This window comes from Dryobates pubescens, chromosome 31, assembly GCF_014839835.1.
Source record: "Dryobates pubescens isolate bDryPub1 chromosome 31, bDryPub1.pri, whole genome shotgun sequence".
NCBI classification, from domain to species: Eukaryota; Metazoa; Chordata; class Aves; order Piciformes; family Picidae; genus Dryobates; species Dryobates pubescens.
In genome coordinates, this window is record NC_071642.1 from 2,035,417 (window position 1) to 2,094,792 (window position 59,376).

At 56.2% G+C, this 59,376-nt stretch overlaps 4 protein-coding genes across 4 annotated transcripts; 2 read left to right on the forward strand and 2 right to left on the reverse strand.

Annotated features, from left to right (window-relative positions):
• The first annotated feature begins 1,104 nt into the window (after positions 1–1,104).
• On the forward strand, positions 1,105–11,554 carry LOC104309483 (tyrosine-protein kinase ZAP-70). Its single transcript, XM_009910810.2, has 12 exons — positions 1,105–1,506; positions 3,084–3,244; positions 4,002–4,140; positions 4,748–4,826; positions 5,499–5,539; positions 6,836–6,884; positions 7,592–7,772; positions 8,434–8,640; positions 9,365–9,557; positions 10,035–10,175; positions 10,614–10,726; positions 11,431–11,554. The coding sequence occupies exons 1-12, from the start codon at positions 1,105–1,107 to the stop codon at positions 11,552–11,554; spliced, it is 1,830 nt and encodes a 609-aa protein (XP_009909112.2).
• A 12,407-nt stretch (positions 11,555–23,961) lies between these two features.
• Positions 23,962–24,837, forward strand: NFILZ (NFIL3 like basic leucine zipper). The gene has a single exon (XM_054175436.1). It carries the CDS (start codon positions 23,962–23,964, stop codon positions 24,835–24,837), a length of 876 nt encoding a protein of 291 aa, XP_054031411.1.
• A 4,138-nt stretch (positions 24,838–28,975) lies between these two features.
• Positions 28,976–30,214, reverse strand: ACTL9 (actin like 9). The gene has a single exon (XM_009910820.2). The coding sequence runs from the start codon at positions 30,212–30,214 to the stop codon at positions 28,976–28,978; it is 1,239 nt and encodes a 412-aa protein (XP_009909122.2).
• Positions 30,215–32,050: 1,836 nt separating this feature from the next.
• On the reverse strand, positions 32,051–50,713 carry MUC16 (mucin 16, cell surface associated). Its single transcript, XM_054175437.1, has 57 exons — positions 50,695–50,713; positions 50,521–50,588; positions 50,152–50,324; positions 50,009–50,035; positions 49,652–49,794; positions 49,488–49,555; positions 49,119–49,291; positions 48,976–49,002; positions 48,598–48,740; positions 48,434–48,501; positions 48,065–48,237; positions 47,922–47,948; positions 47,565–47,707; positions 47,401–47,468; positions 47,032–47,204; positions 46,889–46,915; positions 46,511–46,653; positions 46,347–46,414; positions 45,978–46,150; positions 45,835–45,861; positions 45,478–45,620; positions 45,314–45,381; positions 44,945–45,117; positions 44,802–44,828; positions 44,424–44,566; positions 44,260–44,327; positions 43,891–44,063; positions 43,748–43,774; positions 43,401–43,543; positions 43,237–43,304; positions 42,868–43,040; positions 42,725–42,751; positions 42,347–42,489; positions 42,173–42,240; positions 41,804–41,976; positions 41,661–41,687; positions 41,314–41,456; positions 41,140–41,207; positions 40,772–40,944; positions 40,629–40,655; positions 40,272–40,414; positions 40,108–40,175; positions 39,739–39,911; positions 39,596–39,622; positions 39,239–39,381; positions 39,075–39,142; positions 38,706–38,878; positions 37,805–37,831; positions 36,927–37,069; positions 36,728–36,795; positions 35,844–36,016; positions 34,940–35,103; positions 33,768–33,882; positions 33,147–33,310; positions 32,986–33,050; positions 32,207–32,379; positions 32,051–32,103 (listed from the first exon to the last, which is right to left on the reverse strand). The coding sequence occupies exons 1-57, from the start codon at positions 50,704–50,706 to the stop codon at positions 32,051–32,053; spliced, it is 5,919 nt and encodes a 1,972-aa protein (XP_054031412.1). The 5' UTR covers positions 50,707–50,713.
• Between the last annotated feature and the right edge of the window lie 8,663 nt (positions 50,714–59,376).

The following is a 59,376-nucleotide window of genomic DNA, read 5'->3' on the forward strand; positions in this document are numbered from 1 at the left end:
GCTGGATTCCCACCCAAACTGGTGCCCAGCAGCACTGAGGTAGGTTGGGTGGTTTCTGATTTGAGGCTACTCTGAGCTGGGGGGGTTCTGGTTGATGTAGCTTAACAGAGAGGCTGAGGTTAAACTCACTTGGTAGTGATGGCCTGGAGAAAAGGAGGCTGAGGGGAGACCTTCTGGCTCTCTGCAACTCAAATCCCTGGAAGGAGGTTGGAGCCAGGTGGGAGCTGGTCTCTTCTCCCAAGGAACAAGTGATAGGGCAGGAGGATATGGCCTCAGGTTCCACCAGGGGAGGTTTGGGTTGGATATTAGAAGCCACTTCTTCACTGAGAGGATTCTCAAACACTGGCAGAGGCTGCCCAGGGAGGTGCTTGAATCCCCATCCCTGGAGGGGTTTAAAAGCCACAGAGCTGTGGTGCTGAGGGCCATGGTTCAGCCCCAGCCTTGGCAGAGTTAGACAATGGTCGATGACCTTAAAGGTCTTTTCCAACCCAAACTATTCTATGATCCTGTGACTCCCCTGCTACTCTCCATGCAGTGCCAGAAACCACCCTGGAGATAGGCAGCCAAGAGCTGGAGAACCTCCAAGGCAGGGAAGTCTCTGTCTCAATGAGACTTTTCCACCAGATGACATCACAGGCTGAAGGAATTGGGGCTGTGCAGTCTGGAGAAGAGAAGGCTCTGAGGAGACCTCATTGTGGCCTTCCAGGATCTGAAGAAAGCTGGGGAGGGACTTTTGAGGGTGTCAGGGAGTGATAGGACTGGGGGGATGGAGCAAAACTACAAGTGGGGACAGAGTGGATGTTAGGAAGAAGTTCTTCCCTGTGAGGGTGGTGAGAGACTGGCTCAGGTTGCCCAGGGAGGTGTTGGCAGCCTCATCCCTGGAGGTGTTTGCAGCCAGGCTGGAGGTGGCTGTGAGCAACCTGCTGTGGTGTGAGGTGTCCCTGCCCATGGTGGGGGGGTTGGGACTGGCTGAGCCTTGAGCTCCCTTCCAACCCTGACAGTTCTGTGATTCTATGACTGCAGAGATTTCTTTTGCTTCTCTTCTCCAGCCCAAGCCCCAGCACCCTGCAAGCTGAGCCAAGGCAGCCCAGCCTGTGCCCGGGGATGCCAGACGCCGCGGCTCACCTGCCCTTCTACTACGGCAGCATCGGCAGGTCGGAGGCAGAGGAGCACCTGAAGCTGGGGGGGATGTCGGATGGGCTGTTCCTGCTGCGGCAGTGCCTGCGCAGCCTGGGGGGCTACGTCCTCTCCATGGTCTGCGACCTGCAGTTCTACCACTACGCCATCGAGCGGCAGCTGAACGGCACCTACGCCATCGCCGGGGGCAAAGCGCACTGCGGCCCCGAGGAGCTCTGCGAGTTCTACTCCAAGGATGCCGATGGACTCTGCTGCAGCCTCCGCAAGCCCTGCAACCGCCCCGCGGGAGTGGAGCCCCGGCCTGGCGTCTTCGACAGCATCAGGGACAGCATGGTGCGAGAGTACGTCCGGCAGACCTGGAAGCTGGAGGTACTGGATGTGGCCCCCAAGGAGGGCTGTGGGAGGAGTGCTGCCCCGTGGGGCTGGTGGGAGGTGTCCCTGCCCGTGGCACCTGGATGCTCTGGAAGGTCTCTTCCAACCTAAACCGTGTGTGGAATCTATGGAAGCTCTGCCAGTGGTCAGACTGCCAGCCAGCCACAGCATGGATTTGCTGTCACCTTCACAGGCTCACAGGATGCTAGGGGCTGGAAGGGACCTCTGGAGATCATCCAGTCCCAGCCCCCTGCCAGAGCAGGACCTGAGAACCCAGCTCAGGTCACACAGGGGCTGGAGAGTCTCCAGAGCAGGAGACTCCACAACCTCCCTGGGCAGCCTGCTGCAGGGCTCTGTGAGCCTCACAGTGCAGAAGTTCCTCCTCATGTTGAGGTGGAGCCTCCTGTGCTGGAGTTTCCATCCATTGCTCCTTGTCCTACCACAGGGTGTGACTGAGCAGAGCCTGTCCCCTCCCTCCTGACCCTCAGATATTGCTAAACATTTGTTCAATCCTTGGCTCTGGCTTCTCAGCCACCTCCACATCCTGGCAGAAGGACATCTCAGGCATTCTCCTTGGGGAGCCTTTCCAGGAGAGATCTCCCAGTTTGGCCTGTTCTAGCCCAAAGGAGATGAGGTGAAGGAGATGTTCTCCAGGGTGGCTCCGTGAGGCTGATCTGGGGACGCTGGTAGATAACCCACAGGACATTGCCATCTACTGGCAAAGCCAGAGGCAGAGCCGTTGAGCAGATGTGCAGGGCCAGGGACCTTAATTTAGAGCTGCCCCTGATTTCCAGAGTGACAACTTGTAGTGTCTGGGGACAGTGAGCAGCCAGGGTAGGGCAGAAGCACCGCAAGGAGATCCTACCCCCGCAGGATGGATTCCCTCCCAGACTGAGGGACACTCCATGAGCCTGGTGGGAAGGTCCCTCACAAGAGCATGGTGACTTCTCTCTTCCCTCACCAGCAAGCCAGTGGACTGCAGCTGGATTCTCAGGATGGGGCCAGTTTAGATAAGCAAGGAGCCCTGCTCTGCAGCAGGGCAGGATCCAACCCACTCGTGCTGGAGCACAGCCCTGGGAGGAGAGGCTGAGGGAGCTGGGGCTGCTTAGCCTGGAGAAGAGGAGGCTCAGGGGAGACCTTCTTGCTCTCTACCTGAAGGGAGGCTGTAGCCAGGTGGGGGTTGGTCTCTTCTCCCAGGCACCCAGTGTCAGAACAAGAGGACACAGTCTCAAGCTGTGCCAGGACAGGTTTGGGCTGGATGTGAGGAAGAAATTCTTCCCAGCAAGAGAGATTGGCCATTGGGATGTGCTGCCCAGGGAGGTGGTGGAGTCCCCATCCCTGGAGGTGTTTAAAACAAGACTGGATGAGGCACTCAGTGCCATGGTTTAGTTGGTTAGATGGTGTTGGGGGACAGGTTGGACTCCATGATCTCAAAGGTCTTTCCCAACCTGCTAAGACCACAGGGACTTCAGTTCTGGGACCTTCCAAGTCCCCTGTGCCCCTTGGCCCAGAGGGTGCTGTGCTGCAGCCGTGCAGCAGGCTGGCAGGAGGTCTCATTTCTCCCTCTTTTGCAGGGGGATGCCCTGGAACAGGCCATCATAAGCCAAGCTCCACAGGTGGAGAAGCTCATCGCCACCACAGCCCACGAGAGGATGCCCTGGTACCACGGCAGCATCGCCCGGGACGAGGCGGAGAGGAGACTCTACTCAGGGGCACAGCCTGATGGCAAATTCCTGTGAGTGTGCCCAAGCCTGGCAGTGCTGAGTGCTCCTGGGCTTGCTACCTGCCCCGTGGGTGCTGCTCTCATGTTGCTGGGAGGAGGTTGGGCAGCCTGTGGTTAGAGATCTATCCAAGACAAGGTCTGAAAGCCCAGGCCTGGTAGTGTCCAGCCAGTGCCTGTGGCCTCCATGAAGAGCCAACCTTGAGCTTTACTTGCTTCTCATTTTTCAATGTCTCCCTGAAGCATGTTTGAGGGGCTGCAGAGGGTCCAGCCTGCTGCACAGCTGCAGCTCAGCACCTTCTGGGGCAAGTGGCACAGGAGACTTGGAAGGGAGGTTGTAGCCAGGTGGGGGTTGGGCTCTTCTCCCAGGCAAGCAGCACCAGAACAAGAAGACACAGTCTCAAGCTGTGCCAAAGGAGGTTTAGGCTGGAAGTGAGGAGAGAGTTCTTCCCAGAAAGAGGAATTGGCCACTGGAATGTGCTGGCCAGGGAGGTGGTGGAGTCCCCATCCCTGGGGGTGTTCAAGAGGGGACTGGACGTGGCACTTGGTGCCATGGTCTAGTCATGAGGTCTGTGGTGACAGCTTGGACTGGATGGTCGTTGAGGTCTTTCCCAGCCTGCTTGATTCAATGGTTCAATGGTTCCAGGATTCTGATGCTGTGATTCAATGATTCTATGACACAGCCCCAGGTGCTCACCCAGCACCACTGCAGCCATGAGAGCCTGCAGGAAAAGAGCCTGGAGCTGGTTTTAAGAGTTCTGCTCCCTCCCAGGCTGAGAGAAAGGAAGGAGAGCAGTGCCTATGCCCTGTCCCTGGTCTATGGCAAGACCGTCTACCACTACCGCATCGACCAGGACAAGTCCGGCAAGTACTCCATCCCTGAGGGCACCAAGTTCGACACCCTCTGGCAGGTACCACGCTGGGATGCTGACCACTGGAGCCCTCAGCAAGAGAAGGCACTTTGCCCATGGCAGCTGGTTTGGAACTCGATGCTCTTTAAGCTCCCTTCCAACCCAAACCCTTCTGGGATCTGTGTGAAACGCTGCCCGGGAGCAGGCTGCAGGAGCTGGGGGAGGTCAGCCTGGAGAAGAGAAGGCTCCAGGGAGAGCTCAGAGCAGCCTTCCAGGGGGCTCCAGCAGAGCTGGGGAGGGACTTTGGACAAGGCTGGGAGTGACAGGATGAGGGGAATGTCTTTGAGCTGGGAGAGGGAAGACTGAGGCTGAAGATGAGGAAGAAGTTCCTGAGAGTGAGGGTGGGGAGAGCCTGGCACAGGCTGCCCAGGGAGGCTGTGGCTGCCCTCTCCATGGAGGTGTTCAGGGCCAGGCTGGATGAGACCTTGAGCATCCTGGGCTGGTGGGAGGTGTCCCTGCCCACGGCAGAGGGTTGGAACTGGAAGGAAAACTCTAGTCCCTGTGTGCCATAGATCTGAGAGAAACCATTGGCACACGAGCTGGCTGCAGCGAAAGGAGCTGATCCTCTCCTCACAACCCTCTCTTTCTCCTCCAATTCCTTTCCCAGTTGGTGGAGTACCTAAAGCTCAAATCAGATGGGCTGATTTTCTCCCTGAGGGAAGCCTGCCCCAACCCCAACATGCCAGGTGAGCTGACAGCTCTGAAAGCCATCCCTGCCCTCGCTTTACCACCTAGAGGAGCGGCACCAGCCCAAGTTTCCTTCCCCGTGTCTCACCTTGCTCAGACCTTGGTGCTGAGGGCTCAGTGAGCTCCTCTGGTCAAATGGGCAGGTCCCACACGGTGCTGTCTGCTGAAAGTGGCCACTCTGGTCCAGGCTTGTCCCAGGGCAGCCCAGAGACAGGAGAATTGGTGCTCCAAACGGATTAGAGGCTTCTGGTGCCAAACAGGTGGCTTCTGAAAGGTGACCTGGAAACGAGATGCCCTGCAAGGCTGGCTGCTGGTGGCTCTGGAGCTGGACACTCACACCCATGGGTGCCTCTATCCCAGTCCAGGTGTCACCAGCATCACTGCAGAGCCTGCCCATGGGACCCTTGCTCTGCTGGGGTACAGCTCAGCCAGTGCCTGCCCTGGGAGCAGTGCAGAGCAGTGCTGCAGTGGGGCTGCATCTGCCCTGAGGGCTCACCTGGGAGCACCACCCACACCCAGGCACTTCTCACACCTTGTTTTAGCTAAAGCTGTGGGAAACCAGCCCTTGGGAGGGGGGGATCAGACACGGGTGACCACAGAGATCTTCAAGGACTGATTCTCTGGCCCTCCTTGGGGCAGGCTCTCAATAACTTCTCTCCCCTCCTCCACAGCATCTGCAGCACCAGTCCCACCGACCCACCCCTCCATCAGTGTAAGTTTTTTGGGGGGGTTGGGGGTGTTTGGTGCCTCAGTGGCTTCATACTGCTGCATTTCAAGCTTGCTGCTCAAAGTCTGCTCCTCCAGCTCTGCTCCTCCAGCTCTGCTCCTCTCTCCAGCTCAATAACTCAACTGGAACACATTAAGGCCAGCTGCAACGCTGTCCCCTTTCCAGCTTGGATGGGGCCAAGGAATAGCTGGGCACAGCTACCATTAGATCTGAAAATGGTTTCCATTCATACTGAGCTCCTTGCAACATGTGGGCCTGTCCTTGGGGAGCCTTCTCCTCCCTGCCCTCCTTTGCCAGGCAGGAGCAAGGAAGACACAGTCGGATTCTGGGAAGACTCAGCCTGGCTGCTGGCCCCCAGCCAGCTCTTTGTGCTCCCTCCACGTCCCTGCCCTGGGGCTACGTCTGGGCTCAGTCACTGCTCCCAGTGCTGAGCAGTGTTGAAACCAACTGGTTTGGGAGACTGGAGTGGCCCAGCCCAGAGCCCAGGGGAGGCTAAAGCAAGCTTTGGAGCATTCAGCCATCTCCTCAGAGGGCTTTCACAATCTGTGGTGGGCTCCCATGCCGTGGAGGCTCTGCAGCAGGCAGTGCTGGTGTTCAAAGCTCTGCTGGACAAGTGGGTGCCTGTCATACAATCATGAAGGTTGGAAAAGCCCTCTAAGATCATCCAGTCCAACCTCCTACCACCTCCATGACCACTAAACCATGGCCCCAGGTGCCATATCTACTCATTTTCCCAAGCCCTCCAGGGCTGGGGACTCCACCACCTCCCTGGGCAGCCTGTTCCTGCCCCTGACCACTCCTGCAGCAAAGAAATTTTTCCTCATCTCCAACTTAAGCCTCCCCTGGCACTGCTTGAGGCCATTTCCTCTTGTCCTGTTGGAAGTTACTTGGAGAAGAGGCCAACACCAGCCTCCAACCCCCCTGCTAGAGCAAGGTCACCCAGAACAGGTTGGCCAGGATCACATCCAGGCAGGTCTGAAGTATCCTCTCCCTGCTCAGGAAACCACAGAGTCCTTAGCAGCTGATCCTGCACAGCCTGGGCAGCTGGAGGGTGATGCTGTGGCTCTGTGGCACTGATCCCTGCTGTGCAGCTGCAGGGGAGGGAGCTGCCAGCCAGGTCTGGAAGAGAAAAGTCACCTTGATACCACTCCAGTCTCTTGTGCCTGTTAGAGGGAGTCAGCAGCTGAGCTGCAGAGTCTCCTCAGCCCTCTCCTTCCCCATTTCAAGCTGAAGCAGCTTCCCCTGGCTCCTTCATCCACTTCAGCCCTGCTTCTTTTGCAGAGAACCCTTGGCCCTCTCAATGCAGATGGATACACACCAGACCCTGTGGGTGAGCACCGCTGGAAGCCCTCAGCTCCTGAGAGCAAACAGGACCTGCTGATGCCACTTGGGGGCTACCTGAGACCTCTGTGTGGCCACATTCTGGTCAGGGAGCTGTGCCACAAATCCACTCCCTTACAAACCACAGAATCCCAGACTGGTTTGGGTGGGAAGGGATCTTTAAGGCTCATGCAGTCCAAGCCCCCTGCAGCCAGCAGGGACATCTGCAAACAGAGCTTCCAGCCCTCCCAGCGTTGCTGTGGCCTCCTCTGGACCTGCTCCATGTCCTTCCTGAGGACTCCAGAGCTGGTCCCAGCGTTGCAGGCACCCAGGAGCATCCCAATCATCTCAGGGTCCTGAGACAAGAACACAGCAGAACTGTTTGCCCATCCTCAGCTCCCAGGCACTCTAACTGTCCCATGTTACTCAGCAAATCAAGCCCTGCCCTGCTCTCCCTCTCCCACCCCACACTCAGTGCATCCAGGGCTGAGCTCCTGCACATGCCCAGCTCCTGCTGTGTGCCCATCCTGACTCCTGCAGCAGCAGAGGCTGGGGAGCATGAAAGGAAGGGAGGTGCCCAGGAGGGAGGCTTGGATGCAGGAGCTTGAAGGAGAATTGGCCAAGAGACTAGAGGAAAGCTTCCCAGGCAGTGAGGGAGAGGGGGATGGGGAAGGCTCTGTCATTTCTCTGTCCTTGACAGCTGCTTCTCCTGGCAAGGTGCAGGGAGCTCACAGCTGCTCCCCATGGACACCAGCGTCTATGAGAGCCCCTACAGTGACCCTGAGGAACTGAAGGACAAGAAACTGTTCCTGAAGAGGGACCACCTGCTGATGGATGAAGTGGAACTGGGAGCAGGAAACTTTGGCTCTGTCAAGAAAGGAGTCTACAAAATGAGGAAGTGAGTGGTGCCTTGAGGGATGCTGGAGGAGAATGCTCCAGGCTGAGCTCAGAGGTGGCCCCTGCTAGATGGACCCTGAAGTGCTCATGGGGTGGAGGTGTGAGAGATGCTCTGGAAGGTCAGAGATGGCTTTCCATGGACTCCCAGGGGCAGTTTCATTGCCCTGAGGCTGTGATCTGCACTGCATGCTCCTGGACCTGCCTGCCACTTCTGAAGGCATTTGCTGGGCTCGGAGCTCCAGGCTTCTGAGGTCATCTTGGTCTGTGTCAGGGCAAGGGAGTGAGACTGGGGAGCCATCCTTGGCTGTCTCTGAGCTCACAGAGATGCTCTCTGCTTGCCTTGGGCCTGAGTTTCCCCCTTGACAAATGGCATTGCTGATGCAGACCTCGGAGAGGGGGATGCAGACCTCGGGGAGGGTGAAGCACCTTCAGACCTGCAGATGCCAAGCACTGGCCTGCACTTGTAAGGGTGAGGAGACCCTTTCCTCTGTGACCTTCTAGCAGGCCTGGGATCCCAGCACAGCACAGAGCTCCACCCCAAGAGGCTCCTGAGAGCAGCACTAAGAGATCAAAGAGTATCCCCTGGGCAGCGTTTGCTGGGGCCCATGAACCCAGCTGCTGCTGGCTCCATCCTCTGTGTGTTGCTCTCATGCCCTGTGCAGGAAGCAGATTGATGTGGCCATAAAGGTGCTGAAGAACAACAATGAGAAGACAGTGAAGGATGAGATGATGAAGGAAGCTCAGATCATGCACCAGCTGGACAACCCCTACATCGTTCGCATGATTGGGGTCTGCGAGGCAGAGTCCCTGATGCTCGTCATGGAGATGGCTTCTGGAGGGCCCCTCAACAAGTTCTTGGCTTCCAAGAAGTGAGTGAATGAGATGTGGCTGGCTGAGAATCTGCACTTAGCATCTCAGAATAGCTGAGGCTGGAAAAGGCCTTTGAGATTCTGAGGTCCAACCACTAAGCCAACGCTTCCCAGTCTGCTGTGAAGCCACGGCCCCCAGCACCACAGCTCCAGGGCTTTGGAACTCCACCACTGCCCTGGGCAGCTTGGGCCAGCCCCTGACAGCCCTTCTGGGGAAGAAATTGTTCCTCATGTCCAACCTGAACCTGCCCTGGGGCAACTTCAGGCCATCTCCTCTTGGCCTCTCTTTTTTAACCTGGGAGAAGAGCCCAACCCCCACCTCACTCCAACCTCCTCTCAGGGAGCTGGAGAGAGCCAGATGGTCCTGGGGCTGTTGTGACCCAAGTGCAGGACCTGGCCCTTGGCCTTGCTGAACCTCAGCCTGTTGGCTTCAGCTCATAGCTCCAGCCTGGGCAGACCCCTCTGCAGAGCCTCCCTCCCCTCAAGCAGATCAATATCCCCTCCCACCTCGGTGCCATCTGTGGCTTCTCAGGCTCCCTGCTGCCAGGAGGTGTAGCTTTGTAGGTGGAGGGAAGCTGCTACCAGCAGCTGGTAGCAGCAGGAAGATGCCTGTTCATGTGAGACCACAGGGACTGATGCTTCTGGAGGAGGGATGCCCACCTTGGAGGGCACCCTGCTGCAGAGGGGGCTGGCAGGTCCTGCATTGCCCTTTCCTCTTGCCCAGGGATGAGATTGCAGTCAGCAACATCGTGGAGCTGATGCACCAAGTGTCCATGGGCATGAAGTACCTGGAGGAAAAAAACTTTGTCCACAGGGACCTGGCAGCCAGAAATGTGCTGCTGGTCAACCAGCACTATGCTAAGATCAGTGACTTTGGCCTCTCCAAGGCTCTGGGTGCTGATGACAGCTACTACAAGGTGAGTGTAAGCAGGGCAGAGGATCTGCAGCTGGCAGGAGCCCTCCTGGCTCTGGGGGGCTGGGATCCCCAGAGGTAGGGGGGTCTGGGCTCTTCCCTGCTGCATGACCACATCCCACTCAGGCTGGCATCACTGCTGAGCCATGGCAAGGGGCTCTGCAGAGCTCTGGGTGGCAAGGTGGAAGCTCAGATGAATGCAGGGGGGGATGCAGTGCAAGGGTGACAGGAGAGAGGAGAGGAGCCAGAGCAAGGGGCAGGGAGAAGGGGATGAAGAGCAAGCCAGGGCTGATCTTTGCAGCTGTGTACAGACCTGCACCGAGCCCTGGGGTGTCAGAGGAAGGTGGCACTGTGGGACAGTGTCCTGCACCCAAGGCTGGCTGAGCAGACCCACCAAGACAGCAGAGCCTGGCAGAACCCAGGTTCAGCTCCAGGCTGGCTGTGTCTCAGGGTGGAAATGTCCTTCTCTGCTTTGCTGCAGGCCAGGACAGCAGGCAAGTGGCCCCTGAAGTGGTATGCCCCAGAATGCATCCTCTACCACAAGTTCTCCAGCAAGAGTGATGTGTGGAGCTATGGTGTGACCATGTGGGAGGCCTTCAGCTATGGGCAGAAACCATACAAGGTGAGGCAGAGCTGGGGGCCGTGGGGGTTGGATGCCACAGCAGAGTCTCCCCCAGCAGAGTCTCCCCCAGCAGAGTCTCCCCCTCCCTAACAGGCTGACACACACACTGGAACTGCAATTTCTGCTTCCTTGGCTGGGTGCTCCTCACACTGCTGAGCACTGGGAAGGAGATCATAGAAGTGCTGAGGTTGGAAGAGACCTTTGAGAGCACCAAGTCCAAGCTCACCCAGCACTCACAGTGCCACCAGTGCTGCTAAGCCACTGCCACTAAACCACCTCCATCCGTGCAGCTTTTAAACCCCTCCAGGGATGGGGACTCCACCACCTCCCTGGGCAGCCTGGGGCAGTGCCTGAGAACCCAGGCCCAGCTCTCATCTCTCTCTCTCCTAACCCTGCTGCCAGCTCCAAAACCATTAAAGCATTTCCCACTTGCCCTAGAAAATGAAAGGCCCAGAGGTCACCAGCTTCATCGAGCAGGGGAAGCGCATGGAGTGCCCCACAGGCTGCCCAGCAGAGATGTACAGCCTGATGCAGCAGTGCTGGACCTACAGGTGAGGCTTGCCCCACTTCAGCTGCTTGCTGGGCAGCAGCTCCATCAGAGCAGCACACCCTGCCTGGGTGGTGGCAACACAAAGCCAATGCCTTGCCCTCATCCCCCACTCCATGGTGAGTGATGCTTCAGCTGCTTCAGTGTCACAGCCTTGCATTTGCCTCTAGCAGTCCTGGAAGATAGAGAATCACAGAATTGTTTGGGTTGGAAAAGGCCTCTAGGGTCTGGGTGGTTGGAAACAGCTCATCCAGTCCAAGCAGCAACCCAACCCCACCACAGCCATCAAACCCTGGCCCCTGGGCACAGGTTTCCTGAGCACCTCCAGGGCTGGGGACTCCACCACCTCCCTGGGCAGCCTGTGCCAATCCCTGACCACTCTTGCAGCAAACAAATTGTTCCTCATCTCCGACCTAAGCCTCCCCTGGCACAGTTTCAGGCCATTTCCTCTCCTTCTATCACCTGAGACTAGGGAGAAGAAACCTAACCCCCACCTCACTCCAACCTCCTTCCAGGGAGCTGTGGAGGTTTAGGAGTTGTAGCAAAGATGCCACAGGCTCTGTGCCTTGGACCTTCCCCATCCCAGCAGAGTCCCAGCTGCATTCCAAAGCCCTGGCACAGCTGTGCTGCCCTTCTCCCCCAGGTTCTATCTTCTCCTTGGGTCAATCCCCTTTGATCCTCTCTCTCTTTGCCCTTTCTGCCCTGCAGGTGGGAGGAGCGCCCAGGGTTTGTGGCTGTGGAGACCCTCATCCGCTCCTACTACTACAGCATTGCCTCCAAGACAGAGAATGGGGCAGAGCCAGAGGACAAGCCCAAAGCAGCTCTGCCCTGAGCTCCCCTCTCTGCTCCTTCCTGCACCTGGGAAGGCTCTTTGTGAAGTTTGCTTTAGCCTCTCCAGCGCAGGATTTGTGCCTCAAGCGGCTCCAGAGCTGAGACCCTGGGAGGTGAGCGCTGCCCCAGCGGCCAGGGGCGCTCAGCTGTGCCAAGCAGCTGCCCATGAGGCCAAGCTGCAGCACAGGACACAGCACACACAGCATTCTGGCTCCTTCTTACCCACTTCCAAAGCTCTCAGGACCCCAGCCAGGCTCAGGAAGGATGAGCTGGCTCCAGCAGACCTGGATGTCCCCAGCTCCCTTACCAAGCAGTTCTTCCACGGGGAACCACCAAGTGCACTTCCCTGCTGAGGTTCCCATGGGCTGGGACAAAGGACAGGGAGCCACTGAGTGCCCTTCTCCTTGTCCTGGGGCAAGAGGCAGTTGGTGCACTGCTGGGTCTGGGGAGAAGCAGTGGGGCAGAGCCCCATGGTGCTGCTGCTTTGTCCTCTGACCACCCTGCCAGCCCCAGCTCTTAAATCCCAGGGCACTGCCATGTGTCTGCTCAGCACAGAGCATGGTGGCTAAGGCTCCTGGATCCCACCTGGTCCCTCTGTGCTAATGGAATAAATACCTTGCTTTTCAGGCCTGAAAATCCATTCTCCTGTAAATAAACCATTCTATTTTTTTAACACACCTGTGGCTCAGGCTCTTGAAACCAGCACAAACATTTGCAGCTGCTTCAGGCTGACAAGGAAGGAGCTGCAATTAGCTCAGAGTTTCCCTCACAGAATGTTAGGGGCTGGAAGGGACCTCCAAAGCTCCTCCAGTCCAACCCCCCTGCCAGAGCAGCATCACCTAGAGCAGATCACACTGCAACACCTCCAGATGTGTCTTGAATATCTCCAGAGAGGGAGACTCCACAGCTCCTTGATGCTCCCCAGAACCCTGCAGAGTCACCAACCTGGTCAGCCCTGGGCTGGCTTCCCTGCAGAGCTGGGGCTTGCCTGCAGCTGATGCCACATGCTCAGCTGAGCCCACTCTGCAAGGCTTGCAGTGGTCTGCCCATCCCCAGCTGCAGTGGTCCCCCCCATGCTGGTGGGACTGTGGTCTTCACTGTTGCAGAGAACAGGGCTGGTTGTGAAGGCTGAGGGGGAGTGGGGGGAAGCAGGAGATCAGAGCTCTGAGATACAGTGAGTAGCAAAGCTTATCAGGCACCATCTGCTGCTATCTGAAAGCCACCCAGTAGCTCACAGAGGTAAAACAAACAGCTACAGGCCAGGCCAGGGCACAGCCCTTATCTAGAAGCTTGATGGGAGGTGGATTTGATCTGAAGACAGCAGCTCTGGGGAGCAGTCAGGTATGAAGCCAAGATTAACCTCCTGGTGTAGCCTCTGCAAGCAGTCAGAGAGCTGAGGTCTGATGGCAATCAAGGTGTTCCCCTTCCTTGCTTAGACAGCAAGCAAAACAGAGGTGGGGAGATTGAGATTGCATGTCAGGAAGAAGTTCTTCCTCAGGAGGGTGGTGAGAGCCTGGCACAGGTTGCCCAGGGAGGTGGTGGAAGCCTCCTGGCTGGAGGTATTTGCAGCCAAGCTGGATGTGGCTGTGAGCAACCTGCTGTGGTGTGAGGTGTCCCTGCCCATGGCAGGGGGTTGGGACTGGCTGAGCCTTGGGGTCCCTTCCAGCCCTACCAGCCTCCACTGACACCAACGATTTGCTCACCAGAGCATTTTCTCTCTCAGTCACATCAGCCTGTCCTGTCTGCTTGGGAACTATGGATTTATTACCCCTACCAGGAGAGGGGAAAGCAGAGACCTCAGAGGAGCCAGAGCCTTGTTCCTGTTTGTTCAGCAAGCCAGTGGCAGAGACAGGGAAAAAACCCAAAGTTATCCCCTCTGTCATGTTTTCCTCCCAGAGACAGCAGCTCCTCTGCTGGAAAGGAGGAGGTTTGGTGTTGCTTTCCACTTGCAAACCACTGCCAGCACATTTTGTTTGGAGCTTTCTGGTCTGAAATGATTTCTCAGCTTAGATTCTCAGCTCGCTGCTTGCTGCTGTTTGCTCCAATGGGGAAGGGAAGCACCAGAGACCTTGTGTGCCCAGGGGAGCTTCTGGTTTCAGTGGGGACCATTTCAAGTGACTGTTGAGTGCCCACACCCTGGCAGACAGGACTTGAATCCCCTGAGATCATGCCAGAAGAGTAAGGGGCAGGGTCTGCTCCTCTGGGAAGCTGCCTGGGCTGTGGATGCTGCTCCAAGAGCATCACAGAATTCAGGAGTTGCTGGGAGTGGGACAAGCAGGGTCTGGGGTCACAGGGCTCTGTGACTCATGTGTCTATGGCTCCTGCTTTTGGTGTGTGCAGGGTCTGATGGTCGTTCCTTGTCCTTCCCTCCAGGGCATTCCCAGTCTGCCACCACAGAAGGGGCTTAGCCCCCACCCCGTAATGCACAGCCCCAGGCCCCACAGCGCAGAGCAGAAGTCTCTCTCCTCTCAGATCTACAGCAGGGATACAGCCAGCTCTGTCCTCTCTCCTCACCCACTGCTGGCAGATCCAAATGATGAAACACTTGTGCTGGACGTTTGAGAGCTGTTGCTGAGTGATCCCAGAGGCTGTGGGTGTTGGAGCAAGAGCTGTGGCACTGATAAGATAAAGGCAGAGGCCGTGGGCAGCAGGGGCTCCAGGCTCAGTGCTCTTTGCTTCCTTCTGCTCTCCCCTAAACTTAGAATCATAGAACCATTAAGGTTGGAAAAGCCCTCTAAGGTCATCAGGTGCAACCTTCTACCTCCTTGATCACTAAATCCCATCCCAAAGTGCCACATCGACTGTTTGAACAACTCCAGGGATGGGGACTCCACCCCCACCCCCCTGGGCAGCCTGTTCCAGTGCCTGACCCCTCCTGCAGCAAACAAATCCTTCCTAATCTCCAACCTAAGCCTCCCCTGGAGCAGCTTGAGGCCATTACCTCTTGTCCTGTCCTTAGTTACTTGGGAGAAGAGGCCAACAGCAGCCTCACTCCAACCTCCTGTCAGGTAGCTGTAAAGAGCAACGAGATCTCCTCTCAGCCTCCTTTTCTTCAGGCTGATTTCCTCAAATCCTCTCTTTCCTTGCTGACCTCTCTTTACCTCCTTCTCTCCTCTCACTCCTTCCCCTCTGGCTCAGCTGAGCCTTTAAAGCTCCTCTGCTTTTTGCTCCCTGCCTCTCGCAGACGAACGTCAGAGGCAGAACGATAACGTGAGACAGGATGAGGTGGTGGTGCTGGGGTCTGATCAGCACCGTGGAACACTCCATCCTCCCCCCAGATCTATCTCCTTCCAGGCTATCTTATCACCAAGAAGCTCTGATCACCAGAGCACGCCTGCTTATCAGCTGCTCGGATCACAAGGCCACGCTGACCTTCTATCTCCCTCAGCTATCTCAGCGCCTTGGCTCTCTTCAGCTGCACAGCACCAGCTCTGTGCTCACTGACCTGTGAATCACAGCCCTCAGCCGGCTCCTGAACCAGCCCAAAGTGTTTTCAGACCTGCTGCTGGGGGTTTCCTCCTGCCCCCAAGAAAAGAGGGAGCGATTGCCCCCCTGTCCTCAGCACTGGTGGGGTCACACCTGCAGTGCTGGGTCAGGTTTGGGCCCCTTGCTCCAAGGAGGACATTGAGGTGCTGAGGCACATCTGTTAGGCCACTGGGTCCAGGTCTGGACTCACCAGGTCAAGGGAGATAGGGAACTACTGGAGAGAGTCCAGTGGAGGCTGGGAAGATGCTGAGGGGCCTGGGGCATCTCTGTGAGGAGGAAAGGCTGAGAGCCCTGGAGAAGAGCAGCCCCAGGGGGGATCTGAGCAATGCTCAGCAGGAGCTAAAAGGTAGGGGGCAGGAGGATTGGGCCAGATTCTTCATGATGCTGATGAGAAGGCAAGGGGCAATGGGCACAAACTGGAAGCTAGGAGGTTCCATCTGACCAGGAGGAGAAACTTCTTTGCTGTGAGGGTGCCAGTTCCAGGCCAGGATGCTGTTGACCTTCTTAGCCAACTGGGCACACGCTGGCTCCTGTTCAGCCAGCTGCCAGCCAGCACCCCCAGGTCCTTTTCTGCTGGGTAACTCCATCCCAAACCTCGCAGCCAGCAAGTCCAGGGCCATGTAGGCAGCTGGGTGAGCTGGCAGGATCCTGAGGCAGGGCTGCCCATCGGACATCCTGGCCAAGGTTTGCTTCGTTTCCGCCGAAAGCTTTGACGCAACCAAAACCTTTCCACGGAACCCCTGGGTTCAGCCTGCTCAGCATTTTCAGATGCAAAACTCTTCTGGAGGAAAATTTCCATCCAGCTGAAGTCATTTACTCCTGGGACAGATGAGTGTGGTGTGGGTGTAAGGCATGGCCATGTCAGAGCTGCAGCAGTTGCCACATCCTTTGGCGTGACGTAAATGCGGTGTCAGAGGCCATGGAGGACCAGCTCCCCCCCAGGCCTGCAGCCCCAGCGAGCTGTGGCAGCCTGGACAAACAGCAAAGGGATTCTGGCCACGTGCCAGGGAAGTTTGGGAAACAGGGAAGGAATGACAAACAGGGAAGAGCCCTGGAAATGAAGAGGAAATCCTGTCCAGGCGCGGAGCAGCGTGTGGACATCCAGCTCTGCCCCTCAGCTATCACTCTGCCTGTGCTGCTCCCCAGCAGGGCACAGCTCACTTCATCCCTGCAGCAAACCTCCCCTCTCCTGTCCACTCACCTCTCATCTCCCTTCATTCAGAAATGAGCAGAAAGATCTCTCCCCTGGCTTTCCTCAGTGGTGTTTTCTAAGTCCCTACTTGATTGCAGCTTCCCCTCCTCGAGGGCTCCTGCTCTCTGCACTGGCAGTTAGGGATTCTCTGCCTTGCTTCTCTGCATGCAGGCAGCAAAGCAAGCAAAGGCTCCTGAAAGGGACCTCCTTTGCTTCCCATGCTCAGCCTGGTTTGCCCCTTCTCTGTGCAGGGGTGAGAGGCCAGAAGAGGATGGAGACAGCCAGCTTGGCAAGGTGGAAATGGGAGCTCACACTGACACTGACTGGAGAAGGACACAGCTCCCATAGTCCTCCCCCTGTGGCAGGCTCTGGAGGAGTAAGGGGAAAGAGATTTCAGAAGCAGAGTTCAAATGAAGAGGGAATGAAGTGGTTGGGATTTGTGGAGCTCATTCTTCCCAGCAAGGCAGTGGAAGGAGGATGCAAATGTTCCTTCTGAAGAGTTTCCAAAGGCCAATGTGACTTGCAGTCAGATCAAGGCTAATCTTCCTTTTCCCTTTCTGAGTTCTGTAGCTTTGACCCTTCAGACTGCAGCCCAGCATCTCTGTGGCACCTGCTGCCCATGCAGAGCTCAGCAGGGCCCATGGCAGGTGCAGATGAGGTTTTGGTGTCCATGCACAGAGGGACACCCCTGTGCAGCTCTGTGTTTCCATGCACACGAGGGCAAAGCCTGCTCTTTGGTTTGCACCGCTCACACAGCAGCTGTTAGCTACCCAAAGTGGAAACCTCCTTGGGGTGTCCTGTGGGCATGAATAATCCAGCAAAGTGTCCCCTGTCTGCTCCAGGCCTCTTGTGCTGCCCCTAAGTTCATCCTGAGTGGTTCAAACAGCCTCATCCTATAGCCCAGCAGCAAAAGGGTGCAATGAGGCACCAGAGCAGAGCCTGGTCCCACAGTGACAGTGCTGACACTACAGATGGCAGAGTGGTTTAATATCAGAAGCTGCTGCCAGCTCTTAAACAATGGCTCAGGCATGACAGAAGGGACCAAGGAGCTTTCCAGTCCCTCAGGCCAACTACTTCCCAGGGACAATTCCTGCCAAAACCTTTGACTGAATGCACAGGACTGCAGTGAGGGAAGCAAAATCCATCCCAATTCCAACAGTCTGCAAGCCCAGAGTAGTGAGAACCCAGCTAAGTGTTCTCATCCTTGCAGTCCACATCCAAATCACCACCCATCCCTTCTCCCCTCCTGGCTGAGTTTTCTTTCCTCCTGTGTCAGCCCACTCCAGAACTTACTCTTCTGTGAAGGTTTGTCCTTCATTTCAGGCTACAATGTGCAGTGTCTCCTTGTTAGGTCCCTGAAGCAATTGGCAGAGCAGTTTGAGGAGCTGCAGACAGAGTCTATTCTTCTTGGTAGCCTGGGTGAATGTCCACTGAAGGCAGCTATGCCCTAAAAAAACTGCTGCTGTGGCCCTTGCTGCTCCCTCCCCCCCTCTGCTGCCAGCACAGCAGGGATCCCTCTTGAAGCCAGTGAAACGTCCATGCAGGTAAAGCCTGGAGGGAAGGTGGGGGCAGAGCAGTGATTTGTTTGCTGGCGTTCAGGGGCAGAGCACAACGAAGGCAGCAGGGAGGCAAGGCCCCAGCCCCGAGTGCAGGGCAGGAACGCTGTGGTTGCCTGTGTGGGTGCATGGCTGAGGTTTGAAGATGAGGTTCAGATACAGCCTCTCGGCAGGCAAGGTGTAACCTGGCGTGAGGGGGGCAGGGACCCTGCTGCTTCTGGTGCCAGCACCAAGTGTGCTGAGCTCTGCCACGAGTCAAGGAGGGAAAGAGTGAGGGACTGCAAGTCTGAGAGACACAAAAGAGCCCCCGGGGGAAGCTGGGCAGATACTGTCCTTGCCACTGCCCTGTGGTCCCATGACTGTGGATTCAGAGCTGTTGGTAAATTTGCTCTTCCTGGCAGTGACTTCGACAACAGAAAGCAGAAAACAAACAAACAAGCCAAGAAAGAAGGGCTGGGTTTGCTTGTTGAGAAGCCTCTTCTTTGCAATCTTTGGAGGCAGCCTCAGAACTCCATGGCTGAAAAGTGTGTGTGGGGGGGAAACAACAACAAAAACATTCCAAAAAAATCTGTTTGGAGATCTTTTGGCTGCAAGGTTTTGATTGTCCCAGCTGAAAACCGCTGGGGAGAGGCAGAAGAAAGAAGAGTGCTTTCCAAATGGCTATTAGGAAAGTTCAAATTGAACTGAAAAGTGATATTTGCTGTGGAAAACTTCTCCTTGATGACAACACAAAGCTCTGTGGAAAAGGTGGTTTGGACAAAACACTTCCCTGAGCCCTTGGCATGCAGAGCAGATGGGGAGAGAGGAGCCATGGGCTGAACTTACCTGAGCTCTGCAGAGCTGAAACGGAGCTGATCACAGAATCACAGAAGCATTTGGGCTGGGAGAGACCTTGCAGGGCTGGAAGAGACCTTGCAGGGCTGCAGCAGCTCTGCTATGAGTGTAGGCTGAGGGAGCTGGGGGTGTTCAGCCTGAAGAGAAGACTCTGGGAGGACCTTAGAGCTGCCTTCTAATAGCTGAAAGGATCCTACAGGAAGGCTGCAGAGGGACTTTTCGTGAGGGTGTCTGGAGGCAGGCCAAGGGGGAATGGGTTGAAGCTGAGGGAGAGCAGGGTTAGACTGGAGCTGAGGTAGAAGTTCTTCAGTAGGAGGGTGGTGACACTGGCACAGGCTGCCCAGGGAGGGTGTGGATGGCTCCTCCCTGGGGGTGTTCAAGGCCAGGCTGGACGAGGTCCTGAGCAACCGAGTCCCTTTGAGAGCCATCCCCGCCCGTGGCAGAGGGGTTCGAGTCGATGAGCTCTGAGGTCCGTTCCAACCGGAGCCCTCTCGATCGCTTTCGCTCCAGAGCAGTTCGGTGTCTTCTCCGCCGTGTCCAGCAGGGGGCGCAGTCTCCCGGCAGGGCCGCAGGCAGCCAACGAGGCAGAAGGCCACAAGCGTCACTGCTGCGCTGCAGCAGCTGAGCTCCTGCCTTGGTTTTCTCTCCTCAGGGTGTGCACCAGGTGTGCCTCAGCAGGGTTTCACCTCTGTGTTGCAACAGAGCACAAAAGCACACAACTAAGACCCTAAGGCTATCTGGGCAGCTGCAGTGGGTCCCATAGGTGCGTCATAAAATCTGCCCCCTGAGAGCGTGAGACCCACCTGGAATGCTGCATCCAGTGCTGTGGTGACAGGGTGAGGAGCAGACTGAGACTGGAGATGAGAAAGAAATTCTTGACAGTGAGGGTGGAGAGACACTGGAACAGGTTGCCTGGGTAGGTCGTGGATGGTCCCTCCCTGTAGGTGTTCGAGGCCAGGCTGGATGAAGCCTTGAGCAGCCTGGGCTGCTGGAGGTGTCCCTGCCCATGGCAGGGGGTTGGAGCTGGATGATCTTGAAGGTCCCTTCCAACCCAAACCAGGATGTGATTCTAAGAGGTGAGGTAGTGGGAGCAGGTCGCTGCTGGGTGTAGGGGCAATGCCAGTGCAGAGGGCTCTGACAGCAGTGCCTGGAGGCAGGGGAGACACAGCCCTACATCTCCCTCTGTATCCCTGCTGTACTGACTTGCTTTGCCTCTTATTTAACCCAAGGCTTCTCTGGCTGATCCGGGAGCCCTCCTCCTCCCCTCCATGTCACACTGGTGCCCATTACCCCATGGGGCTGCCCTGTGCCACCTCCAGCCACTGCTTCCACCTCTCACAGCACTTGTTGCCTGGCTCTCTGAGTGACTCAACACCTACAACAGCTTTTATAAACCTCAAGCTCAGGAGGGAGGCCACCCCCTTCCCTCCCTCCTGCTGCACTTTTCAAGTGTAAATGCTAAGGGGCAGCTCAAAAGCAGCTGTGGAGCTGGGTGGGAGCCACCTGAACCCCCTCCCCCCCCCCCCCCCCCCCCCCCCCCGATGCTGCCTTCTCTGCCACCACATGTCACCGCCTCTTACGTAATCACTACATGACTCCAGCTTTCCTGGGACCTGCTTGTGAACACACACACAGAGAGGCAAAAAAAAAGCATCCTGAGTGACCCACTGCCACATGTCCTGGTGCAGGGCTGTCACAAGTGGCTGTGAGGCGAGGCAGCCTCTGGCAGGAGTTCGTCGTCAGCCTCGCGCCCTGCCCGGGTGGCTCTCGGGCCAGGAGCTGATGTGGAGGGGCTGCAGGTGTCGTGTCCAGGCTGAAGGTAAGTCCCTGGTGACAGGGAGGGGATGGCTCTGGGGCTTCTTCAGGTGGTGTGGGGTTAGAGAAGGCAGCAACACCTTAGCAGAAGGCCACATCTGTGCTTGTCCCCGTGCTCCTGCTAGCTTGCCTGGCGAGGGGATGGCTTCGGCTGAGAAAATGGATCCATTTTTTCCCCTCTTCATTTGCTCTTCTCCTTTTCCCCCTCCTTTCTTCATCTTTTCCCTCTTATATTTTTCTTCTCCTTTAGTCTTGTGCTGCTTTTCCTTTCCCCTTTCCCCTCCTTTCCCTCCTTCCTGTTTCACTCTCTCTCCTGTGTGTTATCTCAGTGCTTCCCCCTGCTCTGTCCCTGACTTTACCTCTTCCTCTGAGCTTCTCCCATTCCACACTCCTCCCTGCCACACCTGCCAGCACACATGGATGAACCCACACTGGTATGAGGAACGTGAAGGAAAACTTCTTGACTCCCCATTGGGATGCTCTGATCCACATCCTGCATTCTGGAAGTGCAGAATGGAGCCAGGAGCAGGAAAGGGTTGGGACAAAGAGTGGGAGAGCTTGGCTTTGGTTTGCCTCCTTCAAGCAAAGTGATTTCTAAGGGCTGGGTGATTTCCCTGCTGGGTTAGCACAACCCCACAGGGCTCTGCTGTGTCTCTGCCTCAGCAATGAGCTGAGGGCCTAATGCAGCTCCCTGGATAAGGAGGAATTTGGGGCTGCTGCTGGAGGTGATGCCACAACAAGTGGGAGAATAGGGAATGAAGAAGTTCCTGGAAGTCTTAGTGGCTCAACAAAATACTTGGGGCTGGGAGTTTTGAAAAGCTGTGAGAAGAGGGAGAAAGGAATTGGGAAGATCCAAGAGAGGAGGTGATGGCATTTGCTGGGGAAGGGATTTTGAAAACAGAGTCATGAAGAAACTTCTTGACTGAAAGGCTTCTCAAAGCCTGGCACAGGCTGCCCAGGGAGGTGGTTGGATCCCCGTCCCTGGAGGTGTTGCAAACAGGCAGAGATGGAATGCTGAGGGAGGGAAGGATCCTGGGCAGGGGTGGGGGGGAAGAAAGAGAATAATCTCAGGGTTGAGAGCTTGATTGCAATCACAGTGAAGTGAGACTCAGCAGCTGCTTGGTGCTTTGATTAAAGCCAAGTGGCTATCATCCCCGAGATCTGCAGTGAATCAGTTCCTGTCAGGTACAAACTTTTTCTTGGAGGGCTGCTGGAAAGTACAATTCACCAGAGCCTGCTCTGCTTTGCTGCTCTGGGTGGAGAGAAGAGAAAGAAGGGAAGGTAGGTTTGAACCAAATCTCTGAACACTGAGCTGGTCTTCAGTCAGTGGAAGGCAATCAGCTTCAGCAGAAACGAAGATCTTTTGGCCAGGTAGATAAAGTGCCTGGACAGAAACCTCAGCAGAACATCTCCCACTTGTCACCGAGGTGTGAGCAGAACGTGGCTGATGCGCTGGCAAGAGGTCAGCAATTGCCTTCTACACTGCTAGCTGCAGCAAAGCAGATAGCAAAGCAGCTTAGGAAGTGGCAGTTGCATAATTTGACCAACACAGCTCTCCTGTCACTGCTGCTTTTGATGCTTCCCCTTGTGGGTACACGCCGGGTCTCACCTTCTCTGCTTGCTTGCTGGAGCCTGCACTCCTGAGGCGCCTCAAGACAATTGTGTGAGCTTAGGTGTGACTTTGTGGGCTGCAGATGTAAATAGCAGCTGTAGTTTAGACTCTGTGGCCTAAAACTTGATGCTCTCATGTGTTGGCCCAGCTAAATCTTCATCCTTGCCCTTAAAAGGCCAGAGCCTGCCTCCGAAAAGAGCTTCCCCTGCCTCCCGCTTTGCACCTTCCAGATCTTCCCCACCTCCAAGTAAGGAGCTGGAGCTGTGCCCTCCCTCTGGTTTGACTCCTGCCTCTTCTCCTGGTCTCAGCCCTCCCCTCTCACTGTCTCACCTCCACCTGCTTTGATCCACACAGCACTCAGTGGGGGTCTCGAAGAAGGTTCCCACCTTGGCAGAGTGGATTCAGGTGTGGGGAATCAGCGTGGGAGAGGTTAAACCGATGTGCTGAATGAGTTTGCAGGAAGGAGCAGTCAGGTTCTTGGTTTCTTCTTTGTTCTGTCTTCCCAAATGCCTATTTTTGGGGGTTCTTTTCCCTTCCTGCCTTTCCCAGCTGCATCAAGCCCTGAGTGTTGGTTACAGTAAAGCTTGAAACTTCTTACAGGATCTCCTTCTGACAGGGCAGAGGGAGCCAGAAGAGGACTGCTGTGCCTGGTGTGGGTTTTGAGTTCAGAGAGTGAAAAAGCCACCTGTTGATCTTTGACTCATTCAGCAGAGCAGTCACGTCAGACAGGGACCTGAGAAATTCCTGGTAAGTGATTAAGCCCTGAAATGATCACAAATTTCTGCCTCTTGACGCTGTCAGAAACCACAGCAGCACTCACTCCACATTCACTCTTTGATGCTGGCAGATCAGAAGCGATTTTGATCACAAGCCAGAGGAATTGCCCCAAACCCTCTTGCTGCTGAGGGCTGTTCTTTGTTTTGGTCTTTGCTTGCTCCCAGAACCTTGACATAGTCACAGAAGGATCCTTGATGATCTCTGCAGGTCCCTTCCAACCTCTAACATTCTGTGAGTGGTAGGGGGTTGGAAGGGACCTCTGAAGATCATTGGGTTCAAACCCACTACTGAAGCAGGGCTGTGGAGTTTTCCTCTCTGGAGATATTCAAGACCCACCTGGGTGTGTTCCTGTGTGCCCTGGTATAGGTGACCCTGCTCTGGCAGGGGGAGTTGGACTGGATGATCTCTCGAGGTCCATTCCAACCCCTAACATTCTGTGATGCTGTGATCTCCAGCCTCAAAAATTGCAGTTTCAAATGATGATCTTAAAGGTCTTTTCCAACCCCAACTATTCCATGATCCTATGAATCCCTGGAGATAGTCAGCCAAGAGCTGGAGAACCTCCAAGGCAGAGAAGTCTCTATCCCAATTAGACCTTTCCAGCACACAACATCACAGGCTGAGGGAGTTGGGGCTGTTCAGTCTGAAGAGAAGGCTCTGAGAAGACCTCGTTGTGGCCTTCCAGGATCTGCAGGGGGCTACAAGAAAGCTGGGGAGGGACTTTTGAGGGTGTCAGGGAGGGATAGGACTGGGGGGGATGGAACAAAACTAGAAATGGGGAGATTCAGATTGGATGTCAGGAAGAAGTTGCTCCCCAGGAGGGTGGTGAGAGCCTGGCACAGGTTGCCCAGGGAGGTGGTGGAAACCTCATGCCTGGAGGTTTTGAAGGTCAGGCTGGCTGTGGCTGTGAGCAACCTGCTGTGGTGTGAGGTGTCCCTGCCCATGGCAGGGGGTTGGAACTGGCTGAGCCTTGGGGTCCCTTCCAACCCTAACAATTCTATGACTGTGATCCAGTGATCCAGTGATCCAATGATCCAGTGATCCAATGACGCTCTGATCCAATGACTCTCCGATCCTACGACTCTCCCCTCCCCTCCTCTCCATCCAGCAGGCAGAACCCAGCCGAGCTGCCCGGCATGGAGAGCTTCCTGGCGCCGCTGGGCTGCGAGGCGCCGCGGGGCGAGGGCTGCCGGCCGGGCAGGGTCTCCCGGCGGCAGCGCAGGTTCATGCCGGCCGAGAAGAAGGACACCAGGTACTGGGAGAAGCGGCGCAGGAACAACGAGGCGGCCAAGCGCTCGCGGGAGAAGAGGAGGCTCAACGACTGCGCCATGGAGAGCCAGCTGGCTGCGCTCCGCCGGGAGAACGCCGTCCTGCGCACCGAGCTGCTGGCCCTCAAGCTGCGCTTCGGGCTCCTCGGCGCCGGCGGAGACCCCTACCAGGGGCAGGCCCTGTGGCACCTGCTGGGGGCTTACTTCGGGGGGCACGGAGCGGCCTCCCCGCTCCTGGAGGCGGAGCCCTTTGGGGGGGACTCCTGCTTGCTCGCCAGCGAGAGCTTTGCGCCGGAGGTGCTGGAGCCGGGAGGCTTTTCCTGCAAGACCTTTTGCCCTGCCAGAAACATCCCGGGCTGTGCCTCCAAGCCGGCTCCCGTGGGTACGCCTGGCCTTCAGCAGCCCAAGGGGCTGGAGGCGTCCTTCAGCCCCCCGGTTTGCTCTCTGTTCCTCGATGGCCGCTGCCCAGCCAGGTGTGCTCTCCGTCTGTCCTTGCCAGACGGTGCCTGCTTCTTGTGCCCTTCCCCTCGCCCAGCCGAGGTGAGCAGAGAAAGCCTCAGCGCTGTCTCGGATGAAGATGATGAGCAACAAGTGCCTAAAGCTTCTCCTCTGCCCCCAGGCAGCCTGCCCTGCCCTCCAGAAGAGCCCTTGAAGGGCCGAAGCTCCGTTGCCCTACCTCACAAGCTGCGGATTAAGACCAAAGCCCTCAGTGGCTTGGAGGAGAGCAGCCTGGACTCCCACTGAGGAAGCCACTGTGGGGCCGGTGCAAGATCTTCCACAGACCTGGAGGCTTGTGCAGGATAGGGTGGGAGGGAAATGGCCCTTTCTATAAGGGGTCAGATGGAAAAGACAAGGGCTGATGGGGACAAGTTACTGCTGGAGAGATTGCTGATGGACTCCAGAAGAAAATGTTTCCCCATGAGAGCAGTTGGACATTGGAATCAACTCCCAAGGGAAGCAGTGGAGTCCTCTCCACTGGACAGTTTTCAAACTCAGCTTGTCAGGGTGCTGGGCCAGCTCATTTCAGCTGCACTTTGACCTAGAAAGCTTGGAGCAGATATCTGTGGGGTCCCCTCTAACCTGGCAGTCAGTGATGTCCGTGCAGAGGCAGGGACAGAGCATGATGCTTGCAGGCAGAGAAGCTCCTGGGGTGCAGTGTGAGGGGGTCAGCTCTACTGTACTCACTGGCATGAAGGGAAACCAGAGCGTGGCAACCACTCTTCAGGTGTGAAACTTGAGGCAGTGCTGCTTTCAGATTCAAAGAAACCACAAGAGCTTCGATTTCCTGTCCTCTTCCCTCTGTCCCCTTCCCTTCAGAACAGGCAAGGACAGCCCATAGTGAGAAGGTGGCTTAGAAATGATTTCTCCACAAGAAATTGCTTCCCTTGTGCTCCTGCCCTTCCCTGTCACTGCTGGACCAGCTTTTGTCACCCCTGGGCAGGACACAGCAAGTGTGAGTGCAGGCAGCAGCCTGGTGGCAGAGCTGGGGCTAGGTCAGCTCACCTTGCTCTGTAGCATGGGTCTCAACAACCCCATGAAGGCTCTAGGCTGGGGGCAGAGGGGCTGGAAAAGCTGCCCAGAAGAAAAGGACTTAGGGGTGTTGGTCAGCAGCAGCTGAAGATGAGCCACGGTGTGCCCTGGTGGCCACCAGCATCCTGGCCTGGATCAGCAATGGTGTGGCCAGCAGGACCAGGGCAGAGATCATCCCCCCAGCACTCAGCACTGGTGAGGCCACACTTTGAGTCCTGGGTTCAGTTTTGGGCCCCTCACTCCAAGAAGGACATTGAGGGGATGGAGTGGGTCCAGAGAAGAGCAACAAAGGTGGGGAAGGGTCTGGAGAACAGGGCTGGGGAGGAGCAGCTGAGGGAGCTCTGGGGGTGTTCATACTCAAGCTCAGACTTGATGTGGTCCTGAGCAGCCTGCTCTAGTTGGAGGTGTCCCTGCTGACCACAGGGGTGCTGGACAAGATGAGCTTGGAGGGTCCCTTCCAACCTGCTGCATTCAGCAATGCTGTCTCGGGTGTGTGGAGCCAGTGTTTATGTAGCTACCTTCCAGCTCCTCTCTCTTACGGGATGCTCAGACTCTGAAATTTGTGCCTAACTATGAAGAGGGGGAAAAAAAACAACCCAAAGAAGAGCAAAAGAAGCAAGACCCTCCCAGGAGGCTGTAAATATGATGAGGCAAACCCCAGTGAGAAGTGTGAATGCACGAAGCTCCTCAGCCCTGCTCTGCCTCTCCGATATCAGTTCCTCTGGAGACCACAATCGCTCGTCGCTCGCACGTAGCCTTGCTCGTACTTGATAAGAGTCTTCAAAGATCAGAGGGACCCAGGGAGGTTTGACAACTCCTTGACCTCAAAGAAACTACTCAAATAGCAACACACTAGGGGAATGAAACCTTCCCTCACTCTTATTTTTACCCTTTTTTTTGGGGGGGGGAAGGGAGAGGTTCAGATGTTGAGAAAGTCTTTGCAGTTGTGAGGGGTTAGGGCTGGGTGTAAGTAAAACAGCAGCTAACTAAAACCTGTCCCCAAAGGCAGCCTCAGTCCCCAAACCTCTGGCAAGAACTAAACCAGGCACCTCCATCTGATTTCTCCTTGTCCTGATCCAGTGGAAGGTGTCTCTCCAGCTGGAAGGAGCTAGATGGTCCTCAAGGTCCCTTCCAACCCAAAGCGTTCTGTGATTCTGCACCCTGGGTGTGAGGGCAGTGCTGCCGAGGCAGAGGAGAAGCCTGGCAGAGGGTTTCTTGCTTGCAGTTCAGCAAGTTGCACCATGACAAGAGGTGTGAGGAGGGCTGTGATTGTGCATGGGTGTCTGTGTCCTTCTGAACAGGAGAACTCCCCCTGTTAACCACATCACTGCATGAGAACACCAGGGGTGGGATGCCAAGCACCCAAGAGGAGGCTCTGGGTGATAGAAACTCGAGGCCCCATTTCATCTTCAGGTTTACCTCTTCCTGTGTTTGTTTTCTGCTCTGCTGCCTGGGATGAGTAAGTTCTCCTTGGGACAGCAATGTGCCCTTGTGGCCAGGAAGACCACTGGGCTCCTGGGGTGCATTAAGAAGAGTGTGGTCAGCAGGGCAAGGGAGGTTCTCCTCCCCTTCTACTCTGTGCTGATGAGACTACAGCTGGGGTATTGTGTCCAGACCTGAGCTCTGCGGTTCAGGAGGGACAGGGATGTACCAGAGAGAGTCCAACAGAGGCTAGGAGGATGAGGAAGGGACTGGGAACATCTGTGTGAGGAGGAAAGGCTGAGAGCCCTGGGGCTGTGGAGCCTGGAGAAGAGCAGCCCCAGAGGGGAGCTGAGCAACGTTTGCAACTATCTGAGGGGTGGGTGTCAAGAAGAGGGTCCAGGCTCTTCTCTGTGATAGGACCAGGGGCAATGAATACAAACTGGAACCCAGGAAATTTCACCTCAACAGGAGGAGAAACATCTTCGGTGTGAGGGTGCTGGAGCCCTGGAGCAGGCTGCCCAGAGGGGCAGTGGAGTCTCCTTCTCTGGAGACTTTCCACACCCCTCTGGATGCATTCCTGTGTGAGCTGCCTTGGCAGGGGGGAGGGCTGCACTCAGTGAGGTCCCTTCCAACCCCCAGCAGTCTGTGATGCCAGGAAAGCACCCAAGTGAAAGGGGAGGCAGGGGAAAGGCTGCCTCTAAAGGTTAACACTTGCCCTGGGCGAGCGGAGGCGAAGCTCCCTGCTCTGAAACAGCTTCTGCTGAGGAGGTCCTCTCACAGCTCTGGGCTTTGGGTTTGGTTTGTTTTTCTTGAAAGACAAATTTATCTCCCTTTGGGTTTGGGGTTTTTTTTTTCCACTGTACTTGCTCACACCTTAGTTGAGTAGGGAACCTGATGAGCATCATGGTGAGCTCTCTGGACGTCACCACCTCAGCAGCCCTAGTTCACACCTCCCACACTCACTGCGAGACAAACCTGGCACAGCCTGAGGGGGAGATGACAGCAGAACCAAAGACTTTCCCCTGAACTACTGCAGCCTTTGCCTAACCTCAGACCCCTGCCATCCCTGTTTCCTCCTCCCTCACTTCCCACAGAGGTGCAATGAGGCATTTTAGCACCCAAACAGAACCCAGTGCTGAAGTCCTGGCTGAGGAGTGTGGGGCTCCAGCACCCAGCAGGGCAGCTGCCCCCTCCCCGTTGGGCTCTGAGCCTGCCTCCCTTGTTTTAAACCCCAGAAAGTGATTTTCTGGGGTTCATTAAAAAGACTGAGACCAGCAGGTCAAGGGAGGTTCTCCTCTGCCCTAGTGAGGCTGCATCTGGAGGACTGGGTCCAGTTCTAGACTCTCCAGTTCAAGAGAGACAGGGAACTGCTGGAGAGAGTCCAGGGGAGGCTACAAAGCTGCTGAGGGGCCTGGAGCAGCTCTGAGAGGAGCAAAGGCTGAGAGCCCTGGGGCTGAGAGCCTGGAGCAGAGCAGCCCCAGAGGGGAGCTGAGCAGTGTCTGTAAATATCCACAGGGTGGAGGCCCTGAGGATGGGGCTGGGCTCCTCTCAGTGGTACCAAGGGGTAAGATATGGGGCAGTGGACACAAACTGGAGCCCAGGAGGTTTCACTTCAATTTATGCAAACCCATGGCCAGCTCAGGGCAGGGCTTCAGCATCACACCTGAGCCTTTGTCCCAGCCTGGGGGGGGAGGGGGGCTGCTGCTTGCCCTTGTGGAAGCCATGCTCTGGCAGATGTGTCCCCGAGGAGCAAGGGCACTTGTTGGCTTCAGCTCTAGAGCTGCAGCCTGAGCCTGTGGCTTTCAGCTAAAGCTCTCAGCTGGGTTCAGTGCAGGGCTGGGGCGCAGCTGACACTTGATAGCACTCAGTCATTGCTTCTGCTGCCCGGGCTGTAGCTGTGAGGAAGCTCAGCTCTCCCGTGGGTGTCCTCTCAGTAGCACCTGCTGTGGACGATGCGTGGCCCCTCCTCCGTGTACTCCTCCCTGCGGATCCACCACCTTTGGAAGTTCAGGAGGGAGCTGAGGATGGATCCCCCTGTCCACGCCGAGTACCTGCGCAGGGCTGGGGCAGCCACTTTGACCTTGCTGCTGGGGGCCAGGATTTGGAGGAGCTCGCTGTGAAACCTCCTCTCTAGCCCCTCAAAGAGGGAGGACCCCCCACAGAGGAGGATGTTTTTGTACATGGCTGACTTCATTTCTTCTGGAAGCTGGCTGAGGCTTCTCTGGGCCATCTCATGGATGCCCCCGTAGGGGATGCCCCAGTTGGCAGGAGGGTTGAAGAGTATTTCTGGGCACTGAAACCTCTCCTTGCTGAGGCTGATGGTCTGGCCATCAGGCAGGGCATAATCCAGGGTGTAGCTGCCTGGTGGGAGCTGGCACTCAGCCTCCAAGCTGGAAGCAACGTAGCAGCACTTGTGCTTGATGTCTTCCACCACGTTGGCCACCTCGCTGCTGAGCTCGTACCCTCTGTCCTCCAAGAGCTTCAGCAGGTGCCAGGAGAGATGTGACCCTGCCAGCTCACTCTTCTTGGTGGCATGTGCCAGGCTGTAGCCCTCATGGACCGGCACAGCAGAGCTGACAGCGTGCCCCACGTCCACCACCAGGCCGCTGGTTGTGCCGTGGGCGTAGGCGGCGAGGACAGGCTGCGGGCTGACGAAGAAGCCAGGGCAGCCCAGGGACTCAAACACCAGCTCCACCACCTTCTCTCTGTGCCTGCTGGGGCTGAGTGGGGGCTCAGTGAGGAGCAGGGCATACTCCTCAGGGGGCACCTGAAGCTCGTGGTCAAACAGATGCTGCCACAGGCATCCAGCTGCTTCCCAGTTGGTGACGATGCCCTTCTGCATCAGCTGCACCTCAGCCTCGGGGCAGGGCAAGGCTTCCTCTCCCCTGAAAGCTTCAGATCTGTTTTCTCCTGCCCCTGGGGGCCAGGCCATGGGGCACCCCACCCCTGTGTTGATTTCCACCCTGGGTGTCTCCTCTCCACAGAACCCTGCTCTGCAGCTCCTGGTGCCTGGGTCGATCACCACTGCTCCTGTTCTCAGCACCAGCTGCTGGCTGCTGGTGATGTTTGACCCAGAGCTGCATGATCCCAGTGACTGCTGAGCAGTGTAGAAAGGGAGCAGGGAGTCCCTGCTTCTGGGGGGTCCTGGGCCCCAGCTTGTGGAGCTCATGGTCCTTGCAGAGCTGGCCAGCAGTGCTCCCACCCCCGGGGGACACTCAGCCCCGAGTGAGGCTGGGGGCAGAACACCTGACAAAGGGAACTGTGATGTCAGCTGGCAGCAGGGCCCCCTGGGTTACTGTGTGCCCCCAGGGCTTACCAGGCCACCCTGCCTGCCCTCTGGGCCACACCCAAAGGGGTCACATCTGCTTTGCTCTGGGGGTCCTGAGCAAATATCCCACCCCTGCCCCCTCACCTCCTGTGCTGCCTCTGTGTGCTGCGAGGCCCTGCTGTGCCTGGGGGTGTGCTCTCCCCGGGGGAGGTGGTGTGAGAGGGCAAAGAGTTGCCTTGAGAGCAGGGAAAATGCTAAATATAATTCATTAAACCATTTCCTAGGACAGGTAAACATTTTCTTTTCCCTTCATCAACGGAGGAACAGGTCTGGGAACAGACCTCAGCTCTTTGTCAATGCACTTTCCTTGTGGTCAGGTGTGGGAAGTAGACTCCATACATCCCCTGTTGAACCTGGTACAGATCTGACTTCCTTCTTAGGCAAGAGGCAATCTGGGGGGAGAAGAATCATGTTAATGACCGAAAAAACCAACCCCAAACCCTGACTCTGCACCTTGCCCTTTGCTAGGTGCCCCCCAAACCACCTTTCCAGGTAGGATTCTGAAGCAGATGCTTGGCTGAAGCTGCCCAGGCACAACCCTCAGCTCTGAATCTGAGGTTTTCCTTCTTCTAAAGTCTTGCTGAGTGTCAGCTTTCACCCCTGAGCCTCCAAGGGCAGAGGTGTTCTCTCTGAATTCAGCTGTTCTCCCCTAGCTGGTGCAGAGCAAACAGTGCTGCTCAGATGTTCCCCACCAAATCAACACCAGAGAGCAGCCAGGGATGTGCTCAGCCCTTCCAAGGGCACATGGCTGGAGTGCAGCCCTGCCAGGCTGTGCTAAGAGCATTGACTACAACCCCCTGGCTGTGACTGCTGCAGGTTGTTAGTGTCACCCAGGTTATTAATCATGGCATCTCCTGCAGTCCTCCAGCTGCAGCCTGACCCTTCTGCAGATGTTTGAAGAGGGAAAGGGTTGAAGATGCTGCAGAAGATTCCCCCAGCTCAGCCTGCTTCTCATCTTGGTATTTGCCTGACCTTTTGGCTTTCAGGTCCTTTGCAGAGAAAAAAACAACCCCAAAGAGACCTCTTCCAGGCCCCACTGCTTCCTCTCCTAGAAATCCACTTAGCTGACTATAAAAGCCCTTCCCCAGCCTCCTGAGCACAGGCTGGCAGGGGCTGAAGGGCTTGACAAGCCACTTGTCACCATGCAAGCTGGTGGGGGAGGTCCTGCTCCCAGTGGGCTCCTTGAGGATGTGTCTGTCTGTCCCTCCTGCAACCCTGCAGCTGGCTGGGCACAGTTAGAGGCAGGACATGAAAGATTCACTTACCAGGAGGCATAACAAGAGGAGGAGAATGAAGCCAAGCAGGGCAAAGACACAGATGAGGATGATTGCCCAGAACTGGAGCTCTGCAGAGGCAAAATGAGAGCAGAGCAATGTTTTGGAGCCCTCTGCATGGGACACAGAGGGAAGTGTAGCCCTGGCAACGTTCAGCAGCATTGTACAGCTCAGAGGTGAGGCCAAACTGCTGAAAGGCAGCGTCTGACCTTCCCTGGCTGCAGGGTAAGTGTGCCCCAGCAGTGCCAAGCTGGGCAGGGAGCTTGTAGAATGGAGTAAGGATCTCCAAAACTCAGTGCACATCAGAGCCCTCAGCTGGTGTCAGGGATGTTCAGAGGGACAAATCCCTGCCTTAGCTGCTGGCTGGGTGCTCTGGGGCTGCAGGCTCAATCCCTCCCCACAGTCACTCACCAAATCTTCCAGACTGGTGTTCTTCTGTCTTGATTGGAGAGTAACCTGGCAAGGAAGGGAGGTGGGACAGGTGAGACATGGAGTGCTCTGGAGGGGATTAACCCACAGCTAATGAGCAGCCCCACAGAGCCACCACAGGAGCTCTCACCTTCAACCACCAAACTCTGCTCTTCCAGCTCATAGCTGGAGCCCAGCTTGGTGAAGCCCTGTGTCAGGCGTGTCAGCTCCTCATACACCTCCTGCTTCTGCAAGGTCCTCGAGGAGTCCACAAGGAATTTGCAGATGGAGACCACGTCTGTGTGAGGCTTCCCACGGACAGGCCTGGGGGGTGACAGCCACAGGTGTCATCGTGGCACAAGAGAAAGAGAAGCAGAGCTGAGCAGGGGCAGGGAGAGGGGCTCAGACCCAGGCTGAGGGTTGCAGATGCCTCAAGCAAGGTTTCTCAGCATGGGATCCTTTGTGCTAGATGAGCCAGGAGCTCACACAGCCGACTCCACCCCCTGATTTAATTCCAGGGGAGACATTGCTGAGAGGTAAATCAGCTCAGCTTTTTGTTTGGTTGGGTTTTTTTTCCTCCCAGGAGGTGTTGGGGAGGGCAGACAGGAGCAGATTCTCAGGCTGGGCAGTTCTGCTGATTGCTTTGCTAAGGTTTCAGGGCAGCATTGTTTGAATAAGCTAGAAGAGAGCAGGAAGGTATTTGTTTTACTCTGGAATTGTTGATGCATGAAAAGAGCTTTGCTAGCATGGAAACAAAACCACCTCTTGCTTGGGCAGGAACCTGTTTGTGGTTAAAGGCAGAACTGAGTGAATGAAAGCATCTCCTATGTGTCAGCCAGAGCACAGAGCCTGGCAAGGAGGCACAGACAGCATCAGAGGGGCTCTGCCCTTTGGGGACTCAAGTAGGAACACTTCTGAAGCAGGACATACCCAAAGCTCTCAACAGTACAGCCAACAAAGTAGTCCTTCAGGCTGCTGGTCCTGAATACTTCCAGCTAGTGGGAAGAAAGAAAGCAGTTGAGGAAAATTGACTGCATTTGATCCAGCCTTGAATCTGGAGAGAGGAATCAGGCTGCTGCTGTTAGTTTTACCTCTTTCTCAATGTTCTCTTTGTTCATTTGGTATCTCTGGGAGCTGGGGTCCTGCAGCTCTGGGGAGTAGGGCAGGTTGGAGATTCTGAAGTGTAATCTGAAGTTCTCTCTCCCAGACTTGAGGGGGGGTTTGTGAGTTACTGCCTCAATTGCTAGTTCCAAGCCTGGAAATTGGGAGGAAGAATCAACATCAACTTCAGTAGAGAGAAACTGAGGCTCCTCCACCCAGGAGACCTTTAGCTTGGAACACTTGAAGTCTTAATACTTGAACAGAATTGAGTTGCCCTGGGGTCTGCCTGCCCAGAGAGGTTGTGGAGTCTCCTCCTCTGGAGAGATTCCAAACCCATTTGGGCATTCTGATGCTGGGCAAGGTGCTGTGGGTGCCCTGCTTTAGCAGGAGGGTTGGACTGGATGATCTCCAGAGGCCCCTTCCAACCCTCACCACGCTGGGACTCGAGGGTTCTGCTTTAGCAGGGGGCTTGGAACTGGATGCTCTTGAAGATCCCTTCCAACCCAAACCATTCTGTGACTCAACTGGGCAGCTGTCATCTGAGCTCTACATAGAATCAACCAGGTTGGAAGAGACCTCCAGGATCATCCAGTCCAACCTATCCTACTTACCAGCCACTGAGAATCCTTGCAGCTGGTAGCTGCTTCCCAGCCACAGGCCAGTTGTGTTGGAAGCCCCATCCTGGAAAGCCCTTTCAACCTCAGCCCTGTTGATGCTGGGCTCTGACTGGAAGAAGCAGTTGCAGTCAACCAGTATGGATCCAGCCCTGTGGAGAGAAGAGAGAGGTTCTGAAGTGAACAGGCTGATGGTCAGGAAGCTTCTTCAAGAAGGAGAGGAGCTTCTTGAAGGGTTTCTGCCAGTCTGAGTGTGAAGTGTTTCCAGTGATGCTTTTGAGAGCTGTGGAGCAGGCTGGTTTGGGGTTTTCCTTTAGGCAGGGACAGCAAATAAAAGGCCAGCAGCTCTTCTCTGCTGCTTGCATACAATGAAAGCTCAGCACCTTGTTTGTTAAAGCTTCTGTCAGGGTCCCTTCTCCAAGACTCTTTCCATCTGGAGCAGGACATTACAGCTACACCTGAAGCTCACTTTTGAACCTGGTGGAGTCCAAGCTCAGAGGTTGCAGGGTGCCCATCAGCCCTCATTAAGGGGAGGGCAATCAGTAACCAGCAGGATATTCAGAGACCTCAGAGTGCTTCACAGAAATCCTGACAGGGCAAAACCTCAGCCCGTGCCACGTGGGGGAAAAACCAAACTGGCAGACTCTGCAGAAGCCAAGAAATGAGTTCTGAGGGCATAAATGCAACCACTGCCAGCATGAGAAGGGAGGAGTTCTGCAATGGCACTTGGCTGCTGGGGAGTGGTGCCAGGGTGTGGCAACCTCTCAGCCAACACAGGGTATCACAGACCTCAGCCTGGTGATGCTGCAGTTCAGGAACCGGTCTCGCAGGTTGCTCTGTCTGTAGAGTTGATTCATCTGAAAGAGAAGTGTCCTGGTAGGCAGCAGAGACTTGCTGGGCCCCTGGCTGCCACCTGGATTTCATGGGAGGGGATTGTTGCTTCAGACTATGCCTTCTGGTGGTGGAATCTGACTTCCAGCCTGGCAAGACTTTCTTGCTTATGTGAGCAAGCTGCCAGAGCTCACAGCACAACCTGCTGCCTGACAGCTGCCCTGGGATCCTACAGTCGTGGAACTGTCTGGGTTGGAAAAGCTCTCCAAGATCACTGAGTCCTAGCAGCAGCCCAGCACATCCAGGGCCTCTAAAGCATCTGGGCTGCAGCTCCTTACCTTGTGGCTGATGCTTTCCACTGCTGCTTTGTACTCTGGAGACTGAGAGTCTGGGTTGGTCAGATTTTCATTGACTATTCTGAAGCTCAGCCTGTAGCCCTGCTTGGCTGGAGCCTCACTCCTGGCAGGCTTCCTGATCACAGCTGCTTCTGTCAGGGGGAAACCTAAAGCAGAGGTAGAGGACATTCCTTTTGAGGTCAGATCTACCCACACCACAAGAGCCATGGAGGTCTGTCCCTGTTTCTGTAATGGAACAGAGGAATGCTCCTGGAATTTGCAGCACTTACAGCCCAGAAACTCTTCCAGGCTGGAGTTGCTTTGTCACAGTGTCAAAACCTACAGCACACCAGCAGGCCAAAGGGCAAGTTCATTACTGCTCAAGCCCCAGGGGAGTGGAAGAATCTTCCAAGTGATTCCCAAAGTCATAGAATCACAGAATTGCTTTGGTTGCAGGAGACCTCTAAGCTCATCCAGTCCAACCCCACCACAGCCATCAAACCATGCCCACAAGTGCCATGCCCACACATTTCTTGAACACTTCCAAGGATGGGGACTCCACCACCTCCCTGGGCAGCCTGTTCCAACCCCTCACCACTCTTGAAGTGAGGAATTTTCCCCTCATCTCCAACCTAACCCTCCCCTGGCACAATATCAGGCTATTTCCTCTCACCTGAGACTAGGGAGAAGAATCCAACCCCCACCTCACTGCAACCTCCTCTCAGGGAGTTGCAGAGATCAAGAAGGTCTCCCCTCAGCCTCCTTTCCTCCAGGATGAACGCCCCCAGCTCCCTCAGATGCTCCTCCCCAGCCCTGTCCTCCAGACCCTTCCCCAGCTTCATTGCCCTTCTCTGGACCTGCCCCAGCAGCTCCATGTCCTCTCTTGGTACAGTCCATGGATGCTTACCATCAACATAGAGGCTGTTCTTGTCCAGGGTGTAGTGCCCTAGTTTGGTGACACCCTCTGTCATGGTGCTCAGCTCATGGTAAAGCTTTTCTCTGTTAAACTTGGCAAGGCTGGCATTGGCTTGGTAGCTGCAGACAGTGTCTATGCCTGTGTCATCCCTGGGCCTGCCAGACCTGAGTGAAAACATCAGACACACGCTTTAGGACACTGCTGATGCTCACAGGACCCCCTGTGTCACCTGTGTGAGGAGGAACACAGGGCACTGAGAGCTGCCAGGGCCACTGGGCTCCTACATCTTCCAGCAGATTCTCAGGAACTGTGGCAATGGCATCCAGATACCAAACTGTTTTTACCAGCAGGAATCACAGGAGGCTAGGGGTCTGAAGGGACCTCTGGAGATCATCCAGTCCAACCAGACTGGATCTGATCTGGCAAGGATCATCCAGTCCTTGCCAGAGTAGGACCATAGCATCCAGCACAGGTCACAGAGGAACACATCCAGATAGGGCTGGAAAGTCTCCAGAGAAGGAGATTCCACAACCTCTCTGGGCAGCCTGCTCCAGGCCTCCAGCACCCTCACAGTGAAGAAGTTTTTCCTCCTGTTGAGGTGGAACTTCCTGGGTTCCAGTTTTGTATTCACTGCCCTTGGTCCTATCACAGCCACCCCCAGAAAGAGCCTGGCCCCTGCTTTTCAACACCCTTCAGACATTTATCAGCATCCATAAATCCCCTTGCAGTCTTCTCTTCCCCATCGTGAACAGGCAGGGAGCTGCCCCTGCTTTCTGGGGGGGGGAGGGGTTGGCATCACAGCTATAACTTCAACAAATTTAAGGTGCACAAGAGCAGAGAAAGAAAGAAACTAATTGCAATGAGAGGAATCTTACCTGAATCTCATCAGTTTGCATCCTGTGTAGACAGAGCCTATGCTGCTGCTTTTGAGGAGGAGGTCAATCTGCCAAAAGAAAGCCCCAAACACCCAGCCAAAGGGGAAAAAAAACAACCACAAAGCCCAATTACAAGTGAGTTGAAAGCAGGTGGATGAAGGTCACCACCAGAACACAAAATAGCTAAACCCAGGCTCACATAATGGTTGATGACTTTGACTGTGGAGATGAATCTGCGGGACCTTGGGTCCTTCAGGTCTGCTGTGTAGCGCAGGTTGGTCAAGGTGAAATTCAGAGTGAAATTCCTGCCTGTTGGCCTGGGGGCAGCAGTTGTTCTCAGAGCTGCACCCCAAGGGGAGAGGGATTAAGATTTTGCTCTTAAAAACAATAAAGCTATCTTCACTTTTAAAGGCATTCCCAAGCAACCCAGGCTTGCTGCGAGGCAGGGAGGTTGGAGCAGATGATCTCCGAGGTCCCTTCCAACCTGAGCCACTCTAGGATTCATAGAATGGGTTGGTTTGGAAGGGGCCTTCAAGATCATCCAGTTCCAAACCCCTGCCATGGGCAGGGACACCTCCCACCAGCCCAGGCTGCTCAAGGCCTCATCCAAGCTGACCTTGAACACCCCCAAGGAGGAGGCAGCCACAGCCTCCCTGGGCAGCCTGTGCCAGAGTCTCCCCAGCCTCACGCTCAACAATTTCTTTCTGATCTCCAGTCTCAATCTCCCCTCTCCCAGCCCACAGCCGTTGGCCCTTTTCCTGTCACTCCAAGCCTTTGTCAAATGTCCCTCCCTAGCTCTATTGCAGCCCCATTCAGGAGCTGGAAGGATGCTCTAAGGGTCTCCCTGAAGCTTTCTGTTCTCCAGACTCAACAGCCCCAACTCTCTTAGGGTGTCCCCACAGCAGAGGTGCTAGACCAAACCTCCACTCATCTGGGCTCAAGGGCTGTCTACAGCTCAGACACACCAGGCATAATGCTGATGAAGGCTACTCTGGAGAATCTCTTTCCCTCTGATTTTCTGAGTGCTCCACTCCTGTGAGAGCTTTCCCAAAACCGAGTCTTCAACTCAGAACTCACCTGGCCTGTGAAGTGGTTCGTTGTAACCTGAGAAGGAAGCACAAGAGAAACGTTAGCTAGGAAAACTACACCCTGCAAGAGGAGAGGGGATGATGAAAGGGATGACTTGGAAATGACTCATCAGAAGCAGTCCCTGAGGGTGTGAGACTGTTAAACAAACAACCTGCTGCTCAAGCAGAACCAGGTGCTTTTAACTGGGGAGACCCACAATGAGGAAACACAAGTGGCACTGGTGAAGCTGAGTGGTGCTGGGGGTGAGCTGTTCTGTGCAGGTGAGTGGCTGAGGGCAAGATTCAAAGGAAGTCATTTTGTAACTGATCTTCCAAAAGAGCAGTGTTGCTGGAAGAACAGCCTGCACTTTATGGGCATAAGTCATAGACCTTTAACACCAAATCCACCCATTCTCTACCACCACGAGGCTGGTGCTAAACCATGGCCCTCAGCACCACATCTCTGCCTCTCGACATCTCAAGGGGTAGGGATTCAAGTACCGCACTGAGGAGCCTGTTCCAGGGCTGGACAACTGCTTCAAAGAAAGGATTTGCCCTCACTGTCAAGAATTTCTTACTAATCTCCAGTCTCAGGCTCCCCTCCACCAGCTCACAGCCATTGCCCCTCATCCTGCCACCACAACAAGCCCTTGTCAAAAGTTTCTCCCCAGCTATCCTGTAGGACCAATGAATACTGAACGACTTCTCTAAGGTCATCACTCCAGGCTGATCAGCCCCAGCATTCTGAGCCTGCCCTGTACAAATCACCTGCAGAAATAAAGGATGCTGTGAATTCACAGAAATAAAATCAGCACACTAACAAAATATTGACACCCCTTATGAAATGAGGAAGAGAAGGAAGAAAGCCATAGACCCAGAGAGGTACCCAGGAAAGAGAAAACCACAGTCACCATTGACATAGAGGCTGTCCCTGTCCAGGCTGTAGGGGCCCAGCTGAGTGATGCCCTTGGTCTTGTTGCTGACTTCGTGGTACAGGCCCACCCTGTCCAAGGGCAGGCCAGAGGGCTCCTTCCTGTAGGTGCAGACGGCGTCCACCCCCGTCCCGGCCCCTTGCCTCCCTGGCCTGCAAAAGACAGCAGCGTGCCTGAGCACCACTGCTCTGCGCCCGCTGGCTGCAAGCCCCGGCCCTGGGGCTGGGGCAGCTCTCTGGGCACAGGGAGCCCAGCTCTGCCTCTCCTCTGGGTCATAACAAAGCAGAAGCTCAATGTGCCCTCATCTGCTGATGAGCCACCAAGGGGACACCAGGGCACAAGCCATACCTGAAGGCTGTGGTTTCACAGCGCAGCAGTTGGGGGCCAATGCTGCTCTTCTTCAGGAGCCGCTCGAGCTGCCCAGGAGAGAGGTTCCACAGTTAGGCTCTGACCACGTCCCTGCACTCCTCCAGATCTCTGAGGCCATGCAGCATCTCAGTTCCTGGGCTTACCAAGGTGTTCATGACTCTCTGTGTGCTGCTGAACTTAGCTGAGTCAGGATTGTCCAGGTCAGAGTTGTAGGGGAGATTGGTGGTGGTGAAGTTGATGGTGAAACGCTCGAGGGCTGCAGCTGTCGTTGTTGGGGGGCTGGGAGCTGCAGGAGGCACAGATGGAGAGTGACCACTTAAGAGGGGCCAGGGTGTCATGGTTCAAGATGCATAAATGCTGAGATAATCTGCCTAGTCCATTCCTCCCAAAAAGGCCCTCAGGTTTCCTTCTCTCCCAGAGATCATGAGCCCTGGAAGTCTCCTTCTGCTACCAGGAGAAGCCCCCAAAACAAAACATTTGCAGCTTTCTAAGGTACTCACTGGTCAGGACTCGCTGCTCATTGTAACCTGGGAAGAGACAGAGAGAGAAAATGATGAGCTGCAGCAGGGTACCAGAGATGGTAGAGGAATGGGGGCAGCAGCTAAGGGCCAGCTGAAGAGTCAGGGAGAGGAGCAAAGGTCACCATTGACATAGAGGCTGTCCCTGTCCAGGCTGTAGGGGCCCAGCTGAGTGATGCCCTTGGTCTTGTTGCTGACTTCGTGGTACAGGCCCACCCTGTCCAAGGGCAGGCCAGAGGGCTCCTTCCTGTAGGTGCAGACGGCGTCCACCCCCGTCCCGGCCCCTTGCCTCCCTGGCCTGCAAAAGACAGCAGCGTGCCTGAGCACCACTGCTCTGCGCCCGCTGGCTGCAAGCCCCGGCCCTGGGGCTGGGGCAGCTCTCTGGGCACAGGGAGCCCAGCTCTGCCTCTCCTCTGGGTCATAACAAAGGAGAAGCTCAATGTGCCCTCATCTGGTGATGAGCCTCCCAGGGGACACCAGGGCACAAGCCATACCTGAAGGCTGTGGTTTCACAGCGCAGCAGTTGGGGGCCAATGCTGCTCTTCTTCAGGAGCCGCTCGAGCTGCCCAGGAGAGAGGTTCCACAGTTAGGCTCTGACCACGTCCCTGCACTCCTCCAGATCTCTGACGCCATGCAGCATCTCAGTTCCTGGGCTTACCAAGGTGTTCATGACTCTCTGTGTGCTGCTGAACTTAGCTGAGTCAGGATTGTCCAGGTCAGAGTTGTAGGGGAGATTGGTGGTGGTGAAGTTGATGGTGAAACGCTCGAGGGCTGCAGCTGTCGTTGTTGGGGGGCTGGGAGCTGCAGGAGGCACAGATGGAGAGTGACCACTTAAGAGGGGCCAGGGTGTCATGGTTCAAGATATCTAAATGCTGAGATAATCTGCCTAGTCCATTCCTCCCAAAAAGGCTCTCGGGTTTCCTTCTCTCCCAGAGATCATGAGCCCTGGAAGTCTCCTTCTGCTACCAGGAGAATCCCCCAAAACAAAACATTTGCAGCTTTCTAAGGTACTCACTGGTCAGGACTCGCTGCTCATTGTAACCTGGGAAGAGACAGAGAGAGAAAATGATGAGCTGCAGCAGGGTACCAGAGATGGTAGAGGAATGGGGGCAGCAGCTAAGGGCCAGCTGAAGAGTCAGGGAGACGAGCAAAGGTCACCATTGACATAGAGGCTGTCCCTGTCCAGGCTGTAGGGGCCCAGCTGAGTGATGCCCTTGGTCTTGTTGCTGACTTCGTGGTACAGGCCCACCCTGTCCAAGGGCAGGCCAGAGGGCTCCTTCCTGTAGGTGCAGACGGCGTCCACCCCCGTCCCGGCCCCTTGCCTCCCTGGCCTGCAAAAGACAGCAGCGTGCCTGAGCACCACTGCTCTGCGCCCGCTGGCTGCAAGCCCCGGCCCTGGGGCTGGGGCAGCTCTCTGGCCACAGGGAGCCCAGCTCTGCCTCTCCTCTGGGTCCAGAGAGAGCAGAAGTCAATGTGCCCTCATCTGCTGATGAGCCACCAAGGGGACACCAGGGCACAAGCCATACCTGAAGGCTGTGGTTTCACAGCGCAGCAGTTGGGGGCCAATGCTGCTCTTCTTCAGGAGCCGCTCAAGCTGCCCAGGAGAGAGGTTCCACAGTTAGGCTCTGACCACGTCCCTGCACTCCTCCAGATCTCTGAGGCCATGCAGCATCTTAGGTGCTGGGCACTGGTCTGCTTACCAAGGTGTTCATGACTCTCTGTGTGCTGCTGAACTTAGCTGAGTCAGGATTGTCCAGGTCAGAGTTGTAGGGGAGATTGGTGGTGGTGAAGTTGATGGTGAAACGCTCGAGGGCTGCAGCTGTCGTTGTTGGGGGGCTGGGAGCTGCAGGAGGCACAGATGGAGAGTGAGCACATGCAAAACCCAGAGATCAAGATGCATAAATGCATAGATCTGCTGGCAGACACCATCCCCATGAAGAAGGCCCTCAGGTTTCCTTCTCCCAGAGATCATGAGCCCTGGACAACACCTCCCCGTGCGTGGAGAAGCCCCCAAAACAAAACATTTGCAGCTTTCTAAGGTACTCACTGGTCAGGACTCGCTGCTCATTGTAACCTGGGAAGAGACAGAGAGAGAAAATGATGAGCTGCAGCAGGGTACCAGAGATGGTAGAGGAATGGGGGCAGCAGCTAAGGGCCAGCTGAAGAGTCAGGGAGAGGAGCAAAGGTCACCATTGACATAGAGGCTGTCCCTGTCCAGGCTGTAGGGGCCCAGCTGAGTGATGCCCTTGGTCTTGTTGCTGACTTCGTGGTACAGGCCCACCCTGTCCAAGGGCAGGCCAGAGGGCTCCTTCCTGTAGGTGCAGACGGCGTCCACCCCCGTCCCGGCCCCTTGCCTCCCTGGCCTGCAAAAGACAGCAGCGTGCCTGAGCACCACTGCTCTGCGCCCGCTGGCTGCAAGCCCCGGCCCTGGGGCTGGGGCAGCTCTCTGGGCACAGGGAGCCCAGCTCTGCCTCTCCTCTGGGTCATAACAAAGCAGAAGCTCAATGTGCCCTCATCTGCTGATGAGCCACCAAGGGGACACCAGGGCACAAGCCATACCTGAAGGCTGTGGTTTCACAGCGCAGCAGTTGGGGGCCAATGCTGCTCTTCTTCAGGAGCCGCTCGAGCTGCCCAGGAGAGAGGTTCCACAGTTAGGCTCTGACCACGTCCCGGCACTCCTCCAGATCTCTGAGGCCATGCAGCATCTTAGGTGCTGGGCACTGGTCTGCTTACCAAGGTGTTCATGACTCTCTGTGTGCTGCTGAACTTAGCTGAGTCAGGATTGTCCAGGTCAGAGTTGTAGGGGAGATTGGTGGTGGTGAAGTTGATGGTGAAACGCTCGAGGGCTGCAGCTGTCGTTGCTGGGGGGCTGGGAGCTGCAGGAAGAAGAACATTTGGGGATTGACAATGTGCCAGAGCCACATATTAGTGATCAAGGTGTGGAATTAGAGAGGTCTCCTGCCAGCCCTCATCTCCTTGGGGAATGCTGCCAGATTACTGGCTTCAGCAGGCACCACCAGCCTACAGCTACAAGACACCCTGCTGGGGAGAAGCCCCCTGATAATGCACTGGCTGGCTTCAGCATGGAGCCCACCCCTGCCAAGTACTCACTGGTCAATACTGGCTGCTCATTGTAACCTGGGAAGAGAGAGAGAGAGAAAATGATGAGCTGGAGCTGGGCTAGAAGATGGATCAAGGACTGTGAATTGCAGCCACAGAGCAGCAGAGGAGTCAGGGAGAGGAGCAAAGGTCACCATTGACATAGAGGCTGTCCCTGTCCAGGCTGTAGGGGCCCAGCTGAGTGATGCCCTTGGTCTTGTTGCTGACTTCGTGGTACAGGCCCACCCTGTCCAAGGGCAGGCCAGAGGGCTCCTTCCTGTAGGTGCAGACGGCGTCCACCCCCGTCCCGGCCCCTTGCCTCCCTGGCCTGCAAAAGACAGCAGCGTGCCTGAGCACCACTGCTCTGCGCCCGCTGGCTGCAAGCCCCGGCCCTGGGGCTGGGGCAGCTCTCTGGGCACAGGGAGCCCAGCTCTGCCTCTCCTCTGGGTCATAACAAAGCAGAAGCTCAATGTGCCCTCATCTGCTGATGAGCCACCAAGGGGACACCAGGGCACAAGCCATACCTGAAGGCTGTGGTTTCACAGCGCAGCAGTTGGGGGCCAATGCTGCTCTTCTTCAGGAGCCGCTCGAGCTGCCCAGGAGAGAGGTTCCACAGTTAGGCTCTGACCACGTCCCTGCACTCCTCCAGATCTCTGAGGCCATGCAGCATCTCAGTTCCTGGGCTTACCAAGGTGTTCATGACTCTCTGTGTGCTGCTGAACTTAGCTGAGTCAGGATTGTCCAGGTCAGAGTTGTAGGGGAGATTGGTGGTGGTGAAGTTGATGGTGAAACGCTCGAGGTCTGCAGCTGTCGTTGCTGGGGGGCTGGGAGCTGCAGGAGGCACAGATGGAGAGTGAGCACATGCAAAACCCAGAGATCAAGATGCATAAATGCAGAGATCTGCTGGCAGACACCATCCCCATGAAGAAGGCCCTCAGGTTTCCTTCTCCCAGAGATCATGAGCCCTGGACAACACCTCCCCCTGCGTGGAGAAGCCCCCAAAACAAAACATTTGCAGCTTTGTAAGGTACTCACTGGTCAGGACTCGCTGCTCATTGTAACCTGGGAAGAGACAGAGAGAGAAAATGATGAGCTGCAGCAGGGTACCAGAGATGGTAGAGGAATGGGGGCAGCAGCTAAGGGCCAGCTGAAGAGTCAGGGAGAGGAGCAAAGGTCACCATTGACATAGAGGCTGTCCCTGTCCAGGCTGTAGGGGCCCAGCTGAGTGATGCCCTTGGTCTTGTTGCTGACTTCGTGGTACAGGCCCACCCTGTCCAAGGGCAGGCCAGAGGGCTCCTTCCTGTAGGTGCAGACGGCGTCCACCCCCGTCCCGGCCCCTTGCCTCCCTGGCCTGCAAAAGACAGCAGCGTGCCTGAGCACCACTGCTCTGCGCCCGCTGGCTGCAAGCCCCGGCCCTGGGGCTGGGGCAGCTCTCTGGGCACAGGGAGCCCAGCTCTGCCTCTCCTCTGGGTCATAACAAAGCAGAAGCTCAATGTGCCCTCATCTGCTGATGAGCCACCAAGGGGACACCAGGGCACAAGCCATACCTGAAGGCTGTGGTTTCACAGCGCAGCAGTTGGGGGCCAATGCTGCTCTTCTTCAGGAGCCGCTCGAGCTGCCCAGGAGAGAGGTTCCACAGTTAGGCTCTGACCACGTCCCTGCACTCCTCCAGATCTCTGAGGCCATGCAGCATCTCAGTTCCTGGGCTTACCAAGGTGTTCATGACCCTCTGTGTGCTGCTGAACTTAGCTGAGTCAGGATTGTCCAGGTCAGAGTTGTAGGGGAGATTGGTGGTGGTGAAGTTGATGGTGAAACGCTCGAGGGCTGCAGCTGTCGTTGTTGGGGGGCTGGGAGCTGCAGGAAGAAGAACATTTTGGGATTGACAATGTGCCAGAGCCACATATTAGTGATCAAGGTGTGGAATTAGAGAGGTCTCCTGCCAGCCCTCATCTCCTTGGGGAATGCTGCCAGATTACTGGCTTCTGCAGGCACCACCAGCCTACAGCTACAAGACACCCTGCTGGGGAGAAGCCCCCTGATAATGCACTGGCTGGCTTCAGCATGGAGCCCACCCCTGCCAAGTACTCACTGGTCAATACTGGCTGCTCATTGTAACCTGGGAAGAGACAGAGAGAGAAAATGATGAGCTGGAGCTGGGCTAGAAGATGGATCAAGGACTGTGAATTGCAGCCACAGAGCAGCAGAGGAGTCAGGGAGAGGAGCAAAGGTCACCATTGACATAGAGGCTGTCCCTGTCCAGGCTGTAGGGGCCCAGCTGAGTGATGCCCTTGGTCTTGTTGCTGACTTCGTGGTACAGGCCCACCCTGTCCAAGGGCAGGCCAGAGGGCTCCTTCCTGTAGGTGCAGACGGCGTCCACCCCCGTCCCGGCCCCTTGCCTCCCTGGCCTGCAAAAGACAGCAGCGTGCCTGAGCACCACTGCTCTGCGCCCGCTGGCTGCAAGCCCCGGCCCTGGGGCTGGGGCAGCTCTCTGGCCACAGGGAGCCCAGCTCTACCTCTCCTCTGGGTCCACAGAGAGCAGAAGCTCAATGTGCCCTCATCTGCTGATGAGCCACCAAGGGGACACCAGGGCACAAGCCATACCTGAAGGCTGTGGTTTCACAGCGCAGCAGTTGGGGGCCAATGCTGCTCTTCTTCAGGAGCCGCTCAAGCTGCCCAGGAGAGAGGTTCCACAGTTAGGCTCTGACCACGTCCCTGCACTCCTCCAGATCTCTGAGGCCATGCAGCATCTCAGTTCCTGGGCTTACCAAGGTGTTCATGACTCTCTGTGTGCTGCTGAACTTAGCTGAGTCAGGATTGTCCAGGTCAGAGTTGTAGGGGAGATTGGTGGTGGTGAAGTTGATGGTGAAACGCTCGAGGGCTGCAGCTGTCGTTGCTGGGGGGCTGGGAGCTGCAGGAGGCACAGATGGAGAGTGACCACTTAAGAGGGGCCAGGGTGTCATGGTTCAAGATGCATAAATGCTGAGATAATCTGCCTAGTCCATTCCTCCCAAAAAGGACCTCGGGTTTCCTTCTCTCCCAGAGATCATGAGCCCTGGAAGTCTCCTTCTGCTACCAGGAGAAGCCCCCAAAACAAAACATTTGCAGCTTTCTAAGGTACTCACTGGTCAGGACTCGCTGCTCATTGTAACCTGGGAAGAGACAGAGAGAGAAAATGATGAGCTGCAGCAGGGTACCAGAGATGGTAGAGGAATGGGGGCAGCAGCTAAGGGCCAGCTGAAGAGTCAGGGAGAGGAGCAAAGGTCACCATTGACATAGAGGCTGTCCCTGTCCAGGCTGTAGGGGCCCAGCTGAGTGATGCCCTTGGTCTTGTTGCTGACTTCGTGGTACAGGCCCACCCTGTCCAAGGGCAGGCCAGAGGGCTCCTTCCTGTAGGTGCAGACGGCGTCCACCCCCGTCCCGGCCCCTTGCCTCCCTGGCCTGCAAAAGACAGCAGCGTGCCTGAGCACCACTGCTCTGCGCCCGCTGGCTGCAAGCCCCGGCCCTGGGGCTGGGGCAGCTCTCTGGGCACAGGGAGCCCAGCTCTGCCTCTCCTCTGGGTCCAGAGAGAGCAGAAGCTCAATGTGCCCTCATCTGCTGATGAGCCACCAAGGGGACACCAGGGCACAAGCCATACCTGAAGGCTGTGGTTTCACAGCGCAGCAGTTGGGGGCCAATGCTGCTCTTCTTCAGGAGCCGCTCGAGCTGCCCAGGAGAGAGGTTCCACAGTTAGGCTCTGACCACGTCCCTGCACTCCTCCAGATCTCTGAGGCCATGCAGCATCTCAGTTCCTGGGCTTACCAAGGTATTCATGACTCTCTGTGTGCTGCTGAACTTAGCTGAGTCAGGATTGTCCAGGTCAGAGTTGTAGGGGAGATTGGTGGTGGTGAAGTTGATGGTGAAACGCTCGAGGGCTGCAGCTGTCGTTGTTGGGGGGCTGGGAGCTGCAGGAAGAAGAACATTTGGGGATTGACAATGTGCCAGAGCCACATATTAGTGATCAAGGTGTGGAATTAGAGAGGTCTCCTGCCAGCCCTCATCTCCTTGGGGAATGCTGCCAGATTACTGGCTTCTGCAGGCACCACCAGCCTACAGCTACAAGACACCCTGCTGGGGAGAAGCCCCCTGATAATGCACTGGCTGGCTTCAGCATGGAGCCCACCCCTGCCAAGTACTCACTGGTCAATACTGGCTGCTCATTGTAACCTGGGAAGAGACAGAGAGAGAAAATGATGAGCTGGAGCTGGGCTAGAAGATGGATCAAGGACTGTGAATTGCAGCCACAGAGCAGCAGAGGAGTCAGGGAGAGGAGCAAAGGTCACCATTGACATAGAGGCTGTCCCTGTCCAGGCTGTAGGGGCCCAGCTGAGTGATGCCCTTGGTCTTGTTGCTGACTTCGTGGTACAGGCCCACCCTGTCCAAGGGCAGGCCAGAGGGCTCCTTCCTGTAGGTGCAGACGGCGTCCACCCCCGTCCCGGCCCCTTGCCTCCCTGGCCTGCAAAAGACAGCAGCGTGCCTGAGCACCACTGCTCTGCGCCCGCTGGCTGCAAGCCCCGGCCCTGGGGCTGGGGCAGCTCTCTGGGCACAGGGAGCCCAGCTCTACCTCTCCTCTGGGTCCACAGAGAGCAGAAGCTCAATGTGCCCTCATCTGCTGATGAGCCACCAAGGGGACACCAGGGCACAAGCCATACCTGAAGGCTGTGGTTTCACAGCGCAGCAGTTGGGGGCCAATGCTGCTCTTCTTCAGGAGCCGCTCAAGCTGCCCAGGAGAGAGGTTCCACAGTTAGGCTCTGACCACGTCCCTGCACTCCTCCAGATCTCTGAGGCCATGCAGCATCTCAGTTCCTGGGCTTACCAAGGTGTTCATGACTCTCTGTGTGCTGCTGAACTTAGCTGAGTCAGGATTGTCCAGGTCAGAGTTGTAGGGGAGATTGGTGGTGGTGAAGTTGATGGTGAAACGCTCGAGGGCTGCAGCTGTCGTTGTTGGGGGGCTGGGAGCTGCAGGAGGCACAGATGGAGAGTGACCACTTAAGAGGGGCCAGGGTGTCATGGTTCAAGATGCATAAATGCTGAGATAATCTGCCTAGTCCATTCCTCCCAAAAAGGACCTCGGGTTTCCTTCTCTCCCAGAGATCATGAGCCCTGGAAGTCTCCTTCTGCTACCAGGAGAAGCCCCCAAAACAAAACATTTGCAGCATTCTAAGGTACTCACTGGTCAGGACTCGCTGCTCATTGTAACCTGGGAAGAGACAGAGAGAGAAAATGATGAGCTGCAGCAGGGTACCAGAGATGGTAGAGGAATGGGGGCAGCAGCTAAGGGCCAGCTGAAGAGTCAGGGAGAGGAGCAAAGGTCACCATTGACATAGAGGCTGTCCCTGTCCAGGCTGTAGGGGCCCAGCTGAGTGATGCCCTTGGTCTTGTTGCTGACTTCGTGGTACAGGCCCACCCTGTCCAAGGGCAGGCCAGAGGGCTCCTTCCTGTAGGTGCAGACGGCGTCCACCCCCGTCCCAGCCCCTTGCCTCCCTGGCCTGCAAAAGACAGCAGCGTGCCTGAGCACCACTGCTCTGCGCCCGCTGGCTGCAAGCCCCGGCCCTGGGGCTGAGGCAGCTCTCTGGGCACAGGGAGCCCAGCTCTGCCTCTCCTCTGGGTCATAACAAAGCAGAAGCTCAATGTGCCCTCATCTGGTGATGAGCCACCAAGGGGACACCAGGGCACAAGCCATACCTGAAGGCTGTGGTTTCACAGCGCAGCAGTTGGGGGCCAATGCTGCTCTTCTTCAGGAGCCGCTCGAGCTGCCCAGGAGAGAGGTTCCACAGTTAGGCTCTGACCACGTCCCTGCACTCCTCCAGATCTCTGAGGCCATGCAGCATCTCAGTTCCTGGGCTTACCAAGGTGTTCATGACTCTCTGTGTGCTGCTGAACTTAGCTGAGTCAGGATTGTCCAGGTCAGAGTTGTAGGGGAGATTGGTGGTGGTGAAGTTGATGGTGAAACGCTCGAGGGCTGCAGCTGTCGTTGTTGGGGGGCTGGGAGCTGCAGGAAGAAGAACATTTGGGGATTGACAATGTGCCAGAGCCACATATTAGTGATCAAGGTGTGGAATTAGAGAGGTCTCCTGCCAGCCCTCATCTCCTTGGGGAATGCTGCCAGATTACTGGCTTCTGCAGGCACCACCAGCCTACAGCTACAAGACACCCTGCTGGGGAGAAGCCCCCTGATAATGCACTGGCTGGCTTCAGCATGGAGCCCACCCCTGCCAAGTACTCACTGGTCAATACTGGCTGCTCATTGTAACCTGGGAAGAGAGAGAGAGAGAAAATGATGAGCTGGAGCTGGGCTAGAAGATGGATCAAGGACTGTGAATTGCAGCCACAGAGCAGCAGAGGAGTCAGGGAGAGGAGCAAAGGTCACCATTGACATAGAGGCTGTCCCTGTCCAGGCTGTAGGGGCCCAGCTGAGTGATGCCCTTGGTCTTGTTGCTGACTTCGTGGTACAGGCCCACCCTGTCCAAGGGCAGGCCAGAGGGCTCCTTCCTGTAGGTGCAGACGGCGTCCACCCCCGTCCCGGCCCCTTGCCTCCCTGGCCTGCAAAAGACAGCAGCGTGCCTGAGCACCACTGCTCTGCGCCCGCTGGCTGCAAGCCCCGGCCCTGGGGCTGGGGCAGCTCTCTGGGCACAGGGAGCCCAGCTCTGCCTCTCCTCTGGGTCATAACAAAGCAGAAGCTCAATGTGCCCTCATCTGCTGATGAGCCACCAAGGGGACACCAGGGCACAAGCCATACCTGAAGGCTGTGGTTTCACAGCGCAGCAGTTGGGGGCCAATGCTGCTCTTCTTCAGGAGCCGCTCGAGCTGCCCAGGAGAGAGGTTCCACAGTTAGGCTCTGACCACGTCCCTGCACTCCTCCAGATCTCTGAGGCCATGCAGCATCTCAGTTCCTGGGCTTACCAAGGTGTTCATGACTCTCTGTGTGCTGCTGAACTTAGCTGAGTCAGGATTGTCCAGGTCAGAGTTGTAGGGGAGATTGGTGGTGGTGAAGTTGATGGTGAAACGCTCGAGGGCTGCAGCTGTCGTTGTTGGGGGGCTGGGAGCTGCAGGAGGCACAGATGGAGAGTGACCACTTAAGAGGGGCCAGGGTGTCATGGTTCAAGATATCTAAATGCTGAGATAATCTGCCTAGTCCATTCCTCCCAAAAAGGCCCTCGGGTTTCCTTCTCTCCCAGAGATCATGAGCCCTGGAAGTCTCCTTCTGCTACCAGGAGAAGCCCCCAAAACAAAACATTTGCAGCTTTCTAAGGTACTCACTGGTCAGGACTCGCTGCTCATTGTAACCTGGGAAGAGACAGAGAGAGAAAATGATGAGCTGCAGCAGGGTACCAGAGATGGTAGAGGAATGGGGGCAGCAGCTAAGGGCCAGCTGAAGAGTCAGGGAGAGGAGCAAAGGTCACCATTGACATAGAGGCTGTCCCTGTCCAGGCTGTAGGGGCCCAGCTGAGTGATGCCCTTGGTCTTGTTGCTGACTTCGTGGTACAGGCCCACCCTGTCCAAGGGCAGGCCAGAGGGCTCCTTCCTGTAGGTGCAGACGGCGTCCACCCCCGTCCCGGCCCCTTGCCTCCCTGGCCTGCAAAAGACAGCAGCGTGCCTGAGCACCACTGCTCTGCGCCCGCTGGCTGCAAGCCCCGGCCCTGGGGCTGGGGCAGCTCTCTGGGCACAGGGAGCCCAGCTCTGCCTCTCCTCTGGGTCCAGAGAGAGCAGAAGCTCAATGTGCCCTCATCTGCTGATGAGCCACCAAGGGGACACCAGGGCACAAGCCATACCTGAAGGCTGTGGTTTCACAGCGCAGCAGTTGGGGGCCAATGCTGCTCTTCTTCAGGAGCCGCTCGAGCTGCCCAGGAGAGAGGTTCCACAGTTAGGCTCTGACCACGTCCCGGCACTCCTCCAGATCTCTGAGGCCATGCAGCATCTTAGGTGCTGGGCACTGGTCTGCTTACCAAGGTGTTCATGACTCTCTGTGTGCTGCTGAACTTAGCTGAGTCAGGATTGTCCAGGTCAGAGTTGTAGGGGAGATTGGTGGTGGTGAAGTTGATGGTGAAACGCTCGAGGGCTGCAGCTGTCGTTGTTGGATGGCTGGAGGAAAAGATTAAGGAGCTGCTAGCAAGGGTTGTGGTGACTGCAGCAGGAGAGGGGAAGCTTGTGGCCAGAGTATAGTTGGGATTAGCTGCAGTCACAGCTGTAAAACTACTCAGGACAGGAGTAGAGTTAGTTGGTGTTGGTGTTTCTGTCTGTGCTGCAGAGGAGGAAGTGCCTGCAGGGCTGCTGCTGGGAGCTGCTGATGTCTCCTTTGGTATGGTGATGACAGGAGCTGCAGGAGATGTTCCTGATGGGCTGGGAGTGACTGCAGTGGTCCTTGAAGATTCTGAAGTGGACATTTCTGCTGTGCTGGAGTCACTTGTGGAGGTTGTGTCAGTAGTAGTGGTTTGTACCGCAGAGGACGTGGTGGCTGTAGTCTGAGGAGGAGATGTGGTCATGGCAGCAGTGCTGGAGGTCTCTATCACAGGTGAGCCTGCAGCAGTGGTGACCACCAGGGTTGATGTGTCTGGAGCAGTGGAGGTGGAGGTTGTGGCCACAGTAGCGGTAGGCATAGAGGTGGTCAAAGCTATAGAAGAGCTGAGAGTAAGAGTAAAGGTGGTAGCCAGATCTGTGCTTGAGTGTGGAGCAGAGGAGGAGATATCTGCAGGGCTGGTGCTGGGAGCTGCTGTTGTCAGCATGGCTGTGGTGGTGCCAAGAGCTGCAGGAGATGTTCCTGAGGTGCTGGGAGCGAGTGAAGTGATTCCTACAGCTTCTGAAGTGGACACTTCTACTGTGGGTGAGACAAGTGTGGAGGTTGTCTGGAGAGCAAACTTCTGTTGTGCAGTGGAAGAGGCTGCAGCTGTGGTCTGAGGAGCAGAAGAGGTCAAGGCAGCAGTGTTGGAGGTCTCCATCGTGGTTACAGCAGTGGTGGCCTCAAGGGATGGTGTGCCTGGAGCAGTGGAGCTGGAGGTGGAGGCCAGAGTAGAGGTTGGCATAGAGGTGGTCAGTGTTAAAGTAGTGCTCAGAGGAGCAGCAGCAATGGTGGTCAGAGCTGTGCTTGAGTGTGGAGCAGAGGAGGAGCTGTCTGCAGGGCTGCTGCTGGGAGCTGCTGTTGTCTCCATGGATGTGGTGGAGCCAGGAGCTGCAGGAGATGTTCCTGAGGTGCTGAGAGTGAATGCAGAGGTTGCAGATGCTGAAGAGGAGAATCTAGATGTCATGGACACAAGAGTGGAGGTTGTGTCAGCAGCAGAGGTTTGTGGTGCAGAGGAAGAGGCTGCAGCTGTGGTGTGAGGAGCAGAAGAGGTCATGGCAGCAGTGCTGGAGGTCTCCATCACAGGTGAGCTTGCAGCAGTGGTGACCTCTAGAGCTGATGTGCCTGGAACAGTGGAGCTGGAAGTTGTGGCCACAGTAGAAGTTGGCATAGAGGTGGTGAAAGCTATAGAAGTGCTGAGAGTAGGAGTAAAGGTGGTAGTTGGAGCTGTGGTTGTGTGTGGAGCAGAGGAGGAGCTGTCTGCTGGGCTGGTGCTGGGAGCTGCTGTTGTCTCCATGGCTGTGGTGGAGCCAGGAGCTGCAGAAGATGTTCCCAGTGTGCTTGGAGTGACTGCAGAGGTTGCTGCAGCTTCTGAAGTGGACACTTCTGCTGTGGGTGAGACAAGAGTGGAGGTTGTCTGGAGAGCAAACTTCTGTTGTGCAGTGGAAGAGGCTGCAGCTGTGGTCTGAGGAGCAGAAGAGGTCAAGGCAGCAGTGCTGGAGGTCTCCATCACTGTTGAGCTTCCAGCAGTGGATTCCTCAAGGACTGTTGTGCCTGGAGCAGTGGAGCTGGAGGTTGTGGCCAGAGTAGAGGTTGGTGCAGATGTGGTTGCAGCCATGGAAGTGCTGAGAGCAGGAGTGAAGGTGGTGGTCAGAGCTGTGCTTGCATGAGGAGCAGGGGAGGAGGTTTCTGCCACACTGGTGGAGGGAGCTGATGTCTCCATGGCTGTGGTGCTTCCAAGAGCTTCTGCAGATGTTCCAGCTGAGCTGGGAGGGACTGCAGTGGATGTTGCACCTCCTGAGGTGGACTCTTGTGTGGGGGCTGAGGGAATTGTGGAGGTTGTCTGGAGAGCAAACTTCTGTTGTGCAGTGGAAGAGGCTGCAGCTGTGGTGTGAGGAGCAGAAGAGGTCGAGGCAGCAGTGCTGGAGGCTTCTGCTGTTGTTGAGCTTGAAGAAGTGGTTGCCTCAAGGGCTGATGTGCCTGGAGCAGTGGAAGTGGAGGCTGTGGTCAGAGGAGAGGTTTGCATGGAAGTTGTCACAGCCATGGAAGTGCTCAGAGCCGGAGTGAAGCTGCTGGCAGCAGCTGTGCTTGAGTGTGGAGCAGAGGAGGAGCTGTCTGCTGGGGTTGTGGAAGCTGCTGCTGTGTCCTTGGGTGAGGTGGTGCCAGGAGCTGCAGTAGATGTTCCTGATGAGCTGGGAGGGACTGCAGTGGATGTTGTAGCTTCAGACACTTCTGCTGTGGATGAGTCAAGAGTGGAGGTTGTCTCAGTAGCAGAGGTTTGTGGCGCAGAGGAAGAGGCTGCAGCTGTGGTCTGAGGAGCAGAAGAGGTCAAGGCAGCAGTGCTGGAGGTCTCCATCATGGTTACAGCAGTGGAGCCCTCAAGGGTTGATGTGCCTGGAGCAGTGGTTGTGGACACTGAGGCCAAAGTAGAGGTTGGTGTGAACGTGGTCAGAGGCATAGAAGTGCTGACAATTGGAGTGGATGTGGAGGCAGCAGCTGTGCTTGAGTGTGGAGCAGAGGAGGAGCTGTCTGCAGGGCTGGTGCTGGGAGCTGCTGTTGTCTCCATGGCTGTGGTGGAGCCAGGAGCTGCAGAAGATGTTCCCAGTGTGCTTGGAGTGACTGCAGAGGTTGCTGCAGCTTCTGAAGTGGACACTTCTGCTGTGGGTGAGACAAGTGTGGAGGTTGTCTGGAGAGCAAACTTCTGTTGTGCAGTGGAAGAGGCTGCAGCTGTGGTCTGAGGAGCAGAAGAGGTCATGGCAGAGGTTCTGGAAGTCTCCATCATGGTTACAGCAGTGGTGGCCTCAAGGGCTGATGTGCCTGGAGCAGTGGAAATGAAGGTTGAGGCCAGAGTAGAGGCTGGGGTAGATGTGGTCAGTCTCTCAGCAGTACTCAGAGGCAGAGTTGATGTGGAGGCAGCAGCTGTGCTTGAGTGTGGAGCAGAGGAGGAGCTGTCTGCAGGGCTGGTGCTGGGAGCTGCTGTTGCCTCCATGGCTGTGGTGGAGCCAGGAGCTGCAGAAGATGTTCCCAGTGTGCTTGGAGTGACTGCAGAGGTTGCTGCAGCTTCTGAAGTGGACACTTCTGCTGAGGTGGAGGCAGGTGTGGAGGCTGTCTGGAGAGCAAACTTCTGTTGTGCAGTGGAAGAGGCTGCAGCTGTGGTCTGAGGAGCAGAAGAGGTCAAGGCAGCAGTGCTGGAGGTCTTCATCACAGTTGAGCTTGCAGCAGTGGATTCCTCAAGGACTGTTGTGCCTGGAGCAGTGGAGCTGGAGGTTGTGGCCAGAGTAGAGGTTGGTGTAGATGTGGTTGCAGCCATGGAAGTGCTGAGAGCAGGAGTGAAGGTGGTGGTCAGAGCTGTGCTTGCATGAGGAGCAGGGGAGGAGGTTCCTGCTAGGCTGCTGCTGGCAGCTGATGTTATGTCCATGGCTGTGGAAGTGCTCAGAGCTGGAGTGAAGCTGCTGGCAGGAGCTGTGCTTGTGTGTGGAGCAGAGGAGGAGATAGCTGCTGGGGTAGTAGAAGCTGGTGATGATTGCATGGCTAAGGTGGTGCCAAGAGCTGCAGTAGCTGCTCCAGATGAGCTGGGAGGGACTGCAGTGGATGTTGCAGGTTCAGAAGTGGACACTTCTGCTGTGGGTGAGACAAGAGTGGAGGTTGTGTCAGCAGCAGAGGTTTGTGGTGCAGTGGAAGAGGCTGCAGCTGTGGTCTGAGGAACAGAAGAAGTCAAGGCAGCAGTGCTGGAGGTCTCCATCACTGTTGAGCTTGCAGCAGTGGATTCCTCAAGGACTGTTGTGCCTGGAGCAGTGGAGCTGGAGGTTGTGGCCAGAGTAGAGGTTGGTGCAGATGTGGTGAAAGCTATAGAAGTGCTGAGAGTAGGAGTAAAGGTGGTAGTTGGAGCTGTGGTTGTGTGTGGAGCAGAGGAGGAGCTGTCTGCTGGGCTGGTGCTTGCAGCTGCTGTTGTCTCCATGGCTGTGGTGGTACCAAGAGCTGCAGTAGATGTTCCTGTGGTGCTGGGAGGAACTGCAGTGGATGTTGCACCTCCTGAGGTGGACTCTTGTGTGGTGGCTGAGGGAAATGTGGAGGTTGTCTGAAGACCAAACTTCTGTTGTGCAGTGGAAGAGGCTGCAGCTGTGGTGTGAGCAGCAGAGGAGGTCAAGGCAGCAGTGCTGGAGGTCTCCATCATGGTTGCAGCAGTGGTGGCCTCAAGGGCTGATGTGCCTGGAGCAGTGGAGGTGGAGGCTGAGGCCAGGGTAGAGGTTGGCATAGAGGTGGTCACTGCCTGAGTAGTGCTCAGAGGAGCAGCAGCAATGGTGGTCAGAGCTGTGCTTATCTCTGGAGCAGAGGAGGAGCTGTCTGCAGGGCTGGTGCTGGGAGCTGCTGTTGTCTCCATGGCTGTGGGGGAGCCAGGAGCTGCAGGAGATATTCCTGAGGTACTGGGAGCGAGTGAAGTGATTCCTACAGCTTCTGAAGTGGACACTTCTGCTGTGGATGAGTCAAGAGTGGAGGTTGTGTCAGCAGCAGAGGTTTGTGGTGCAGAGGAAGAGGCTGCAGCTGTGGTGTGAGGAGCAGAAGAGGTCAAGGCAGCAGTGCTGGAGGTCTCCATCACCGTTGAGCTTGCAGCAGTGGAGCCCTCAAGGGTTGATGTGCCTGGAGCAGTGGTTGTGGACTCTGAGGCCAAAGCAGAGGTTGGTGTGAACGTGGTCAGAGGCATAGAAGTGCTGACAATAGGAGTGGATGTGGTGTCAGGAGCTGTGCTTGAGTGTGGAGCAGAGGAGGAGCTGTCTGCTGGGGTTGTGGAAGCTGCTGCTGTGTCCTTGGGTGAGGTGGTGCCAAGAGCTGCAGTAGATGTTCCTGATGAGCTGGGAGGGACTGCAGTGGATGTGGTAGCTTCTGAAGTGGACACTTCTGCTGTGGGTGAGACAAGAGTGGAGGTTGTGTCAGCAGCAGAGGTTTGTGGTGCAGTGGAAGAGGCTGCAGCTGTGGTGTGAGGAGCAGAAGAGGTCAAGGCAGCAGTGCTGGAGGTCTCCATCACAGTTGAGCTTCCAGCAGTGGATTCCTCAAGGACTGTTGTGCCTGGAGCAGTGGAGCTGGAGGTTGTGGCCAGAGTAGAGGCTGGGGTAGATGTGGTCAGTTTCTCAGCAGTGCTCAGAGGCAGAGTTGATGTGGTGGCAGCAGCTGTGCTTGAGTGTGGAGCAGAGGAGGAGCTGTCTGCAGGGCTGGTGCTGGGAGCTGCTGTTGTGTCTTTTAGCAGGGAGCTGTCAAGAGCTGCAGTGGAAGTTGCAGATGAGCTGTGAGTGACTGCAGAGGTTGCCACAGCTTCTGAACTGGACACTCCTGCTGTGGTGGAGTCAAGTGTTGAGGTTGTGTCAGCAGCAGAGGTTTGTGATGCAGAGGAAGAGGCTGCAGCTGTGGTGTGAGGAGCAGAAGAGGTCATGGCAGCAGTGCTGGAGGTCTCCATCACAGTTGAGCTTGCAGCAGTGGATTCCTCAAGGACTGTTGTGCCTGGAGCAGTGGAGCTGGAGGTTGTGGCCAGAGTAGAGGTTGGTGTAGATGTGGTGAAAGCTATAGAAGTGCTGAGAGTAGGAGTAAAGGTGGTAGTTGGAGCTGTGGTTGTGTGTGGAGCAGAGGAGGAGCTGTCTGCTGGGCTGGTGCTGGGACCTGCTGTTGTCTCCATGGCTGTGGTGGTACCAAGAGCTGCAGTAGATGTTCCTGTGGTGCTGGGAGGAACTGCAGTGGATGTTGCACCTCCTGAGGTGGACTCTTGTGTGGTGGCTGAGGGAAATGTGGAGGTTGTCTGAAGACCAAACTTCTGTTGTGCAGTGGAAGAGGCTGCAGCTGTGGTGTGAGCAGCAGAGGAGGTCAAGGCAGCAGTGCTGGAGGTCTCCATCATGGTTGCAGCAGTGGTGGCCTCAAGGGCTGATGTGCCTGGAGCAGTGGAGGTGGAGGCTGAGGCCAGGGTAGAGGTTGGCATAGAGGTGGTCACTGCCTGAGTAGTGCTCAGAGGAGCAGCAGCAATGGTGGTCAGAGCTGTGCTTATCTCTGGAGCAGAGGAGGAGCTGTCTGCAGGGCTGGTGCTGGGAGCTGCTGTTGTCTCCATGGCTGTGGGGGAGCCAGGAGCTGCAGGAGATATTCCTGAGGTACTGGGAGCGAGTGAAGTGATTCCTACAGCTTCTGAAGTGGACACTTCTGCTGTGGATGAGTCAAGAGTGGAGGTTGTGTCAGCAGCAGAGGTTTGTGGTGCAGAGGAAGAGGCTGCAGCTGTGGTGTGAGGAGCAGAAGAGGTCAAGGCAGCAGTGCTGGAGGTCTCCATCACCGTTGAGCTTGCAGCAGTGGAGCCCTCAAGGGTTGATGTGCCTGGAGCAGTGGTTGTGGACTCTGAGGCCAAAGCAGAGGTTGGTGTGAACGTGGTCAGAGGCATAGAAGTGCTGACAATAGCAGTGGATGTGGTGTCAGGAGCTGTGCTTGAGTGTGGAGCAGAGGAGGAGCTGTCTGCTGGGGTTGTGGAAGCTGCTGCTGTGTCCTTGGGTGAGGTGGTGCCAAGAGCTGCAGTAGATGTTCCTGATGAGCTGGGAGGGACTGCAGTGGATGTGGTAGCTTCTGAAGTGGACACTTCTGCTGTGGGTGAGACAAGAGTGGAGGTTGTGTCAGCAGCAGAGGTTTGTGGTGCAGTGGAAGAGGCTGCAGCTGTGGTGTGAGGAGCAGAAGAGGTCAAGGCAGCAGTGCTGGAGGTCTCCATCACAGTTGAGCTTCCAGCAGTGGATTCCTCAAGGACTGTTGTGCCTGGAGCAGTGGAGCTGGAGGTTGTGGCCAGAGTAGAGGCTGGGGTAGATGTGGTCAGTCTCTCAGCAGTGCTCAGAGGCAGAGTTGATGTGGTGGCAGCAGCTGTGCTTGAGTGTGGAGCAGAGGAGGAGCTGTCTGCAGGGCTGGTGCTGGGAGCTGCTGTTGTGTCTTTTAGCAGGGAGCTGTCAAGAGCTGCAGTGGAAGTTGCAGATGAGCTGTGAGTGACTGCAGAGGTTGCCACAGCTTCTGAACTGGACACTCCTGCTGTGGTGGAGTCAAGTGTTGAGGTTGTGTCAGCAGCAGAGGTTTGTGATGCAGAGGAAGAGGCTGCAGCTGTGGTGTGAGGAGCAGAAGAGGTCAAGGCAGCAGTGCTGGAGGTCTCCATCACAGTTGAGCTTGCAGCAGTGGATTCCTCAAGGACTGTTGTGCCTGGAGCAGTGGAGCTGGAGGTTGTGGCCAGAGTAGAGGTTGGTGTAGATGTGGTGAAAGCTATAGAAGTGCTGAGAGTAGGAGTAAAGGTGGTAGTTGGAGCTGTGGTTGTGTGTGGAGCAGAGGAGGAGCTGTCTGCTGGGCTGGTGCTGGGACCTGCTGTTGTCTCCATGGCTGTGGTGGTACCAAGAGCTGCAGTAGATGTTCCTGTGGTGCTGGGAGGAACTGCAGTGGATGTTGCACCTCCTGAGGTGGACTCTTGTGTGGTGGCTGAGGGAAATGTGGAGGTTGTCTGAAGACCAAACTTCTGTTGTGCAGTGGAAGAGGCTGCAGCTGTGGTGTGAGCAGCAGAGGAGGTCAAGGCAGCAGTGCTGGAGGTCTCCATCATGGTTGCAGCAGTGGTGGCCTCAAGGGCTGATGTGCCTGGAGCAGTGGAGGTGGAGGCTGAGGCCAGGGTAGAGGTTGGCATAGAGGTGGTCACTGCCTGAGTAGTGCTCAGAGGAGCAGCAGCAATGGTGGTCAGAGCTGTGCTTATCTCTGGAGCAGAGGAGGAGCTGTCTGCAGGGCTGGTGCTGGGAGCTGCTGTTGTCTCCATGGCTGTGGGGGAGCCAGGAGCTGCAGGAGATATTCCTGAGGTACTGGGAGCGAGTGAAGTGATTCCTACAGCTTCTGAAGTGGACACTTCTGCTGTGGATGAGTCAAGAGTGGAGGTTGTGTCAGCAGCAGAGGTTTGTGGTGCAGAGGAAGAGGCTGCAGCTGTGGTGTGAGGAGCAGAAGAGGTCAAGGCAGCAGTGCTGGAGGTCTCCATCACCGTTGAGCTTGCAGCAGTGGAGCCCTCAAGGGTTGATGTGCCTGGAGCAGTGGTTGTGGACTCTGAGGCCAAAGCAGAGGTTGGTGTGAACGTGGTCAGAGGCATAGAAGTGCTGACAATAGGAGTGGATGTGGTGTCAGGAGCTGTGCTTGAGTGTGGAGCAGAGGAGGAGCTGTCTGCTGGGGTTGTGGAAGCTGCTGCTGTGTCCTTGGGTGAGGTGGTGCCAAGAGCTGCAGTAGATGTTCCTGATGAGCTGGGAGGGACTGCAGTGGATGTGGTAGCTTCTGAAGTGGACACTTCTGCTGTGGGTGAGACAAGAGTGGAGGTTGTGTCAGCAGCAGA

Bases quoted from the DNA above. Each gene is read 5' to 3' on its own strand.
- LOC104309483 (XM_009910810.2), top strand. From the start codon at position 1,105: ATGCCAGACGCCGCGGCTCACCTGCCCTTCTACTACGGCAGCATCGGC. The intron at 3,245-4,001 runs GTGAGTGTGCCC...GCTCCCTCCCAG, and splicing joins CAGCCTGATGGCAAATTCCT to GCTGAGAGAAAGGAAGGAGA. The intron at 4,141-4,747 runs GTACCACGCTGG...TTCCTTTCCCAG, and splicing joins AGTTCGACACCCTCTGGCAG to TTGGTGGAGTACCTAAAGCT.
- NFILZ (XM_054175436.1), top strand. From the start codon at position 23,962: ATGGAGAGCTTCCTGGCGCCGCTGGGCTGCGAGGCGCCGCGGGGCGAG.
- ACTL9 (XM_009910820.2), bottom strand. From the start codon at position 30,214: ATGAGCTCCACAAGCTGGGGCCCAGGACCCCCCAGAAGCAGGGACTCC.
- MUC16 (XM_054175437.1), bottom strand. The intron at 46,151-46,346 runs GTATGGCTTGTG...TGTCTTTTGCAG, and splicing joins TGTGAAACCACAGCCTTCAG to GCCAGGGAGGCAAGGGGCCG. The intron at 32,380-32,985 runs GTATGTCCTGCT...GTCACCCCCCAG, and splicing joins TGTACTGTTGAGAGCTTTGG to GCCTGTCCGTGGGAAGCCTC.